The sequence below is a fragment of the Solanum verrucosum genome, unplaced genomic scaffold (genome assembly GCF_900185275.1).
Source record: "Solanum verrucosum unplaced genomic scaffold, falcon-dt-bn FXZP01000049.1, whole genome shotgun sequence".
In the NCBI taxonomy this organism is placed as follows: Eukaryota; Viridiplantae; Streptophyta; class Magnoliopsida; order Solanales; family Solanaceae; genus Solanum; species Solanum verrucosum.
Window position 1 is genome coordinate 8448593 of NW_026020221.1, and position 72089 is coordinate 8520681.

The window sequence follows — 72089 nt, forward strand, 5'->3', positions numbered from 1 at the left end:
TGTAAAATAAATCAGGGTGAAAAATAAATTAAATACTTTATTTATGTCAAAATAACCTCGAAATCCTTAAACTGAAATCATAAACTAAAAATTAAAATGTGTCTACAGTCTACACATAAAGAACATTTAAAAGCTTACAAAGGGATTTCACCTCCTCAATAGTGTGTAATTGTTGTGACTGAATTGGAGGATGACCGAAAAGAGTTTCCATCGTCTAAAGATGGTATTATTATATGTATCATTGATACATAATTATACATCATATATACATGACCAATACCTTACAGGTATATGTGATCTTTTTTATCGTACAATATTGATACATACAATATATGTCATATATACACAATTATTTGATATTGATAAATTACATAATCTACTTATATAATGTATATGTGTTGTATAAACAATGCAATGGATGTATATACATTTAGATATGCACCATATATACATGATTATACACTATATATATAATATTTATATATTGCATGGTTACTTATACAATATTGATATATTACATGTACAACAATTATTTTTATTGAATTTTTTTTTGTCACATGTATGAAAGAGGTAGAAATTTGCTTCATTACGTTGTATTCATTTTTTCATACGAGGAATACCTTGAAAAGCCGTGTATATAATAGCAAGACTCACTATAAAAATGCAACTTCACCCGCAGTTTGTTTCCATTTAGACACGGTTCTTGTGTGTCTAAACCTTGCGGGTTTTTTTCCTTTTATATTATTTTTATGTAAAAAGAATATGACTACTTTTATTAGAAATTAATCAGTTTATTGTACATATATGAAATTGTCACAAAAAACAAAGCCAAAAGAAAAAAATAAAATAAATAAAAAAGAAGGTGTAATCAGGATCTTCTGGAAATCAAACTGCATTGTGTGGATAACTGTAAGACATCTTAGACCTCATTTGTTTTCATTAAGATTAAGACATCTAAATCTGAATGCACATCTGAATGATTAAGATCTTATCTGTAAATCTGAATACTAAATGATTATGATTGTTTGTTTTTAAACATCTGAATAAATAATGAACATGATACATTCAAATTATTTTAACAAATTTATAAATGCATCATCATTTGATTTCAAAATTTATGGAGTTGCTTTGCACTTTAATCAAATAAATATTTATGAAATTGCTTTTCACTTTAATCAAATTTAAAAAAAACCAATAATTTTTATCAATTCTTGATAAACAAGCAACAAAAACAAAAATTAAAATTTTAAGGGAAATAATTTAGATAACCAATTAAATTGGAGAATGAGAGAGACTTGAAATTTTTTATTTTTTTTGAAGAATAAAATATGGAGCATAATTTTTTTACGAAAATAAAGTGTCTATAAAAAAAGGTCTGAATAAAATAAGACTATGTCGCATGCCTGATCCATTTAGACCCATCAAGAGATTTTTAAGTAAAAACTAAAAAAGCAAATGCACTTAATGTCCTAATGTTTGAATCATTCAAATTCAGACCTACATTAAGAGCAAACAAATGACGTCTTAATAAGCAAAAATAAACTCGAGATACTCACTAAAGGAAAATTCCAAAAAATAATCTTAGAAGATATTGGTGTTTGACAAAGTTTTCAAAATAATAAACAAATAAGAAAGTTTTTATGATGGTGTATTTTGCTAAATTAATTTTAATTTATTAATAATATTTTAAAATTTAATGTTTGACTATGACTATTTTTTATATATTTATTTAATGCTAAGAATAATACGATTTCTTAATGATATAAACCTCTTTTGATTTCTTAAAATAAACAAGTAATAAGAAACACTATTTACTATAAGAGAGGGAATTAACATTTGGCAAGTTGGTTTTCATATTCATTGTATTCATCAACATAAATCACATAGAGAAACACATAAAATCCTTCGTTAATATCAAAACAACACCACTAAAATAACAATAATACCACATACCTACCTTGAAAATGCCATAATTTAATTTGCTTAATGAACTCTATCTCTCCAATTCCTCTATAAATACACAAAACATTATTAATCTTATATTTCCAAAGCATATATTATAATTGTAATTATAGAAAGAGAGAGGAAAAAAATGAGTGGTGTTGGTGTGGAGTCGATGGCACGATCAAATGGTGGAGCACGATGTGTTGGGATCGAAAATAACAAAGTGTCATGCAGAAGTATGGAGTCGATGGCACGATCAAATGATGGGGGGATTGGATTTCAAATGCCATTGCATTACCCAAAATATACAAAGGCTGAGTATGAGAGTATGGCAGAATGGAAGGTGGATTGTTTGCTTACTCAATATGGACTTCCAATTCATGGTGATGTAAACCATAAGAGGAAGTTTGCCATGGGAGCTTTTCTTTGGACCTATTAATTTCTTAGTATTAACGTACTCGTTGTACTTTTGATATTATGAGTTTAAAATTTTATTTCATGATATATATGTATTAGGTCATGTAGGATACGTGTCTACTTGTTCAATTTTATACAAGTTTAAGTGTCTAATTGTGCACTCCCAAAGTCGGAGGGCATAGTTATCAGTTGAAGTCAAGTTAAAGGTTATGTTTATGTATTATGCCTATATATATTGTGTCTCGTGTCCAAAGTGTAAAGTTTAGTTAAACCCGTTTTACATAGATTGCATCGGCCTCTAGTTGATTCTTGGCATTTTGAGCTGCTACACTCAAAATTGTTCTCGTAACATTAACAAGATGTGATGTTACAAGTCACGAATATATATATATATATTTACAAGCGAACAGGGCATTTCTATTGGTTTCATCTCAAACTATATATAGTTGAAAACTTATTTGTCTGTTTTGATAGACAAAAATAAGATAAGAGTAACCGATAGGAGAAGAATGGATGAGAGGATATAGATAGAATTGGGGATGAGAAGCATAATTTTTGCCTAAGCATAATCACAATATGCATAACCCTTTCTTTCTGATCCCCATTCATTTTTAACTCGTTGCTAATTGGGTCTGAATCACAAATCAACCTTTGTGAAGACCTTCTAGTCCTATTACCTTTTCTCGACCCAATAGCTACTTTAGCTGCTTGTGTAACATTTTAGCAAGTATCTACATCGGGTTGGGGTTGATTCATAACAGTTCTCCTTTAGAGAAAATTGCCGCCCAACACCTTTGGGTCATGTAGTTTACAAAATATGTACGCAAAATGCAGATAGTGTATACTTTATACTAATATACCTATAATATATATGCCTTACACAAATAAATTGGAATCATGCTCATTACTAATAACACAAGGCTATTTCATCCTTAATATATACATTAATACACTACTATGTATTCAATCTAAATTTTTTATTGAAATTGTTCCCTTTCCTTGAAAGGAAGTGTTGGCGTAGCTACTACAATTGTTAGTTGTTGTCATGTGATCAGGAGGTCATAGGTTTGAATTGTGGAAATAATGTATTGTAGAATGCAGGATAAGACTGTGTACAATAGATCCTTATGGTCTGACTCTTACTTTACACGCATGGTTATCCCTTTCCATATGTAACAGCTAATTGGCTATCTGAATAACCAATTTTCAATCTTGGAACAGACATCTTGTTCTTATCTTGCATTCTATTCCTGTAAACGTTAACGATCAATGCTATCGCAGCAATTCTTGTCGTACGATACCAATTCCATGGATTAAATAAACTTTTTATGCAAATGACCAAAAAACTTGAACTTTTCTTCTTTTCTTTCTCATCTTTACTCTGTTTCTGTTCTGTTTTTGCCAAATTCTCAGAAAATGATAATGCATCTTTAATTCCTTTGCCAAAATATTCTTTTAGTTCCTCAATCACTTCTAGTTTCTTTCCCCATGTTGGATACTTATTTAATTTGTCTATCAGTACCATTCTACTTGCTTCCAAACGGACAAGCGCGCCATTGTGATGTCTCTGCTGTCGAGACTCTAATGCCTGCGTTGCACAAGTAAAAATTAATTGGTTACCATTGTGGCGCATGCAGGATTTTACGCAAGCAGTGTCGATCTATGTGTCCCAAAGTTGATAGTATTTACTTGGTAAAAGATAGCTCATGTAAATAGATAGTGAATATACTTTGTTTACTTGCATATTTTACGGAGCTAAAATTTTAATTTTATAAGTTCTATATTCTAGGATAGTGACATCAGGTGTTAATAACTAGGTTTTGAGTTTAACTTTTGTATATATTAAGTGGATTTCTTAATATTAATATAGAGTTAAAACTAAGACTATTGTGTTCGACTTAACATATACCTAACCTTCTAGCTCCGTCCCATAACATGAGAACATTCATTTTGATAAATTGGTGATCGCAATAAGACTCAAACCCATGAAGACTTATATATTGAGTCGTGTATGACCATCTCAGCTAAAATCATAAATCGTTAGTAATTGATTATGCCACTCATTCATTTAGAATAAATAAACAAAAATTTAAAAACGAAAGGAACTAATTAGTAAAACCTGGTAGAACTGGAGCATGTTCTGAAGATCCTTTAATGAGTCTTGAATGCCAATCAATTTCTCCTTATCTTCCATTGTGAGTTCTTCAATTCCGCAATAACGACCATGTTCAGCACAGTGTGTACAGAAATTAATTTCTTCACGACGAATTCTATCACTAATCTCATCATATAAAACCTCTGTTCTCTCACTAAGATTATGCAAATCTTTATAAGTATTATTCATCTTTATATATCATATAGTACAAATGCAGCATCAATCAATTCATTTTATACTTGAAAAGGTTACCTTGCCTTTGCTTTTTAAAATTCTGTTTATTTCATGTTTTGTTTTTTGTTTGGGAAATTTTAGAGATCACTTGGAATGTAAGGTATAGCTCTGTTCTTACTTTAGTGGTCTGGATTTGGTGTACTTTAGCCTAATCATTCTGTGTTTTCTCTGTCTCAATTTGGCTGTCTTACTTTTTTAATTTTAACTTTCCGTTAAAACCATATAATGAAAGTACATTTTAGTACATTTGACATATCTTTAATTTAAAATTACGAGATTCAAAAGTTCTTTTTTTTACTTAATTAAACTTTATGTCAAGTCAAAATATGACAAATAAATTGAAACGAATAGAGTAGTATTATTGTCTTCTTTTTTAGCATGTGGTAATCCTTTCATAGCAAGTTTTGTCTGCTGCTGAAACCTTTAGCTGTTCACTGTCCCACACGTTCTCGTATTCGCACTCAATATTTTGTGAAGGGATAGGGGTAGAGTTGTACTTCGGCTTCAATTTCGGCTGAACTCACTAGCTTTGTTTTTGTATTATAATATTTATTAAACACGCATGTACAAATTATTTATTAAAAAATTAATAATTTTAAATGACTAAAATTTTGAATTTATAAGCTTCAAATCGTGGGTCTTTGTCATTTACATATGCAATAGTTTTGGCTCTAACTGATCTTTATCTTAAAAACTTATTTAATATGTACAAGTTATAAATTCATAAGAGCAAAAACAACTAAATAACTACATCTCAATTTCAAGTGAGTCAAAATCAATTATATGAATCTTCATCATCGAAAGGTTTGCTAACGTCGTGATTAACTAAAGTTACGTTGCTACACTAGGCTTGCTTGCTGTTATTTCTTTATCGCAGTTTAACATTATATACTTTAGTATATTACAAAAAGAAAATAAATAGAAGTTTGGATTGTAGTTGCAGAATTAGCAACAAGAAAAAGAAAATGGAAATCATTGTGACTCACGTTGGTAAAAAATAAAAAAAAAGTGGATTCTTTGACAACTTATCAGATAAAGAATTTGATTTTCATCTCTTTTCACTCACTTTTTAACTGTCAGCAAGCTCAGGATCCAAGCAAAGGATCAACAACACTAATACTCCTAGACATTCTATCATGTAAGCAATGGTCCTTTCGGAGACATCCGAAATAATTGGAACGATACAAAGAAGAGAAAAGTCAGACAATGAATAAAACCCCAAAGCTAGATGGTTTAAGTACCCAAAGAATCGGACCATAGTAATAAGAGAACCTAGGTTTGAATTCCAGCAAAGACAAGCTAGGTGATTTCTGCTGAAACTTTGGTTGTAGATGCACACAAACTAACTCGGACATATCACCGAATACACTCAAAGAAATGGAGGGAAGCAATTATATCCAGGCTGAACTATAGTTATCCGTAATAATAAACACGATAGAATTTACAAAAAAGGTTTTTGAAGTATGGAAATATTTACACTAATAGATAGTCGAACCAAAAGAAACAATCCAAAACCAGATAAATACGCTTCCCACACATGTTCAAAATTCTAATATTAGCATTCATACATAAAGAAATTCAAAGCATCATCGTTCTTCCTGTAGAGGAGCAACGCCTAATGCTATTCTACACATAGTTAATGGAGAATAGAGAAGATAAAACATTTGAAGTTTGTTTTTGTTTATATCAATTCAAGCCATCATAAGGTTAAATGTTTTAACCCATAGCATACTTCTGGGTCCAACTCCTGGCGGTTCCTTCGTATTTGGACTTGTCTGTCTTGTACATGTGAGCAATCTCAGGAACCAAGGGGTCGTCAGGGTTTGGGTCCGTCAAAAGTGAGCAAATTGAAAGCAAAACCTGAAATGTAATCCAGAATCCTTTCCCACCTTAAGAAACATAAATAACACAACATGCTTCGCAAAACACAAACCAGTTTTGACTGGTCTTGGAAAGCCATTTAACAGAATTCATAATTTCAGAAAAAACAAATGATGCTACTAGCAGAGAATCGGGGACAAGATCTTATCCTATGCTACCGAAATCAGAGTGTTTTACGAAGGACACTGTTAAAATGTTTTCATCATTGCTCCCTAAAGCTATTAAGGAATAATATTAGGTCACCTATTATCTATGATGCCCAATTAAATGATCTTTCCCTTTTAAAGTGTTGATCCTTCAGATTATACACAATTAGCTAATGAATCAAAATTGATTTGAAAAGGCACTTATATCATGAAGGTCCCAAGCCTCGGAATAGGTATGTTTTCATAGCTTGTATTATTTCTCAGCAGATAAAGGTAAGAAAGGACCTTGGAAATAGTTAAGGCAGGGCTCCACTGCTCCTTCAGTATGTCCAAGCATATACTCCCATTACTATTGATATTTGGATGGAAAACTTTTGTCCTAAAAGCAACCTGCAAGGATTTAACGAATAAACGTCACACAATAAAGTCTAGAGGGAAACTGCAATTTATAAACTGATGCACATGAATTTACATACTCAGGTTCACCAACTAAAGGTTTACAAGAGAAACAGTTTGTTTGACATGAAAAGTTTCCAAATAGCCCTATCAACAACCATGCCTCTATATAGACTAGTGTGGTCGCTATCTGAATCCTCAATAACCACTTGCTCCAAATAGATCTATGTATTTCTTTTTCCTTTTTCTTTCTTGTGTGTGAGTATCAGTATGTGTGTATAAAACATACATGAGTCATGTAGATCCACCTAGCCTAGTTGATATTGATCATGGATCAGCAAATCAGCACATTTGAAATCTTGTCGAGAATTTTTTTCTGCAAGAAATCCGTGTTTTGAACCAGACTGACCAACTTGATTCTAAAGAATCTGAACTCTCAACCCTCCCCAAAGAGAATCCTATTCATTCTTTCTATAAATGATGTAAAAGTATGGATAGTCCAAGGCACTATTAAAAATAAAAATGGGGAGATGAAATCGTAATTCCTCCTTAATCACCTTGTCTGGACCAAAAGGTACAAAGACAAACATTGTGTGACATGCTGATATAAGTAGCATAACACCAACCATTCAAAAAACATACTCGTACTTTTATCTCTGCGTTAGACTAAAATGTTGAAAATTTGTTTCTCATGCAAGGTGACAGTCCAACAAACAAGCATAGAAAATAAAGCCAGAGAAGGCTCCACTACTCACACATGATCAGTTAACAGCAAAAATCAACTTCTCTTCTTGATCGCAATGCCTCAAAAGTATGCACCACAACTACAAGCTCATTACTAGGAGATCTATATGAACATCATTAAAAATACTCTAATAGAAAACAGTCAAAAAAAAAAAAAAAAAAACTAGGTTCCAATATGCAAAACCAAATAAGAAGGCATCTGCAAATAGAATAGTCACCAGCAGAGACATCATTAATTCAAAGTAATTTGCAACTGTAAGATACCTTAGGAGGTTTGAATGGATAATCCGGAGGAAAATGGATAGTGACCAAAAAAACACCCCCAGCATAAGGGCTATCAGAGGGGCCCATTATTGTAGCCTGCCAGTGAAACATGTCCTCTCCAACAGGGCCTGTTAACACATGATATAAAGTTGTTAGGAAGTCAATGCCAAAGAATAACATAGCATGTACATCTTACAGATGTAGGAATATGTGCGCAACATCTTGATGAAGAATAGTGAAAATGCCCTCTCACAATAATTCAAACTAGTATTGTCAAATCCCGATGTATATCATGTATCAAGATAGTCAAGCATGGATCATACTGTACACAGAAGCTAATTAAAAGAAATGCATGCACATACACTATCATGTTTATATATAATCCTCCAGTCGTAAAAATAAGCTAGAGATCCTCTTTTTAAAGGTAAGATAGCTACAACTTTTGTTTTGATGACCAGGTAAACTGTTAAGGGCCAATCATTGCAACCTTAAAATCACCTAGTGTTTTTTTCCTCTGGCTAGGAATTAAACCTGAGACTCATGGTTCTCAATCCACTTTAATGAACTCTAGGCCACACCCTTGGGTGCCTAGTGAAAAAACAAAAAAGAAACCAAACTATGTCTATCCTTAAAAAGGTAACATAGTTACTATACTACTCCCCATGTCCCATGTTAGTTGAACACTTACCTTTTTACACGCATATTAAGAAATCATAAATAAGAAGATAGTGTTTACTAATTCACCCCTTAAAAAAACTTCTTGAAAATTTTACAAACAAATGTGAACACTTTCAAAATGAATTAGTTGCAAGGGTAATATAGGAAAAAATTTAATTAATGCTTTCTTGATTTAGTAAGGTGGACAACTAATATGGGACAATTATTTTTGGTAAGATGATCAACTAATATGGAACGAAGGGAGTATAAGTTATAACACCATAATACAACAAGGGAGTTTGATTCACTAAGACGCCGTTTGGTTCAAAGACAAAATATGCAGGGAGTAAGTTGAGGTTATTTCTTGTTGGATATTTCCAAGGAAAAGGAAAAAAAATATGAAGAGTGGGATGGAAATTTGTCATTTTTTAATCTTATATTACTAATATTCATATTTTCTTTCATAACCTAGTGTCTAGGCCAACTTTCGCACACCTCGACTAATTCCACGGGCACCCACCAGCACAGGTATCAGTTAACTCTATCACCAAAGCTTGGACAGATTGAAAAAATCACCTAGTGCTTTTTTCCTCCGGCTAGGAATTAAACCTGAGACGCATGGTTCTCAATCCACTTTAATGAACTCTAGGCCACACCCTTGGGTGCCTAGTGAAAAAACAAAAAAGAAACCAAACTATGTCTATAGAGTACAGAGTTTAATGCGGAGATTAAATCTCTTTTTCCTTTCAACAAACAGCCTGTTAAGTATATAATTAAGCTCATAAGACGTGCATTTCTGAGGCTTGTATCGAATTGTATCATAAGATAACTACAAAAAAATTATGAATGTCATGGAATGTAAAACACATAATTATTTCCATGGGGAAGACAACATGGAAGTTGAAAAGCATCACACTACAGACAGACTAGAAGGATTATAATTAGCACATGACTACCATGACAATGTAGACAAAGTAAACATCTCTGTAAGGATTCAATGCAAATAACATGATTCTAAAAAGAAGTCAAAGGTTTGGACATAATGACATTAGAAAAACCATCACAAAGAAATGTGAAGAATGAAATGACGAGCCATATAACCAATAAGTCTAATCATTTTAAAAATTAATCCGGTCACCTGCATAAGCTCTGTATGAGAACCCATTAGACAAAATCCAGACATGTATAAAACTTTTTGTGATAGGATTCTTCTCTTTATGCAAGTATTTAGTTGTAGTTTGTAAAAATAACTATAATATATTTCTATAAGAAAATACTACTTATCAAAAAAGATAAGAATATTGGAAGAGTAACTACACACCTACATATAGACAAAATGAAATCACTTCAAACAACTTTTCTATTCTCTATGGAAATCAGAGAGTGCATTGTGCAATATTATGCTCCTCCGCAGTCCGCACAACAAAAAGCTCTTATCCAGAAAATATTCTAAAAACGAGAGCCAATATTTGTACGTCACTCACTGATCATTGAAGCCCACTTGTATGTACACCAAAACTATAACACTGGAAATGCTCTTGTACTTTTAGATGTTCAACAAGTTTGCACAAGTGATAATTTAGCAGATATTTTCACTAAGGCATAGTCAACTTCAATATTTGACAAGCTGATACACAAGATTGGAATGTGCCGTCTTCAAGACATTAAGTGATGATTTCATCGGAGGAGTAAAATGCGTGATGCACTCTTTTTCCCTCAACCAAAGTTTTCATCCTATTGGATTTTCCTCGTAAGATTTTTAATGAGGCAGCAAGAAAGGTATATTATGAATAACTGTGTAAAGTTTTTCTATCACTAGAAATTTTTCCACATGGACATCCTGAAAGTGCTGTGAATAGATTAAGTGGATGCCCATTTCCACCGTAGCAAGCATGACTCTCCAAGTTACTATACATTCTGAGGCTTATAAATAGCCATGTATAATATATAGAATAATACACTCAAAAAAAGGAAAAGAAAAGTTACTACTTCTTTTATTTTTCTCCCTGTACTTGCTATTTTTTATTTTTTATTTTATAACATGTTACCAACACGAGGCTCTAACCAAATATTTTATCTCCGCCAAAGTTAAGTCTTATTAAGGTATGCGCCACATTCATTTATTGCATGAGGCTCTAACCAAATATTATATCCCCGCCAAAGGTAAGTCTTATTAAGGTATGTGCTACTACATTCATTTATTTTTGACAAATCAAGAATTTGTTATAAAATACAAGCAAGAAGTAGTAACTTTTATTTGCCTTTATAGAATGCATTATTCCATCTATTATATATGGCTATTTATAAACCTCAAATATGTAGTTACTTGGGTAGTCATGCTTGCTAGAGTGGAAGTGGGCCACTGGGCATCCACTAGATCAATTCACAACATAACAGTATATTTGTCCCTTTTTCAAATTTTAAAAGTGTTTTGGACGGCAAGAGGCGACAAAAGGCGACAAGGGCCTTCCTCGCCACGCAGCGAGGCGAGCGGCGAGGCGCTCGCCTTTTTGAATCGCGGCGCCAATTAATACCAAAAATTAAAAATATTTAATTGCATATATAAATATCCAAAATCTCAATAACAATAACATATATTAGCAAATATTTCAATTCAAAAGCATAACCCTAACAAGATAAGAGATTTAGGTTAATGAGTATAAATAAGTCAAATATTTTATTTTATTTTAAAATGTAGGCAGTGGGCAGTGGCTTCAGTTCTTCAGAAATTAGACTTCACAATAAAAAACAGAGGGACTGAGAGAGTACTAAAAACAGAGGGACTGAGAGAGTACTAAAAACAGAGCAAAAGAAGAGAAGAGAGATTGATTCGAGAACAGAAGAGAAGAGAAAAGTCACGACTCACGTAAGAGAAGAGAGAACTCGCAGCAGCAGCAGTCGCGACTCGCAGCAGCAGCAGTCGCGACTCGCAGCAGCAGCAGTCGTCGCGAACTCTAATTCCAGTCGAGGTATTGATTTCAAGTTTCCAGTCGCGAAATGAGAAGGAGCAGTCGCAACATCAAGTTTGAAAAAATACCCAAAAAAACCCTAATTTGGCTTTTAATTATTAAAATTCAGACTTTTAAAAAAAAAATCAAAAAGGCGATGCCTATTGCATCGCCATTCCACGTCACCGAGTCGCCTTGGCTCACCTTTTTGACCTCGCCGGAAATAGGCGCAGACCCCTCGCCACGCCACGCCTCGTCGCCAAAGGCGAAAGGCGCTCGCCTTTAAGAACACTGGGTCTACATGCTTGATTTGACATGAAATACTTTAATCCAAATAATTATTGTTCGTGTTTTATTGTTATTTCTTGCATTTCATACATATCTTTTACTTTTACATTTTCTTCATTAAAGCCTTTTAGGCCACATTTCCTTGTGATTTAAACTTAAAAGCCCTTATAGACCTTAATGATGTATTACCCTTTTCGCCTTTCACAATTTCTGAAACTCTCAGTTTTAAGCCAATTTTCAATGGCTCTTGGGTTAAAACTAGCCCTTTGAAGTTCTCTAGTGCAATAAACAAGCATTGTTGGGACAACTCTTACCCTATCGCAATAACAGATTTGGGTTTTAGTTTGGAGGTTATTCCTAAGGTACATATGAAATGAATCTGAAGAAAAACAAGTTGGTGGGACAAGATTTGAGTGGTGAAATCATATCCACCATTGATGAACAATGAAGCTTTGGAGTTTAATTATTTAGTGGGTCGGGGTGGGCAGGTTAAAAAGGTGACCTGATTTATCTGAGGGAAAAATACCTCGGAGCTGAGGGAAATACTATACAAGTAAAGGACAGTCATGATTTATTAAAATTGAATAACCAATTATTTTATAATAAATATTATATCTAAACACATCGTTAATAATATATATATCCCAACAAAAATTCCCTCTCATTTGTGCTTGAGCCATGACTCATTATACTCCCACAGGATTTTATGTCAGAAACATCTCCATTGCAATTGGAAATCAATTAAAACTTAAAAAGTTAAGGCTCCAACGTTTGAATCCTCTATTTTGCGCATCACAGAAGACTTAAGCGGATATTCAATGCAAATGCCATTTGTGCTATGCACAATAGAGGGAAATGAATGAAGTGATAATTGTCAAAGAACAACATTTTAGTCAAAGAGCTAACATAGTTTCAAATAAGTATACGCAAAATTGCACAATGAAGTTGGAATGGACCACGAGAGTCTAGCATTCAAACCCACCAAAGTTAAAATTGTACTGAACAAAACATAGCAAACCCATGTTTCACCAGAGTTACTCTGTATGTGAATTAATCCAGCTGTGCAAGGCGGGACAAACATTACTCACAAATAACAAATCAAGCTACGCATTTGACCAGTCATCAAATCTAGCTATATATCTTTGACTTCACAATGAACCATTAATATAATCAAGCAAAGCACAACCCTAAAATCAAACAAAAAATAATCTCAACCAAGGTAAAAAAAAAATGAAATTTGAGTTTCTAAACCATGGATCAACCACCAAACAAGGTAAAAATCAAAACTTTACACAAATATATGAGCATAAAAAAAAAGTCAAATGACAAATTAGAACAAGAGGAAAGAAAGGATACACACCAGCGCTGCATGAAGTAGGAGGATCTTTCTGGAGATCCTTCAGCTCCTTCAATATTCGTTTCGAAGCCATCAAAATCCAAACAAATCTGAATCTAATCTCATCCAAAAAAAAAATTTTAAAAAAATCAAAATTCAACACAAAACAACAAGAAATCCTGATAAACATATACAGATAAAGGCATGAATTACCTGATCAGAAAATCGGAAAAGCTGCTGAATCTTTACACGAAACTAGTAGATGAAATTGGATTGAGGAATATATCACTTTTTTTTTTCTTTTTATTTGCAGCTGTTTTCTTCGTTTTTTATTTCTTTATTATATTCAATGGTTCTGGCTGCCCCTAGTTTGAGCCCCACCGGAAGTACTGTGTGATTGGGATTTTGGGGTGCTTCTCATGGCCCCACACTTCAGTGTTATCCATAATTTACATATTTTTAGGAGTTCGCGAACAAAGTTATTTCGAAATTATAATTGTGAAATTAATTTATTTTATGTCAGTGGTGAGATAGAATGATATCAAGTTAAAAGGAATAAGGTGTGATATTCAAAAATAAATTTTATCCTGTTTAGTTGAAGGTATAAGTCTATCACATGTTTTTTTTTTAGGTAACTAACGTTTTTATTAATCACCTGTGAAAGCATTACAAAATAGTTGTCCAACTCAGTCATCTTAGTCTATCCAGCAACCACATTACACCTCTAACTCAAAGCCTAACAACATCTCCTAGTTACAATAACCATGTTTATATAAGGGGCATAACACTTGGGGTAGCTCTAACATTGCAAATATAAGCTACTCTTTTTACAATCAGATCAGGCTCTATAGCTTTTTGTTCAAACACCCTTTGATTTATTTCATTCCAAAGTGCATAGACTTATATTTTTATCAAACAGAGTATAATTTTAATTTCAAATGTAATTTTGACATATCTCACCTAATCCTACTGAGGTTGGATTTTTATTTTTTTTTAAATTGCAAACCAACCTCTAGAGATTGATTTTTGCGGGGAAAAAACTATTTTTTTTAAAGAAAAGGACCTCGAGAGGTCGATTTGCATTTTCTCAATCTTTTTTATGTTGAATCGTCAATTATTAAAGGTCAGGTTTTAAAAATAATTGATCGTAAGACCCGATCCAAACTCAAGATCCAATCCAACCATAATGCAGGACTCGAGACCTAACCCTGATATTGATCCAAAACTCAATTTTTGACCTCGACTCGATCGTGACTTGTGATTTGATATTTTGGGACCCAACACTAGATTTCGATCCTAACATGGGACCCCAAGCTCCAATTTTGACTCAAAATCTAAGACTCGAGACTTAAGATACAATTTCCGACCCTTACTTGGGATTCGAGCATAAACTTGATCCTTACTAGAGAATTGAGAACTAAGCCTATCTTGTAACTCGAGATCTAATCCTGACCTTGACCCGAGATTTGATTTCAACCCAACCCTAAATCGAGACTAGAGATTCAAAAACTTGAGACCAAATATCGCGATCCGAGCACAACCCACAAAAAGATAATTAAAGTGAATCTACTAAATTCAAATTATTATAAATCTTAAATATGGGCTAGAATTGCATTGGTGTTGAGCTAAGTAGTATTAGAGATTGTTTCGTAGAGTGTATTAGATGAAATAATGCATGTATTACCTTTGTGTATTAGTAGTACTTTATTTGATATATCTTTCAACCAATGTAAGTATTAGTTATACACTCTATTGTATATCGAAGTGTGTATTACTAATATATGAAAATTCATGGTTTTAGTAATGCATGGAGTTTTATCCTTCGGGGTGTCCTAGTGGTTTGAGCTTGGGACTTCCATGTTGGAGGTCTCAACTTCGAAAGCAAGAGGTTTGCCTTCTGGGTCAAGCTCATCGCATCGGGCGTGCCTAGTGCGGGTTACTTCTCTTATGTAATTTATGAGCTATTGCATAAGAGCGGGGGGTTTACCTTGTGCGCACCCAAAGAGTAGCGATTGCGGGTTTTCCTCGTCATAAAAAAAAACAAAGTAATGCGGGAAGTTTTAATACATGTATTAGCATGATTAAATACTTAATTGTCCCTCAAAAGTCAAAACATTGTTTACATCTTCCACTATGTTTGAGAGGTCTCTTTGTAAATAAATATATTTGAAAAATATTATACAATGCATGTTATCTTATTTTTAATATTCCAAATCAAATAATGCAGAAGAAATAACTTTTGCATAATTAATGCGAACACTTTTCCAAGCATTTCTAATACAAATATTATCAGCACAATTTATTTAATATTATTCTTATATATCCTACCAAATAAGTCATAATGTCATTTAGTTTTACTCATCGACATTAGTTGACGAGAAACTTAAATCAAACTTTGTTTTGAGGAAACAAATATCAAAGATTGACCAAGAATTAAGGAACAAAGCATTTAGAGTTTTGTGAAGCCTTCTATAAGGAATGTAAATCTATTTACCAAGAATAACCAAGTACCAAGATATTTTATTGAAGCAACAAATGCCAAAAATTAAATGGAGATAATATTTTTTTTAAAAAAAAACAACGAAATCAAGCACCAAGAATCTACTTGCAAATGAAGCAAAGGATTTGTTACTACTCCCATCGTACAACAATATTGGTCCATTATACTATTTTGAAATGTTCAACAATACGTGTTTGCTTTATGAAATTAATGGATAATTTTACATTTAATTCTTAATTTACCTTTATCATTAATTATAATCATTTCTCTATTACATTTTCAAGATATTGTATTTATTACTCCCTTCATTTCTTTTTATATGTCACATTTTTAATTTGCAGTTACATTAAGAAATTAAGTAACTTTACCCTTCTATTTAATGTTTTCTTAAGTCAACTTTATAATAAATGATAAATATGTTATATTTCAAAAATTAAATGCATTTGGACAACTATTTAAATTTTTTAGTTTATTTTTTAAGCCAAAATATTTCACCACTTGATCCAAAAAATTTAAAAATTAAATTTTTCCCACTTCATTTTCCTATATATTTTGTGTAAAAATGTTTTAATTTGTTTGCTGATATTTCTTTTTCAAAATTAGATTTTTTTAAATAGTGAATGGAAAAAGAAGTTAATGTATGAAGTACTCCAATGAATATTAATTACTTATAGATTTTCTAGGTTAGTCAAAGTATATATTTTCAAGAATAATTAACTACTCTATCAATGATATAATGGGAAGAATATGGTAATTTATGTATTGATTTTATAAAATGACAAATATTATGGTCCAACTATTTATAGAAAGGAATAACATATAAAAAGAAATAGAGGGAGTATATTCAAAGAGTGATATAGTAAAATTACTCTTTTATTTATAGTTTTTTAAGAAGTGTGCAAAGTCAATAATAGACAAATATTATTAGACAGAGGAAGTATATAGTTGTAGAAAATACACTCAACTCTGTACAAGAACAAATTCAAAGAACAAGAAGAGAACACTTTCACAGTTCAAAGGTACTTGACTCGGATATCACTTATAAAATATGCTATATTGGATCGAGTTAAAATCAACCTAATACAAAATTATCTTACACCTAACTTATACCATGTCCATTGGAGCCTGATCAAATTCGAATTCACATTGATCCCACATTGAGGGGTAAAGCGCTCCATAACAAAAGTAACTCCGTACACATGGACTCGAACCCGAGACGAAGGATAATATGTTTAGCACTAGCTAAGGCTTAATAACTAACAAACAAACACCAAATACATCACAAAGATCACTTGTTGACTGCTCCATACACATCCAAGCCAAACTCTTTTCAATCAGTCAAGTTTCTAATGTGGCTAACATTACCAATTTACATAAGACCATCATGCAACATGGCACTCTGAAGTGAAGGGACCAAAAAAACACTCCTCAGCTTCATCCATGGATAAATTACAATTAGGCGAAATTAGAATTTCTTAAGCTCCTCTGTACTGTTAAATTTCTTATACTTTTATCATCTCAAAGTAGGCACCACACCGCCACGGTCATTACTATTAGTCGATGATCATCTAGCAGCCACGGCATGATCAGTCCTGGGACTGGCATCAAGGAGTTGATGAAGCTTTGCTCCAGAGGTACTATCATGAACTTCACCGTCTTCGTTGGTTCTATTGAATGAACCATTGTTGTTGTTGACTCTTGCTAGTAGGTCTGCTGTGCTAACAGGCTTCAGCCTTTTATCATCAATCATACCTAAAGTTACCTCTTTTGCTTGTCCTTGCTTGTTTTTCAGTCTCTCCTGCATAATCAAGACCATACTCGGTAAAGCCCAAACAACGATAATACATAAGACTATATAACCGAGAGACAAATTCATACCATTAAAGCAGCATTTTCAACCTTTAGTTTCTCAGAGTTTTCGGTGAATTTGTTTATTTCTAATCTGAGTGCCAAATTTTCAGAGGTTAAAGATTGAACCTGCACTGCCAATTCTTCAGCTTCCGCCTGGAGGGAGGAGGGGGGAAAAGAAAGTACTAAGTATCAGAAATAATATGTACAAACAGTAAATTAAATATACTCCATATATTAAGATTAAATCAGCATTGAAATATTCATAATGTGCACATTTCCATCTTACCTGTTTTCTCAACCTTGATCTCCTTGCAGATTCTCGATTAGACTGCTTCCTCTTTTCCCGCTTCAGCTCACGTTCATTCTGAATATATAGATGCATTTGACAATTAGAAACTTAGATTTTACATAATAAACAGAGTTCTCGTCAAGTTCATACACTAAAACAGACGTTGCAGACACCCATCGTCACGTCAAAATAAGCAAAAGCAAAGTTCACCTGATACATGCACATACCTGTAACCAGACTTCGCCTGGCACTGCAGGACTGATTTGTGAAGTTGGACTAGATTTTACTAGTGGAGTAGTAGTCATGATAGGAGAAAATGCTGTTCCCGCTAATTTTTCTGCTATATTACCAGGATTAACAGCTACACCAATTCCCTTCTCTGAGGCCCCATTTACTTCCCTAGTGCGTTGTGGACTGCACAGTCTTTGACTTTTTCTGTCACCAGCTGCAATAGATTTTGAAAAGATAAAATCAGGTAAACTGCTTTCAGGCTCGGCTTTTCTCACTTTTGTATACCTCCAATAAATGCATCATCTAGTAATAATGTTGAAGCAATCAAGTGTACCAAGTTTGAGAAACGGATACTTCTAACCATTATAGTGCCCAGAAATCAGAATGACAAATACCTTACTCATTTAATGACGGGAAAAAGAAAGGCAAATCATCTAGTCCAACTCTTTTACCAGTAATATAGCCAAATATTTCAATAATAATAGAGAAATTTTGAAAAAAGAACCAGGAGTAGATTGAAAACTAAGTTTATAGGAGAAGAGTACGGACGGCTCTAATGTACCCAATTCGAGCATTTCCTTTAAAGGTTAAAGCTGCAATATCACAAGCTTCAAGAGTGTTTTATCTATTAAGCAAGGCATAATACATAAACAGACACTCAAACTTGACCTCAACTGGCAAGTAAGCACTCCAACTTTGAGAGTGCACATTTGGACACTTCAACTTGGTCCCAATTGACAACTGAACACTCCAACTCGTCCCCATCATGGACACCCGATGCTGACATGGCGCATAAACTTTGGAGGTGTCTTGATGATCATTTTATAAGTTGGAGTGTTCAACTAACACAGTGGAGACGAGTTGAGGTGTCTACATGTGTTTACTCAAAGTTGGAGTGTTTAATTGCCAGCTGAGGCAAAGTTAAAGTGTCTATTATGTATCATGCCATTAAGCAATTAACACAAGTTCTTTTGTTGCATGCACCTGACACCACCCTCAAAGGTCTTAAGCTCATGACCTTACAACACTTGACGGTTGACAGTAACATCAACAAATATGGAAGCGGAAACGAGAATTCACTTAAAAGCAAGAACCCTTGAAGTTCATACTGGAGAAACTGGAGAGTTCACAACTATGCAAATCCTATAACTATTGAAATTTGAATAGGAAGTGAGAAAGAGACCAAACTCTTACAGTTATTAGGAGTTGCCTCGCGGCTTCTTTTCTTACTGTGCTCACCAACCTAGAGTATGAGGAGAAAGTATAAGCAGCAATAGCCCTTTAACCAAAACAAATAAAAAAAATTGAGACAAACGGATTTAAAGTTCGAGGATCACACCTCTGCTGTGTGTATGTTACTTCCATCACTTGAACCTTCAGTTTGCCCACTGTAATGGCATGAAACTAACAATCAGTCAATACCCAATATCTTTAACAGGATTAAAGAAGTGGTCTCCAGAATGTAAGGACCACTCATTGCAGATATTCTACTCCCTCCGTTTCAATTTGTTTGCCTTACTTTCCATTTTAGTCTGTTTCAAATTAAATGTTATTTAATCTTGTTTACTTTCTTAAATCCGTATCAAGTCAAAACCAGACAAACAAATTGAAACGAATGGAGTATCTACAACTGAGTCGCGTATGGTTCGTAAACAACTGAATATGATGCATGAACTGGTTTCACACGAACCTCTGAGAAGGTCCATGGTCAGTGCCATCACCATTGTCAACACTGAAATTTCCAATTGACATTCCAAGCCCATTAAACCCTTTTGACTGACTCATCAAGCCTTGATCAGAGTTCCCCGAAGACTTAGCAGAAGCATCCATACTCAAAGAAGCAGTATTCTACACAATGTAGAGTGATTTAGCTTCAATCCCACCATTAGGTACTAGTATACTACGTTGAGCTTAAAAGGAACATAATCTGTCAGTCTCGGGCATTTTCCAGAAGCAAATAAGTTTATAAACACTGAAAGAAGTCAAAGAACTAAAAGTAACATATACCATGGTTTGGCTAACAGCAGGAGATGATGTCATTCCATGCGCCTGAGGACGGGACACCTGAAATCAGAAAAAAGAATAATCTGTAAATGGTCCTGTTCGTATGTTTCAGCCACAACTTTTGTCACTAGAGTCATATATTACAGTAACTCTACATAAATATACAGTCATATGCTTTGCTATCCATTGCTTATTATGTTTAGGTGAATGTACTATTTTGTTGTTCGGTACTTTATGCTCTTTACTGCTTTCCTATTAGTTGTCATTTTTTCTTCACTGTCGTTTTTCCTTTTCATTACTACTTTGTGTTTCTTCACTTGAGCCGAGGATCTTTTGGAAATAACCTCTCTACCTCCACGAAGTAGGGGTAAGACCTGTGTACACTCTACCCTCCACAGACCCCACTTTGTTGAACTTGTAAAGGTGGATCAAGTTTTGATATGACTACCCTCTATCAATGATCACCGTTAGCTTTAGTCAATCCGTAAATATTCAACCGAATTTGTAGTAAAAATGACCTTCTCCATCATACTAAGAAACACAACAAATACACCATTTTCTTACCAACAGCTGAGCAGTACACTCATAAATCCTAATAAGGTAGATACTGGAAATCATTGTTTGGCCAATTGAAGGGCATAATTCCTAAATCGGTTAACTGTTTGTTTTTCACACACCATTTATTGATAACATAGTTATAACCTTCACTTTTTCCTCCGAAGTTACTTTTCTCAGTTCCTTTAAGAAATTAGTGGACCTAGCTCGTTAAAGTTGTTGATCAGTGCCCTATAATCTAAACTAAATTTGATGGCCTAGCAAACTGTGAACAAAACTAGTTACCAGAGGTCAGTCTCTCTGGCGTTTCCTCACATAAAGGACTACTTTCGCATCGGCTCTCTCTCGTTAGGTAATAACCGAGGCGAAAGCTGCTCACAGGGTTCAGTTAAGATGAAAGCCACCAGCATTGGTTCTGCTGTTTCCAGTGGCTTATTCTGATATTACATGTATAGAACTTTAGAAAGCAGAGTTATCAGAAAGCACTCATGATTTCAGAAAAGAAAAAAGAACAGAAATGCTAGAATGGGGACTCACAATAGGAACTCCAGGGTGCGGATAAACACCACCATGTGCATAGACTCCTGCATATGGTGTGCCATAAGGTGGCATCATAGGCTAAAAAAGGAGAATTCTAGTTAGAACTCATGTCGACGAAGCCGGATAAACTATTACCTAGCACTTCAATTAAACAACTTGCAAGAATTTAAAAGAAAGATTCAGCCTGGAAAGTACCGGCAGCGGGCCCCACATGTAAGGATGAGGAGCATGACCAGGTGCAACAGCAGAATTAACATATGGAGGTACAGCTACTCGATGACCATAATATGCCTGAAGATTTAGCAATTTACATAAAAATGTCAATAATCACTAGACCTATGGTAATAGTATCTTACAGCATGTCGGAAAATGATTAACCTGCATCGCAGCCCAATCAGGATACACATGAAGATTGCTTTGATCCTGTCAATACACCAAGAATACCAGGATGAACTTCAAAGAAGAGATTAAGACTAAAAGAGAAAACTAATATAGAGGACATTAAAAAGACACGAGCGACAGTTACTCTGAAGCATATAGAACAATACCAAACACTCTACACAAACTAAACAATACACAATTCTGTATTTGCTTACTGGTGCAGTCGAAAATGATTTCTCAGGCGTAGAAGACTTCCCATCCTCAATATTTCCCATGTGTCAGAAAGCAACTAGACACTCTACTAATTCACTGCTGAGATGATTATTTCCTTTCGGAGGTACTAACAATATCACAACTTGTTTGGGACTTGGGCGTAGTTGTTGTTGGAGGTATGCTAACCAAGATTATTATGCCAACTGCATAAAACAAAGCCCTGTCAAACAATGAGCAACAACAAAACCATCCAAAGCTGAGAAGCAAATAAGTTTTATCCATCCTAAATATTCCGTAAAAAGCATAACACATTAAATAGATAATATTTAGCTAAAGAATCTCAATTACTCCAAATGGTAAATTTATACTATGTAAAGTCTTTAAAGCTAGCCACTTTATGAAATAGTTTCTATAGCCCAAACTTTTAAGGGGTCGTTTGGTAGAGTCTGTTACAAAATATAATGCATGCATTAACTTTGTATATTACAAGTACCTTATTCAATACACTTTTTCAATCTACGTATAACTAACACTCTACACTTGGTAGTTATATATGCTACAAATACCTAATACATAAAAATCCATAATATTGCAATGCAAAGGGTTTTAATGTATGCATTAGCATGATTAAAGACACAATTGCCCTTCAAAACATTTTCCACTTCCTTGGCACCGTACTTGTACATGGTACTTTTTTAAACAAGTTATTCTTTATTAGAAATTATGTAATGTATATTATTTCTAATATGCCAAATCAAATACTGCATAAAAAATAATCATAATACAACTAATGCAAGCATAACTAATACCAACATTACTAATACACCATATTCAGGATTATTCTTATACATCCTACCAAATGACACCTAAATTTTAACACAGAATTTAACTGATTGCATCCATCCCTGTCAGTATAGTTCTTACTGTTATATTTTTCAAACCTTCAAGAAATTAATTCTGTATCATCACCCCCAGCCATTCTCTCTTGACGCCACTGTCCTTTCAAAATTAACTCATTTTCTTACAGGGGCATAATCGTCCATTCATAGTCCTCACACAAAACCAAGTAAAGAGACAAACTTCACAAAAAAAATTGAGCCTATAGAATTACATAGGATGAAATGACAATCTAGTCCTCCTCAACCCACCTAAATTACCACTAGAAAATATCAATATTCAAACAAAGGAAGAATAAAACATAACAATTTTTCTTAATTTCTAAGCATTATTATAAGAACAGAATTATCCTTAAACTATTGAAAATGGTATAAAATTACCCTCCGTCAACCTATTAGCTCTGAAATACCTTGACGTCTATGGAACCTTTAGGTAGAAGTCAGGGTATTTCATTTCAGAGCTAATAGGTTGACAGAGGGTAATTTTGTACCATTTCCAATAGTTCAAGTATTTTAGGTCCCCAAAAGCTCAATAACTCAAATCTCTTATTTTTCAACAGAGATCAAACTTAAATTCAGCTTCATAATTCAAAACTTTTCACGAAAACCATAAATCGAAATTTGAACATACCTTAAATTGATATTTAATTGATGGAATTTTGCAGTTTTTGTCTCAAACTTTCTGCATTTTGTATCTACTTTCTCTTTTTCTAGATAGAATAATAAAATATGGAGTACATATTATATAAAAGAAAATAGCAGAGATAAGAAGAGAGAGAGAGAGAGTAGAAAGAGAAAGAGACTGATTTGTTGAAGAAGAAGAAAGAAAGAGATGGAGATCCACGTCACCAAACACGTGTACGTATCTAAAATCAGCTTATTCGCTGAGTGGTTGAGCTGGCGTTTTTGAAATTCGTGTATTTTATTTTAAATAAATTAACTACGTCACTTTTTATCTCTGACGTGTCATTTGCCTACATGATTTACGCGTCTCTGGCGTGGCGTCCAGTTTTATTGGCCAATTAATTAATTACTCCGCCTATTTTTATTTGTCCATTTCCCATAATAAAAAGATAATTTTATTATATCACCTCTATTTATTATAAATCTAGTATTTAGTACTCCCTCCGTCTCAATTTATGTGATACTTTTTGGATTTTGAGATTTAAATAAGTTTATCTTTGATAGCAAGTTTTTCATATATCTTTTGAATTTTTTGAATCGTCAATTATTATGACTTATAGTATTTTTTATATAGTTTAAAAATATATAAATTTTATTTCAAAAATTTCATGCGCAAATTTTCAGTCAAATTTAAATTGTTTGACTATCAAAAAATGAAAAATATCATTTAAATTGTGACAAAACAATAATAAAAATAAAATAAATGAAAATCACCTCTTTATTTTTTAAACTAAAATTGAAGAGGGTGATCTGTTTTTGTGTCTGACTCTGACGTGGTCTGTTTTCCGCAAATTACTTAAAACATATTGAAAATTTAAGCAGATTGGATAATTTATTTCAAATCCGCCAATTATGCATTTGATTTGAAATGGAAATAAAAAGTGTAGACGTAAATATCTGACCAATATGGATTGCGATGTAATAGTAGACTGTTTCATCCTTAATCAGAAGTCTTGAATTTGAGTTTTATATATGAAGAAAATCTTGTTCAGAGTGCTATCTTCAACTGAAATCTTACGGTTCGCGATTCGATTTTAGTTCGAAATCCATTGTGAACTCTGAGTAAAAAATAAAAAATAAAAAAAATATCTGCAAAAGTAGTGGAATACACATGCAGGTCATTGTTAGGGTTTTGTCCTGATTTTCTTACCATAATTTAAGATTTATTTTTCCTTAAAGAAAAGACAAAACATTACCATAAATGTTTTTACTTTCTTGAAAGGAAAATATAATATTCTTTCATATTTGGTTTATTTTCTCCTTTTAGGACTCTTTTTCTAGTAAGAAAAGGTTTTAGGGCTCTATAAATATAGGTTTGTTTCTTCTAACACATCACAATTACATCCACAATGTAGTCGTTTAAGAGTCTTGTTTATGGGGAGATTTATTCTCTCTAAAGTTTCAATGTTTTTCTTTATATTAGTTTTGATATAATAATATTTTGATTTTTAGTATAAGTTTTTGTTATCTGATTTATCAACTATATGATTTGTAAATTGTAAACTTCCGCATGACGCTCTAATCACCCTTCATAACCCAACAGTCATTTCATGCTACAACCAATCTGCATGATCCATTAGATTAGGTTAGTAACAAATTTTAAATTTCTAATAGTCCACCTAACTTAATGTGAATTTTTGTTTTTACAACAACAACAAACAACATACATACAGGCTAATCATATAAAGGTGAAAAAAAATCATCTAAAGTTAAATCTGAGGAGAGTGGTGTATCTATAAATTTATTTTTATCCTATAGAGATATAAAGATCGTTATTGATATATCCTTAATTTTTTTATTTTTGATTCGTTCATATATATATATATATATATATATATTGGTGTCATGTATAAAGAAATAATATAAAATTGACATAGAAGAGGTAATTTAAGTGGTGGAATAATTAATAATCATATTTAATTATTAAATTTCACAACTTAAACGATAAAATGTATATGATTAACCTAATCGAAGATCAAATATCTTTAATCGAATATTATTAAAATTAAAATTTATCAATTGAAGGATTGAATATGTTATTAAAGTCTCCAGACTGTTAAATACTTCCTTAATAATTCATTGGTTTTATGTTATTCTTTTAGTCAACTCTCAAAGCCTGATATATGTTTATATTTAGTATCGATTTAGCATAGAAGTACTTATTTTATTTTATCAAAATAATTTATAACTTATTTGAGTTCACAAATTTAAAACTCTTTATTTATCTTTTAAATTTTATAACGAATCAAACATAATCATATAAATTAATATAAAAAAAGGAACATGGGTATGTCGCGGCTTTCTCAAAAAATCCCCACAAGAAAATCAGAGTGGGGCCTAAAGCTCGATTAGGCTGTAAATATGGATAAACAAAATATTATAATATCTTAAGACGTTATATTGATAAATCACATATTTTTTTATAAATAATTTTTCAATTATAAATTTTTAAAGATATATAATTTTATAAAAATTGATTAGATAATAATAATGATAACTAATTATTATTTAGTTTAATCATTTTACACAATAATCTTTTTACAATAATCTTTTTACGTCGAGCATAACTCTTTTTTTTTTTATAAATCTCTTTTAACACGCACTTGAGAGGTGGGCCCCTCTTCTAAGCCCATTGTTTTGCTTGTATAAATCCTGATGGGCAAAATGATGTGTTTCACCAATAACTTATCTTCTTTCTTTCCTAATATAAAATTTTCTTCATAATTCAAGCATCTCTACCAAAGTATTATAGAACATAAGATAGTCGGAATTATCATGATACACGTGTAAAATATGTACACTTAACTAATAAATTTATAAGCTTGATGCATGGTGTAAATTTCTCATTTTTCTATATATGTCCGGATTTTTTGGGGGAAACTAAGCAAATATCCATAAAAAGTAAAATAATTACAAGCATATACCCATTTACGTTCATACCCACTAAATAATTATAATATATACCCCAAACTAATTTCGCTTAACTAATATTAAATCAGTATCATATAGGGGTGGGCATAATTACCGAAAAAAACCAAAACCAACCGAACTAATTTGGTTTTTCGGTTCGGTATTGATGTTATTTTTTTAAAAGTTCAGTTCTTCGATTCAGTGTTAGGTGTAAGGGTCTCTGAATTTCGGTGCACCGAAGAACCAAACTTTTATTAAAAAAAATTAAAAATAATATATATATATATATATATATATATATATATACCGATTTAGTATCAGTTAAGCGAAATTAGTTGGGGGTATATAGTGTAATTATTTAGTGGGGTATGAATGTAAAGATATATATGCTTGTAATTATTTTGCTTTTATGAGGGTATTTACTTAGTTTCTCCTTTTTTTAAGAGTAAACTTTAGGTTTAGCAAACATATAAAATCATATTTGTATGTTATAGCTATAGTTTGCATAATTGCGCTCCATAACAAATTTTATATTTGCTATGGAGCATCAAATTTGTATAAATCGCAGGCAAACATTCGTTTGTATAAAAGCGCAGCGATTGTATATGTATATCAGTTATATAATTGTATATATGTAACTAATATGTATATGTATCAATGATTGTCTTTGTATATCTGCATAAAATTTGAATTTGTATACAATTGAATCAAAATAAAACATTTGTATATCAAATCTCTCCCTCGCATTATACAACACAAATTATACATTGTAATTTGTATAATTTGTGTTTGTATAAAATGTGAAAGAGAGAAAGACAAAAGAGAACTGGTAGGGGAAGATTTGTATTTGTATAGTTATAAATGTAGAGGACGAATATATATATATATATATATATTTATATTTGTATATAAAATTTTCTCTCGTTTTATACAAACACAAACACAATTTATACATTTGTGTTTGTATATATAAAGTGAGAGAGGCGAGAGAGAGTGGCAAGCGAGATCAGGGAGAGTCGCGAGCAAGATTCTCTGGGGAAAGAGGCGAATGGCAAGAATTTGCTACGAATTAAAATTAAATGAAACTGTGGTTATAACATTTAATTTGAATTAATAGTTTGCTATTTTATACAATTCTCTTTTTTAAAGCATTGGGCTCTAGCCATTAACCAATTGGGCTGAAAGGATACCCGTACTCAACAATAATAGGGAAAAAAACATAAGTAGACACTTTTTTATAAATAATTACATATATATGGCCTTATTCAGTGAATAACAATTATGACATATTTAATATTTACTTCTATAGCCTTTTTACATTCTGAATAGATCATGGGTAAGATAAAGTAGATATTCAAGGTACCACAACTCTGCAGTCCTTTATTTATGCTAACAATAACTACATAGATACATAATTATCCGAGTCGAAGGGCATTGTTGCAAACCTTGGAAACTACCGTTCAAATCTTAATAGCGACAAAAATCAAGGTAGCTTATTCCATATGTTTAAGATCGGTGACACAAACAGAGGAACTAGAATTATATATGCCATAGAAGATAAGTTTACTGGAGGTTTGAACTCCTTTACCAAATTAATTAGTTTGGGTCGATGATTGTTAGATATATCTAGCAGTTACAACACTTCTACAATTAAGGTACAAACTCCAGCAGATGCCAACATTGGTACTAAAGCAGCATTACGCCAGATGCTGCAGGGTAGGAATAATATTCCTCACTTATCACGTAAGAAACCAATAACTTAATTAAATTAAACAAAGAACTGTACTGGTTCAAAACTTAAATCATAATACCAACCTAACTAGGAAAGATCAATGAATCAAACACACACAATGGACAAGTCTTAAATTCCTATTCCTCTTAATTTCATAAGACATAAGCTAATTATTATAACGCTTTACACGACGATCCATTATTTTCATTATTCCTGACAATTAAGATTCACTAGTAATATGTTTCTCTAGTTTCATCTTGCCATACTTCCACAACAACGAGCCAAACTTAATGCGATGTGTAGTGACATCACATTCATTGTCAACCACATTACTACCACATATGAATCTTTCCGCAATAGATTTTCCTTTTTTGATCTCCTCTAACTTTCTCCTTCTCAGGTACTCCTTTGACCTCTCCTCATTTCGTCGATCAACAACACTATGATCAACTGTCGGTAATGGCAAAACATGCACTAACACTTTGGATGTTATGACAGTTTGAATGAGACACAGGTATTGGAGACAACAAACGAAAGTTAGGCTCACCAAGTGGTGTTACCATCTCAACAAATTCTTCGTGAAATTCCATTTCAGATGATGAATCTTCCTTCGCCATTTTCAAACTACTGTGTACAAAAAGAAACTATGTACTTCAATTACTACCGAAGATGAAGCTTACCACAAACAGCGTACAAAAATAATTGAATGAAACTTACAACATTGAATACTATTCCTACATGAAGTATGTGAAAAAACAATAAAGTAAGTTTCTTTCATAAGAGATAGAAACTTTGATAACTGCCCAAAAAGTGTGACCAACCGTGCTCTTTTTTATTTAATAAATATAGATAATTAATATATCTATATATATTAATAATAATAATAATTATTATTATTATCTTTTCAACTTCTTTAAACTGCTATATATGTAAAAAAAAAATTCATATTTGTAATACTGAAAAAGTGCTATTATTTATGTAGTTAAGTCTTAAGGATGGTCTTTCCACGTAATTTTCCCACAATAGAACCCTGATGAATTTCAAGATGTTAGACCCAGTTCATAAATTCCGAACCAACCAAAAATAAAGAGCAAACTACATAAATTCCACTACTTTATACTAGAATTATTTAGAATCCCAGTAGATTTTTAAATTACTTGCTATACCTTTTTTTTTTCCAGTCGAATACATGAATCAAAAGTGATTAGATACACGTATCTATCATAATTAAAGGGAAGAGATACATTATTTAATTAATTTGAATTGAATGTTGTAACTTAATTCCACAATTAAAGGATTAAAATATGGGATGCAACAAACCACGAATTAGATGGATTAATTGATATCAAACTGTTATAGCTTTCTGAAAAAGGACTAAATCGCATAGATTAATAGATCTGGCGTTTTAAACTTTTTCGTCTCTTCTTCGCTTCATTCCCTTGAATACTGAATTTTCAAAGTTATTTTGTCCGAATGGCGAATATAACCATATTGTTACGACATTCGAGTTCGTGGATCTCTGAAAGCGATTATGCAAATTATAGAATTGATGGAATACTATTGAGAGAGTGTGCAACCTACAATGATCTTGTCGATGGTATTTCAACACAACTAGGGATCGATTGTTCACACAAAAGAATGGAGATAAGATACATGACGGAAGGTAATGTAACTCCAATGGACATTCGAAATGAGATGGGTATGAGGTTTTTAAGATACATCCATGGTTGAAGTTGGAGGTGACGTTGGGACTGTATCTGTAGCAGCTTTTGCAGATAATCGTAGTGTAAATGCATTATGCGTTTTGGATAGTAATTCGGATCATGTTATTTGCGATCGTAGCCACAAAGTACTTAAAATCAAGCAGTTGTATAAGGACAAGAGTACTATTGTGGCTGTAATGCAAAAATATGTTATAGACAATCAATTTCAGTTCAAGGTTTTAAGATCAGACAAGAAGATGTTAGTCATATTTGTTAGGGTAAATTTTCAAAATGTCAATATTTTGACATTTAATAGGACCCTTTAGCCACACTTTTGATATTTATTTAAAATGTCAATATTTTAGTTTGTTATGTATCTAATTTATGTATTTTTTTTATTTGTTTGATTTACAAGAATACAATTATTTAATAACAGAAAGGAGAACATCTGGGGGAGAGAATATTTTAAAAAAAGGAACATATCACTTAAAATTCTCATCAGTTACAATTTCAAAAAATCTCCTTTCTCATTCGATTGGATCAACAGTTTCAATTTCCATCTTTCTCCCTTATCAAGATTTTAATCATGGATGATGAAATTAAGAACATTAAGAAGTGGAACATACATGACTGTCAAATATATTTTTCTTTTATTTGTATTACAAAAATATTACTGATTGTATCCCAATATAGTCTAATCATTACATATGAATATGATTTATGAAATGATACAAGATTCTGGAAAAGAAAATGGCATACATGATGGAAATAATACAATATGTTGAGGAATGATACAATATTCTAAAAAAATAAATATAAATTGACTGTGAAAGAAATAAAGATACAAGATTCTGAAAAAAAAAATAGCATACATAGTGGAAAATACAATCCGTTGAGGAAGGATACAATATTCTAAATTAAAAATATATATAAATTGACTGTGAAAAAATATAATTCATCTATGCTTAAGAAATACAAATCCATTTGGCATACCTATTGGAATGACTACAAACTAAAAAAGGAATACAATGTTCTTAATAAAAATACAAATGTTCAGTAAAAGAAAAACAACTGATAAACAAAAATTAATATGAATACAATTTTTGCAATTTTCTTCTCTTACTTTTTTTTTCTTCTTCATCTGCTATGTTCCTTTTTTCCGATTTTTTGTTCACCAAATTCAAATCTGAATCCGTATTGATTTGTGCATTAGTAACCCTATAAGAAAAATTCAAAATTATTAAATATGAATGTATGAAAGATCAAACAATATATGATGTATGAATGTCAATGTAGATTACTACAATCTACCAAATCTCAAATATGAAAACAAAATCACAAAAAAATTGAATAATAGCGTATAAAAGATGAAAAATTTGAAATACATAAAAGAGGGAAATCTCATAGAATACTTGGTGAATATGAAAATAAACTCATAAAAAATTGAATAATATGTTTAAAAGACAGAAAATCCGAAATACAAAATACTTGGTGAATATGAATACAAAATCACAAGAAATCTCACAAAATGCTCGTTGACTTCAAATTTACCTTTATCAATGGGTGAACAATTTTTTGAATTAATTGCGAGATTTCTTGAAAAAAAGTGTAGAATTCTAAGAGTTGATTTTCTTGAACAAGTAAAAGAGATAACAATGGTGAAAAGGAGAAGAGAGAGAAAGGAGTAATTTGGGGTAAAACCTAGAAAGAGGGATAAGTGGGTAATGAGGTTTTTTTTTTTTTTTTTACCGTATAATGGGGTAAAAAAAGGGGTCCAATGTGGGTCTGATTTGAGAAATAAAAGGAAAGAAGATTAGTTATATTAGGATACAATTTATTTTCTAAAATATTGACATATTGACATATTGACATTTTTATTAATTATTTTAAAGTGTAGATATTTTTAATAATTATGTTAGAGATTGTGACTAGTTTGCTAATTTTCTCTATTTGTTATTTTGTTGGATACATGATGTGCACGTTTTTTTGTGTATTATAGAAGCATGAAGAAATGTGTCATAGGTTAGTGTATATCGATCAAATAAAATGTATCTTGAAAAAAATATTGAAAAGTAATAAATATTTTTGTAACGTGTATATTTTATTGTGTATCTCGGACAAATGAAGTGTATCCCGGAAAGATAATGTAGACATCATTGTTAAAGTAAAAAGATCGTTGAAGAGTAATAAAGGTTTTTGTAGCATTAACATTGTGTTGCACATGTGTCTTAGATAATAAAGTAGTATAGATACATGCAAAAAAATTCATGATTTATAGTGCGAATCTCGGACAAATGAAGTGTATCTCGAAAAATGAAGTGTATCTTTATATATAATTTAGTTTATAGAAATGTGTCATAGGTTAGTGTATCTCGATCAAATAAAATGTATCTTGAAAAAAATATTGAAAAGTAAGAAATGTTTCTGTAACATGTATATTTTATATATAGTGTGTATCTCGGACAAATGAAGTGTATCTCGAAGAGATAATGTAGACATCATTGTTAAAGTAAAAAGATCTATTGTTGAAGAGTAATAAAGGTTTTTGTAGCATTAATATTGTGTTGCAAATGTGTCTTAGATAATAAAGTAGTATAGATACATGCAAATTTTTTCATGATTTATAGTGCGTATCTCGGACAAATGAAGTGTATCTCGGAAAATGAAGTGTATATTTATATATAATTTAGTTTATTGTTAAGTTCATTAAGTTGTATCTTATATAATTAAACATGTATCTGTTAGCCACAACGATTATAACCGAGTGCCTTTGTGTGCAACTACTTTTTGAGATGTATGTCTGAGGAGTGCCAATGGATATTCAAATCCTCATGTTTGAATAAGACAACTTTATTTCGAGTTAGATGTTTCAATAGCGAGCATACATGTCCATTAAAGGATAAAGTGTGCTCCCAGCGTCAAGCAACAGTTGGTTTGATATCTGGAATAGTTGCTCCAAAATATGTGAATCATCAAAGAAAGCACACACCAAAGGACATCCAAGAAGATGTGAAACGCGAATTGGGAGTAGACATTAATTACATGAAGGCATGGCGTTCGAAAGAAAGAGCTATATGAAAGATTAATTGATTCTTGGCGTTTTTCAACCATTTTAATTGGATCGTTCCTATACTTATAAGTTCTACTCACCGTTCGAATGTTGGAAGATGAATAGTCAGAACCTGCAACCATTGCAACATTGTTAACGAAAACATACAAATAAAAATGAGCGAAAAGTCAATGTTAATCAGTCATTAAAATAGTATGAAGAACTAACAAATTCAACCAATGAAAAAAATCCTAAATTTGAACTTTGAAACTACTACATCTATAAGTTAGATACATTAAAATGGTGTCATACAAAAATACATCAACCGAAAAAAAGAAGAAGATTACTTTACCTCTATATATAATGATGCTTATGTAGAGTTGGGTATGAAATTCTTACATCCAAAATATGCATTGAATAGGTTGAGAAGAAGGGGTAATGGAAGATGAAGGATAATAACGTGTAGGTGTGGGTAGAGATACAAAGGAGACGTGTGACTGGGGAGGGAAACAATGGTGTTGGAAAGAGAAAAAATGATTTGAATTGTAAAAAGTCCTAATAATTAAGGAAGTATAATGTTAGGATAATTATTAATTACCACTTTTAATGGGATTGTGTATCTGATTATATTTTTTAAAAGATACGGTATATTTATTAAAAAATGGTATTATAAGTAATATTTTTAAACTAGTGGGAATATATGTATTTATGGTATGAAAGTATGTCTATATAGGTAGTTTTTCCAAAAATAGTAGGCCTTCTTAACTATAGTTTACTTATTTACATATCATAGGTATAGTTTAAATAGTCACTCCGAATCAGATTAATATATTTCGCCCTTTTTATAAAATAATTGTATAAAATCATGTTTAATTATATATAACTAATTATGCGGTAATAAAGGAAAATAATACCTTAATTAAAGATCATTTAGTTTAATTAGAATACTTTACCAAATAAGACTCCTTCTTCTTCTTGATGAAACACTAAGTACTTTTTCTTCTTGACGAAATACAAAGTACTTCTTCTTGACGAAACACATAGTACTCATTGTTTTTATTATTTTGAAACTTCTTCAGAATTAAAACGGATTTCATTGATTTTTGTAGGATTGTATACCACAATCTATCCATTACGAGTTATATATTTTTCTAACTATATTCAACTTATATGTATTTCATATATCACTTGGTTAATTTATGTTTAATTTGCAGGGTTGTATTATTGACTACAAATATCCGTTTGAATTGTATAGTTATTTATAACTTTTAAAATATTTTTAAGCGTATTAACATTCTATATGAAGTTGGTCATTTGATTGAAAATCATTTGTGTATGTATATAATTGGTATCAAATTTCAGATTAAGTTTGTTTGTGTGTGTTTATGTGTCTAAGCATATTTTATAGTTTGTATATAAGTCGTTGTATATTTTAAGTCAATAAATATGTATAATTGAATAATTTTTCTTTGACTCATATCCTTTTGTATATGTTACTCCATATTATATAGATTGTATACAATTTGTTGTATATTTTAAGTCAACAAATATGTATAATTGAATAATTTCGTTTACTTATATAAGTTTGTATATGTTACAGTTTGAACTCTATATTATATAGATCGTATATAAGTCATTGTACATTTTAAGTCAACAAATGTGTATAATTAAATAATTTTTCATTGATTTATATCAGTTTGTATATGTTACGCTTTGAACTCCATATTATAAAGATGGTATACAATTCGTTGTGTATTTTAAGACAACAAATATGTATAATTTAATTTTTATTCATTTATATTAATTATATATATGTGACGGTTTGAACTCTATGTTATACAGATTGTATACGAAATATACAAATAATAGATCTTCATTATACAAATAGTTGTAGTTGTATAACTATATAATATTGATTGTATAACTGTAGTCTTATAAATTGCATAACTGATTATTTATACATATGGTTATTAATTATGTAATACTCCCTCTGTCTAATAATACTTGTCCACTATTGACTTTGCACACTTCTTAAGAAACTATAAATAGAAGAGTAATTTTACCATATCAACCTTTGAACATAATAAATAAATGGAAATGACTATAATTAACAATAAAGGTAAATTAGGAAATAAATGTAAAATTATTCATTGATTTCATAAAGTGGACAAGTATTGTTGGACATCCCAAAATAGTATAGTGGACAACTATTGTTGGACGGTTGGAGTATATACAATTAACTAAAATCACAACCCATTTATTTTGTCATATACAAATTGAAAACAAAAACAAGGCTATATCTCAAAATCTTTTGCTTCATGTTGGTCCATTGCATCATAATCATCTTCCACAATTGTTTTTGAGTCATTCTTACTGGAAGGTGTTTTTTGTACTTTTTCCTTGGAATCATTAACTCTTTTTCCTCATTCTCTTTTTTTCTTTGGAGCTTTTAGCCCCTTCTTGATGGGGTTGCAAAACTTAGATCTAATCTCCTTCTTTGCTATGTTTGAATCAACAACCTTAGATTTAGCAATGGACATGCAGTTCCTTCAAATTCTTGAGTTAATCCCAATGAAAAAGATTTTGACATCATGATATAACACAAGTTATGTTTTACAATGCAAAACAAGTTATGTCTTACTTCGCAAAACAAGTTATGCCACTTAATTCATGTGAAACTTGTGTCATTAGAGACATAAGTTCAGTTCATAACTCATAAGTTATGTCTTACTAGACAAAACTTAGGTATAAGTTTAGTTTCAAAACATTATTCTTTAAGAAGTTCATAACCCACAAGACATAACTTAGTCCCTACAAAACGTATGCCAATAGAAGCATAGGTTCAGTTTCAAAACCAACAAAGTTATGCCTCAATAGGCACAACTTATTCCTGCATCTTATGTCGGACAAGACAACAGTTCTCTAAATTTATACCTTGCAAATTAGATACTACATAACTTATATCGGACAAGATAAAAGTTCTCTAAATTTATACCTTGCAAAATTAGGTCACAATTAAAAATATTTTAGCCCATAATTTTTTATGAAATGAATAATAATAAAAAAAATAAAAAATCATTATCAATTAAGGAACAAAAATTAAAGTGATATGACCTACTAAGGAACAAAAATTAAAAACCACCCAAAAAATAGCCATCCATGCAAGCACTTGAAAATGGTATACATATTGGACAAAATGTGTAGTTGATAGTTGTCATTTCTTAATGAAGTTAATCTTCTTGCAAAGTATTTCCACAGCCCCAAGGCCCCAACCCCCAATCTTCTTGCAAAGTATTATGCTTTTCTAATTAAATAGATATAATAACATGTTTTAATTACAATTTTAGAATTATATTTTTCTTATACTCCCTCCTTTTTATTTTATTTTATGTGACACTTTTCGGATTTCGAGATTCAAACAAGTCTATTTTTGACCGTAAGTTTTTCGTACATCTTTTAAACATTCTGAATTATCAATTATTGTGACTTATAATACTTTTTATATAGTTTACAAATATATAAATTTCATTTAAATTTTTTTTGAAGATTTCATGTGCAAATTGCTGGTCAAACTTAATTTGTTTGACTCTTGAAAAACGAAAAATGTCACATAAATTGAGACAGAAGGAGTATTTGTTTTTGAAAGTCCATTTAATATGCATAAATATCAAAATACAATAAACTACCTTTTTAAAAATTTGAAACACATAAGCTTAAAATCTTAATTCTAGCTACATATGAAAACGAGTAGTTATTCGTCTATCCGCATTTTTGTTTTAGTGCTATATTAGGTCTTCGATTAAGTTCGATTTACATACTTATTTTTTTATATACTTTAATTGAGTTGAGAGTCTTTCACAAATAGTCTCCTTACATGCTTCACTTTTTTCAAATCCTACTTACGAAATTATATTGAATACGTTATATATAGTTGTTTGTTGTGCATGAGTTGATCATCATTGTTTCTAGCTAGCTAACTTGTGCTTACCAACAGTTAAGAAAAAATGTTCATATTTGCCTCTTTTTTAACTAAATCCAAAGAATACAATTTTGTACATATGTTAATTTATTGCATTTTCCAAGTTAATGATGAGCTCTTCCCCCCCAACCTCAACCCAAATCAAAAGATACAGTTGTTCTTTTTTTGTTGTTAACCATTTAAATCAAAGGATACAGTTGTTCTTTTTTTGTTCTTAATCATGTAAATGAACTGGTAGGAACTAGGAAGCAAAGAACAAGAGATAGAACACTTTCTCGTATAGATAGGAGTCAGAATTTAAAATTTATGAGTTCAAAAGTTTAGTTCTATGTATATGCATATAATATATATATATATATATATATATAAATTTTGAAACCCGTAAACAATATGCAAATTAAAAGGTTAGCTCAACGGTTAAGGGCATTCAAATTGCACCCCTAACCTCTAAGATTGATTTTTATGTACTACATTATATTTTACATATTTATTTTTCAAACTCTTTAAATGAAAATTTTGATTTCGTCACTAAAAATAAAATATGAATTTTGTAAGTATTAGTAACAGTATTTGTTCGTACATACAATAATTTATTGCGTCAGCAATATTGATGTTGTTCACATGCATTGGCTTTCCTTTCTATATAATGGAAAAAATGTCTCAACATAATCCATTACTTTATATTATGGTATTTTTTGTTTTTGAGAGGAAAAAAACAATAGAAAAATGATGAGTTGTTGGTTTTCATCAATTGTGGTTTGGTTTATTTTAATTATTATTATTATAACAACTTGTAATAATTTGGTGGAAAGTAAATGTGCATTTGAAGCAATTTTTAATTTTGGAGATTCAAATACTGATACTGGTGGATTTAATGCTGCATTTCCATCTCAAGGGCCTCCTTATGGAATGACTTATTTTAAAAGACCAACTGGAAGGGCAACTGATGGAAGAGTCATTGTTGATTTTCTTGGTATGGTTTTCATCTAATTTCATTTATATTTGAGTCGAGGGTCTTTCGAGACAAACTCTTTATCTGTTGTAGGAGTAAAATCTGCGTACATTATACTTTTTCAGAATTAATTTGTGAAATTTTATTGAGTTTGTTGTTGTTGTATTCATTTAGTTCAATTGGATCTTACTATAAGTATTGATTTGATTGTTATACTATTTTTTTTATTAGTCTGTTTAAAAAAGAACGAAAACACTTTTATAGTTGGAAAGTACTTTGGTTTAGATTTTCTATTTTTGCTCTTGAGAAGTGATTTTTAAAGTTACATAAATGAGTTTTATAATTAATACATTCAATTTTGACATATTTATGATCATAATTAAGTTCCAAAAATCTTTATTTCTTTTGTAAATAGTGTTAAGTACTCAAACTATATTTTATAAAAAGATGTGTTTGGTATAACAATTTTTTTTTAAAAAAATTTCCTGTGTTGGATTGATTAAAATATTTTTGTGTCATCTTTATCGATTAGTAGATAACTTATTTTATTTTCGACACTACAAATTCCACATTTAAAAAGAAAGTATACTTATAGTACATTTTTTTTTTTTTTAAAAAGGGGCATATAACATAAATTCTTTATTTAGATTAATTAAAGGGCAGTGATGTGCACATATCATTTTTGTTCATGCAAGGGAAGGATCGTATCCTAAGGGCTTAGGGTGTTATCTAGACAATTTATTACTTTTTATGTCTCAATTTATGTAATTCATTTTTTTTAGTGAGTCCAAAATAGATTGACACATTTATATATTTAGTAACTTTTTAATTTTAAAATGTCTTATTTACCCTTAATGAAATAATTTTTACTCATACAAATATCTATCACACTTATTTTAGACCACAAGTTTCATTTTTTTTTTATTTCTTAAACACTGTGTCATGAAGTCAAACTTCATCATATAAAGTGGGACGGAGGGAATATAATGCAAGGGTTAGTGCTTGCTTGCTCGATTCCATTATCTATAAATCACACATAGATTAGTAAAGGGTAGCTCGATACACAAATCATCATGCGTTCATGTAGAATTTCGGAGAAGGGTCGCACCAAAAATGATGTAATGTAGATAGCTTACGCAAGTATTAATGATTACTTCCACAACTCAAATTTGTAATCTATATATATATATATATATATATGCCCATTCTCTAAGTTATCATCACCAATGTCATCTTTTTCTTACTATTCCTTAAATGACAAAAAAACATATTATTGTGACCGGAGTTGACAAAAAAGGCTTAGCTGTAAACAGTAAAGTAGTTGGTCCATATAAAGGTGTAATTATTTTTTGTTTTGTCCATAGGTTTACCTCTCTTTGTCCTATTAGTAGAAATTTATACATGAGATCAAGTCCGTGACTTTCTTTTGTCTTTTTTCTCATAACGTTATTGTGCTTTATATATAGGGAAGCGGAGATTTAGAGAAGGCATAATACATAAACGTGTAATTTAACTTGGTCTCAAGTGATATTTATAATCTTTAATTATGGGTGTATATAAATAGATATTTAAATTTGTATAAAATTGAATAATAACCATATTTGTTCTAAGTGACGTCCTACATGACAATTTTATGTCTAATGTGGCGGTCTACGTGTATTATGTCACGTAGAACGTGTGTGTCTACTTGTTCAATTTTATACAAGTTTAAGTGTGCCTAGTTGTGCACACACCCAAAGTTGGAGGGTACAGATGTCCGTTGAATCCAAGTAAAATGGCATATTTATGTTATTATGTCTTTAGGAAAAGGTAAAAATGTCTTCGTGTAATCTATATGTCATAGGTTCAAGCTGAAAAATCAATTATATATTGATGTTGTATTAAGTAGGTTGCCTACATCAGATCTTGACCATCCTTAATGAAATTTCTGACTTCGACAATTTACAACTCTGCTTGAACATGGCTTATGTGCGGTCTTTCCCCTGACCCTGCTTGAATATTTCTTATGCACCCTACTTGAACATGACTTATATGCGGCCTTTCCCTGAACCCTGCATAGGTTACTAAAATTGCTATTAATTAATAGTGTTGTTTGATATGCAGCTCAAGGATTAGGTTTGCCATTTTTGAGTCCATATTTGCAATCAATTGGATCTGATTTCAGACATGGTGCAAACTTTGCAACATCAGCATCCACAGTGCTCATGCCACAAACATCATTGTTTGTATCAGGTGTTAGCCCTTTTTACCTAGGAATTCAACTCCAACAGTTCAAGCTATTTAAGGCTAAAATTGATGAATTTCAGAGTAAAGGTAAAATAAATAATTTACTACTTTATTAGTATTCCATTTTAAAAAATATTCATATATTTTTTTTCATAATCTTTATATTATTTTTTCTTAATTTTCAGGTAACACTAATCTGCCTCCCTCAGACATATTTGGGAAATCTCTTTATACATTCTATATAGGTCAGAATGACTTCACTGGTGATTTGGGAAGTAAAGGAATAGGTGGAGTGAAGGAGTACTTGCCTCAAGTAGTTTCCCAAATTGTTAGCACAATCAAGGTAATATTAACATTAGAATTAATATACGTTTTGTCTCAATTTATATGACATAGTTTGGTTCTGTACTGAATTTTAGAAAGCAAAAAGAAACTTTTGAAGTTTGTGGTTTTTAAACATGTCATAGTATTTGTGTGTCAATAACAACTTTTTATTAAGGGTAAAATGAAAGAAAAAAAAGTAAAGTTAATTAGTTTCAATATATAAATTGTTGAGTTCCCTACATCGCTTGTGGATAGGAGACTTCTTCTATGGTCTTGGGCAATGCTCATCTCATGATCTACCTTTTGAATTGAGGTTTACTCAGAGTTCACTGTATCAAACCCTAACCAACTCAAATTGTGGTTTACCCGATGTTTGACCCCCATATTATATTATCCACACTTCAACTGGATTAGGCCTAAGCATGTTGGAGCTATTGAGTTTCTTACATCGATTATGAATTGGGAACTTGGTTACCTCATGATCTAGATTTCGAGGTTAAATTTGACTATTGATTTTTCATCAGGAAATCTATGGATTAGGGGGAAGAACATTTTTGGTACTTAACCTTGCACCAATTGGATGTTACCCAGCATTTTTGGTGAAGCTCCCTCATGAAAGTTCTGATATTGATGAGTGTGGATGCTTGATATCATACAACAATGCAGTTGTGGACTATAACAATATGCTTAAAGATGCATTGGCACAAACAAGAAAAGATCTTTCAGATGCAAATGTTATTTATGTGGACACTCATGCTGTCCTCTTGGAGCTTTTCCAACACCCCACTTCTCATGGTACGTACTCCAATTGAGCACCTAAACATATTGAAAAAGATTGTGTGTTTATAAGCGTCCATTACACGTAGACAAGTTGACCATTTAAAATAAGACGACTCCTTTAATTATACATGAGGTTTTATGGCTTATGAAACTAAGGTGTATAATTAGAGGTGAAATTTTTTAAATGGTTCAACTTGTCTACGTATAATGAGCACTTAAGAACATAGACAAAAAGTTTCTCCAAAATTAGAGACTGAAGTATCTAATAGGAATACTTTATCATGCATGTGTTCAGGTGTGGAATCAAACCAAAGTATAATTCGAGTATCTTAAATGAGGTTTACTAACAAGTTGAAGGGGCTATCGATGTATTCCGCCTAAATTTGTTGACCAACTTCTAATGATGTCTCTGTTTGTAGGGTTAAAATATGGAAACAAAGCATGTTGTGGACAAGGAGGTGGTTCTTACAACTTTAACCAGGAAGTATACTGTGGAAATACCAAAGAGGTAAATGGACAAACACTGTCAGCCACAGCCTGTGAGGATCCATACAATTATGTTAGCTGGGATGGGATACATGCCACTGAAGCAGCAAACAAAATCACAGCAAATATCATTCTCAATGATGGTTCTATTTTTGATCCTCCATTTTCACTACATAAATTCTGTGATATTCAGCCTGTAGGTTGATACATCATCCACAAGTTGTTACTAGGAGGAACAAATAAATAAAGGTCACGTGTTTAATTAAAATTGACGTTGATAAATAGATGCATTATGTTTGCATGTGCAAAGAACAATGGATCAACAGAAACATTCTTTAACACAAACAAGCCAACATCCAGAGAGTTTGAACCCACATTTCACTCTTAACACTAGGTCTAAGCTCGAGGCACACTGAGCTGCTGTCTCTAGTTAAAATGGCACCAGAGAAACAGAGACTGAACAAACCAAACACACTAAGACATACCTTTCATGGTTCACTTGCATTTGGCTCCCATCGTCTTCAAGTTATTACCCAACCTTTCAACTAATTCTCTTGCTGCACTACTACATTCTCATTGTAATCTTTTCCAGTTACAAAGTGTAACAACTGCAAAATATTTCAGTAGACGATGGACATCTTAATTTAATTCTTCGGACTCTGCAGCCTAATAACTACAAGAAAACAGAATATCCCTTGTGGGAGTGAATAATTACCTCTCCCAAATGATGAAACACAATCCCAGAAGATTTTAAACTTCCTACTTAGACAAACTTGTTTTTATTGTTAAAAGATTAGATGTTCCAACTTGGACTAACTTTCAGAACTCCAAAGTTGATTCCTTTCAAACTCTGTTGTTCAAACAGCATGCATCAGTCAAAATAAACAGTGTAGCAACCAAAATAAAAAGAAGGAAGCAAGTCAGATAATTTAAGTTCACTCCTAAACAAATTTCATCATCCAGAATCACGACACCTTACAAAACTATTCAAAAAGTGGTAGGGATGAATAGAGTCCAAATCCCTAATTATTTTCACCTAAGAAAGGCAAGAAGTCTAGGCTAGTAGTAACCTATGAAGAAATTGGTTCATCCGCCTCAGGTCCAACTATAAATCTAGAGGCCCTACAAAACCTAAATGCTGGGGTCCTGCAATCGAAGTCTACTCATTCCCATCCTCGATTCCAAGTTTTCCCTGTTCTCAGAAGACAACTTAGAGCACACTGCCAGAAACAGGTAGACATATATTCTACAATAATCACTCAATGCAAGGACATCAAGTCCCTCTAATGAGATACAGCAACTAATTCAGAAATGTGACGACACCCAAACATTTCAGAAGTATAACGTAGGCAAACGATCCATCAGCAGATAGCCAGACTACATGCATAACTGAATAGAAACTAGCCAGAATATTGCATTCATTTCATGAAAGCACAAATTTTCAGACAGAACTTCGATGCACAAAACTCAATCATACAACTTCAAACGATACACAAAAATACTTTTTCAATGTTTATGGAAAAAGAACGCCACAGAAATATTAGCAAGGCCTATGATAGACCTCAGTAACAACAGTTTTGAGTTTAGATCAGATTTTGTCAATGTCTTCATCCTCAAACTCAATGTAATCATCACCAGCACCCTCATCCTCTTCATCAAGACCATTAGCAATGCCCTCATTAAGCCTTGTGTTCTCTGGTAACTCTCCATATGCCTTCAATAACCTGGCCTCATCAGGCATGTACTTCAAGATCACATCAGCTTTGTCATCCTGGGGAAATCAAATAACTAGTTAAAAACAGCAATATCCACATTGGATAAGAACCCAAATCTCAACAAAGCAAACCTATAATAAAATAAATTTCCAAGTAAAACAACAACACACCTTAATCCCAAGCTAATTGAGGTCGGCAGTATGAATCATCAATTATCAAATGCTCTGTTTGGGTCTAAAACTATTTCAATACTCCACGCTTATGGAAACACTAGTTCTTCTCTGAAATGCCCTAGTGGATATATCTCTAATATACTAATATCTTACAGCAAGCACTAGTCTTTTAGATAGTATCACCTATACAGATTTTTCAACTTCCATTGTATTCCACCTCTGTCTAGATCTTTTGAGAACTTCTTTCATTGTTCAATCATCATGTTTTCACATCTAAAATCAGTGAACCTACTAGGTAACACGTGAACAAACCATATCAAGTAACATTTTCATTTTATCCTCAGCATGCTACTTGCACCCTCTGATGGATGTGATCATATATGATCTTATCTAATCTTGTATGACCGCATATCCATCTTAATACTCGCATCTCTACAACATACATCTTGTAGATTTGTTGGGCTTTAGATGTGATCTTTCAATTGTTCTATAGAACTTTCTTTCACTTTGATAGATATCATCCTATAACACTATTGTGACAGTCCATTTCAACCATCCTACTTTAATCTTATGTGTAAAATCTTCATCTATCATTCTATTCTCCTAGAACATTGAGCTACACATCTAAACTGTCAACAATTAGATACCTCAACCCCATCAAATCTCACCTGGACTCCAGTCCTATCTCTTTGGCTGAACGAGCAGTGCATGAAGTTTTGTCCTACTCCCAACTTATCTCAAATCCCTTACTCTCTAAAGTGCTTCTCTATCACTCGAGCTTTTGAATGACAACCTCACTAGTTCCATCAATTAACAAGATTTTGCTTGCGAAGAGCATAAAGCATGGTACCTCATGCTGTATATCATTGGTTAGCCCATCTCATTACAAGTGTAAATAGACACGAGCTTAGCGCAAAGCCCTAGTGCAAAACCCACAATAATGGAGAACTGCTCCCGCCAATCCCACAACTGTTTTCCCACTTGTGACAGCTCCCTTGTACATATCCTGTATGCCATTTATATATTTAACATGAATTCTTTTCTTTTGCATTACCTACCAAAGATACTTCTTCGCACTCTATAGTATGCTTTCTCTAAGTCCATATATATCATCATATGTAAGTCCTTTCTCTACCTATAATTTTCAATCTTTTCAGTAAAAATATAGCCTTTGTTTTAGGCTTTTCAGGCACTAATTGCCAAGTAAAACGAGGAAGGAAATCTTCATACACAGACTCAATCACACACACCAGTGCCACTTCTAATTGAAAATCAGCAGAAAGTAGCAATTACAAAAACTATTTTTCTCTTGAAACGGGCAGATGTATGTCAAGCCAGAAGCAGGAACAGATACATACATACATATATCATATATATATATACACACGCACGCGCACACAGACACACTTGCGGGCATACAAAGGGGCGGATTTAGGGTATGAGGTGCGGGTTCCCGGAAACGAGTAACTTTTGCACAAACCTTGTATTTATATTGAGAATCCACTAAACATACAATAATTTTTTAGTTGGAACCCAATATAAAAATGGTCTGTTGATAGTGGCAAAGGGGAAACCTGTTAAGTTTTGCTGTCCTCTGCAACGGTTTGAATCCTTTGGGCAACATAATTATCTTTTTTTTTCTCCTTTTTTCTTTTTTAACAAAAACCACGCATGCCTTCATTTTGTCTCAATTTTTCTTTATAATTTGAGATTATTGGGAACCATTAAACTCCAAGTCTTAGATCCGCCACAGCGCACACACACACATATATACATAGACAAATCAATCATACACATAGACTAGCTACTTCCTTGAGATAGCATGTCCATACTACTACAAAGTAGTAGGTGCACCATACCCAATAACTTAAAATCCTCGGGACTTTATGCCCCCCAATCAAAAAAATATGGAATCAATAGTTCTATCCTAATACAGAGGAGGCTATTTTTGTACATCATCCCATTTATCCATTTAGGCAAGGTGATCAAAGTTATACATTACAGAACAGAAACTACTAAAAAGAAAACATCTTTGTCACACCAAATTTACACATTGTTGGTGAGGGTTTGATCCTCAAGCTTGTAACCCCCTACACCCTTTTTTTTTTGAAAAAAAAACGCCAAATTTTATTTCTCAAAACAGATATGAAAAACACAAATAGAAGAAAAGGGTATCGGAAAAATTGGATCTTGCCTGATAGTCACGGAGGCCAACAAGGATGATATCACCAGCAGCGATCCATACTTTCTTATGCATCTTACCACGTATGTGACAAAGACGCTTAGTTCCATCAATACACATAGCTTCACAACGTCCATTACCAAGCATACGAAGGACCTGAGCATATTCCTGTCCATCTTCTTTGAAAACAAGCTCTCTTTTCTCATCGTCGGCTTCATTCTTTCCTCTCTTCCTGTTCTTACCTCCCTTACCCTTGTTCTTGGGCATGGTTGTTTGATTGAATCGCTTCTCTCAAACTTCGATTGGAGAAGGAAGAAACCCTAAATTGGAAAAAGGGGGGCGTTCTTGTTCCTTTTTATCTGAATGATTTTTTTTTTGTTGTCTTGATTAGAAATGTTACGAGCTAGCGTTGAAGCCACGAGAGCCATGGTGTCACTTAGACCATTTTACCCTTGTACACGTGTATAGTGTCACAAAGGAGCACAATTTTTTTTTTCGGTGTTCGGTACATGAATTGTTGCCCAACTAATTCGAATTCACGTCACGAAGGATTTTCCTTCTAAATATGCATAATGAAGGGATTAGTACTGCACGATTTAATAATACATTAATTAGTTTTTTCAAGTGTTTGATTCATCGTTTCCCACATAATCTTGTGTTTGGTTTAAAACTCTACAAAAAACTTGTTTCTTGTTATACCCTTGAGGTATTTTGAGATTTTATATTTCATTTAACAAGTCAAGTTAAATATTAAAGGCGGAATAGCCTGAAAGACCCTTGTAGTTGACTCAATTTGTCAGTTGGATCCATGTACTTACGACTTTGCCAACTAAACCTTTAAACTCATTCAAACACAATATTTTAGACCCATTTCTCATCCGATGGGTGTGCGTGTAGTACACTCATTTTACACATGAAATATCACGTCATTTTTTAATGACACATCAAAAATTAAATATTTAAAAATAAATAATATTTTAAAAAATGCAATTTTCTCTCTCTCTCTTACTCACTTCACCCCCTTCCCACTTCATCCTCTTTATTCCCACCTTCTATCATTTTCATCCCAAAAATAAAAACCACCATTTTCATCTTTTTTCATAGTTCACACTCAAAAAATTCTTCAATCATAAAATGTGATAAATTATAATTAGTTCTTGCACATAATTTAGGATTTTATTTATTTTGATTTGATAAAAAGAGATATCAAGAAAACTTCAAATTGAAAAAGATATGTTTATATGTAAATTCAAGTAATAGATCTTAAAGAATTAAGTTTATATAAGTGGTGAATGGTATTATTTCTTGCAAAAACTTTTTTCAATTTTTTATTTGATGATTTTATTGTGATAATGTGTAAGTCAAAGAAGAACAAGAGAAAAGGAGTAGTGGCAGGGAGGGTGGGGGTGGATGGGGGTTGAGGTTGAAAACGATGAAGAAGAGGAGAAAAGGAGTAGGGGCGGGGGAGGGTGGGGGTGGTGGCTTAGGTTGAAGAAGAAGAAGAGAAAAAAGGTGGGGTGGGGTTGAAAAAGAAGAAGAGAGAAGGGGTGGGGTGGAGTGAAGAAGAATGAGGTTTTCAATATAAATTATTATTATTATTATTTTGTCTTATAATTTTGATAATTTTAAAATAAAAATATTGTATTCACTTGCTTCAAAACGCGTGGGATCACATATTTGTCCAACTAAGCCACTTCAGTGCTACATAAGCCCGGTCAATGGTCAGAGGGATTTTAAAATAGAGTTTCATTGAGTTTAAGGATTCATTTGGCAAAGTGATGAGTAGAAGGGTTCAACTGACAAACGAAGCCAGGTACAGGGGCCTCCCATGTCATTCCGCCAATATTAAAATATATTTTTAAAAAATTATTATTAATTTTGAGGTGTGATATGCCACGACGGCAATCCTTGATAGCATGGTGTATTTCTAATTTTTTGTTGGTCAAATAGACTTTAAATTTAACATAGATTTAAGACTACTTAAATTGTTCAAATACACAAAGTTTATTAAAAAAAAAGTTCAAGTGGTCAATCGACAAATTACATTTTAAAAAAATGAAACCTGAACAAAAATCAACCCAATATAGCAAATCAAACATGGGAAAAAAATATTAGTTTGTGAAATTATAATTACATTGGACGAATTTGGAGTATTAAAAAGAACATTTATAACTATTTCAATATAAATAAAAAAGGACACTAAATTACAAAGAAATTTAGGAAAAAAGATTGAGGGATAGTTTAGTCATTTAGGGGTCTTATCCAAGAATTGTTAAATCTTGGATTAGTTGTCCCTCCATTTTCTAGGGATAATGTAACATCCCGCCTTAGAAAAAACTAATAATAGAAAGAAATAATTTGGAAAGAGCCAATTTGAGAATTTTGCAAGTTATGCTTAAGATGTGAATTTTGGGTCGACTTCAAATGGTCATAACTTTCAGTACAAGATGAGTTAAGTGTATCAAATGAAAGGTCTTGAAATCCTTTTTCCAACGCCACCGAGTTTGCTAATTTCGAGATCGGGTGAGGGAGGTATGCCTGTTTGAAGTTAGTATGTCCAGATAAGGAAAGTTACCCGAATTAATGAGGGATATTTTGGTATTTTCCTTACACCATCATATTAAAAATATTTTTAGTAATATTTTGGGGTCAAATATGATTTGGGTCAGTTTTACAAATCTAAAATTATGCTTAGAGTTTTAGAAGAGAGTTCAAGAAGAGAAAAATATGAGAAAAGGAAGAACGATCAAGATTTCTTGCGAATCGAGAAATTGTTTCGCCAAATCGAGGTATGTAAGCTTTCATAGTATTGGGTTAGTTCACCCACACGCCAATCATGATTTACATATTTGAATTCATCCATAAAGATTGAATGATTTAAGTTCTAGAGGAGTTTCTTATAATGTTGTCATTCGTTCTTAAATTTTGATGTTTGGTTGAGTTCTTGAGGCGAGGATATTGTTAATGAGTTGAGTAAATTGACAAATTCTTGGGTGGGTTTCACTGAACTTGTTTAGGGTTATAAGAATTTGAGAGTTTTTACCTTAGAATTTCAATAGGTATGAGTTGAATCGAGTTTGGGAGAGGAAGAAAAAATCGGGTAGAAATTGGTGCCCAGGTTCGCGTTGCGGACCTGCTCCCCCAGAGAATTTCCTCTCTCCGCGTCGTGGAGAGAGCGCGGACTCCCTGTCTCAAAAAATTATTACCCGACCAAATAAATAAATTCTTCTCCACGTCGCGCCTTTGCTCCCTAGTCAGTGTTTTCGCCCGTTTCTTATTATTAACTATTTAAAAACTCATTTAATCATCACTAGACCCTTCATATAATAAATCATAACTCTTAAATTCATAATTCTAATTCAAGATAAAGATAAGAGTCAAGTTTGAGAGAGTCTTTCGAGTCATTTTGAGAAGTCTTTTACAATCTTTTAAAACTTGTTTTAAGACTTAAGTAGTTGAGTTTGAGGATGAGGAGAGTTGAGCTTCATTTTTTAAAAATTGATATATTGGAACTAAGTATTCCCGAGAGTAAATATTTTTAAATTTTAGATGTGAGGAAACACCGATTTCCAAAAGAGTTCATGAGGAGTTTTGAGTACTATCTCTTTTAAGAGAAACCTTTTTGAGTAATAATCTAAGAGTTGAGGATGATGAAATGTTTTTTTAAAAAAATATATGAGCTAAGTTATATTTTGGGAGTAGTATTGAGCACCGATATGGGGGAGAGTTCAGACAACGCACAACCCCCATAAACCATGTAGCCAACGTGGGTAGAAAAGGTCAAACTTTTTAGATGATTCTTTATTACTTTTTAAGCATAGCTTAGTGTATCCACTTAGTTGAGGAGTTCTAACCCCGACAAGGTATATGATAGTTCTGGCAGCGTGGGCGAGACGTTGTATCATCACATAGCTTATAGTGATGGTTGTCAGTTAGAGAATCTCTCAAATAGAGTTATTTTGTAATTTTACGTACAAACTGAGCTATTATTGTATTTTTAAATACATTGAGTTGTTATCTACTGTTTTAAATGTTTTATACAAACTACATCTTTATTGTTGTTTTTATATTGCATTGAGTTGAGTATTCATGAGTTGAGGTTGAGTTGAGTAGAGTCAAGGTAAGTATGTTTCCTTCTTTCCAAAGTTAAAGCTTTGATGTTATACTCAGTTTTTCCCTTACATGCTCGTACATTCAATGTACTGATGCTATTTGGTCTGCATCATGAATGCATCATTTCATGATGCAGATACAGGAGATCAGGGTCATCAACAGATGATTCGTTGATACCAGTTGCAGTTTCAGAGTTGTTTGGTGAGCCTCCTTGCTTTCGGAGGATCCCTCATTTATGTTTTATCATTTCAGTTTTGTTATTAGGATGTCGTGGGTCTTGTCCCGATGTCTGTCTCAGTTAGTAGAGGCTTCATAGATAGATAGTAGTAGTTCATGAGTCTTTTCATTTTTTTGTTAAATGTTTTAAAGACTTGAGTTGTCTATTTCTGGCTAGTAGAATATTCTTATATATTCTGAGTTTATGATTTTTAGATTTCGAGTAAAGTTCTACTTTTGAGTTTATCTTTTATTGAGAAAGTCTTCCATTGAAAATTGAGTCAGGCCAAGGGTTCGCTTTGGGCCAGCAATGGTTCTCAAGTCCCGGCCACGTCTAGGCTCGGGACGTGATAGATAAAATGAGACCTTGTATGAGGTATAACTAATCGATGGATTAAGTTAAGTAAAGTAATGGGGTATAGTACAAGTACCCCCCTAGACTATGACAGAAATCCTAGACACCTAAACTTAACTACGGTCCTATTACCCATAAACTAATTTAAAATAGAATAAAGGCCAAACACATATGCAAATCCTTAAACTTGTCCCTAAATTTCATTTTGGCACTCCAACTCAACCTTGTTCCATTTTAACCCTTCAACTCCAATTTTTATGTTCCATTTCAGCACTTCTAAGTGATGTGGCAGAGTGTGTGCATCACACTTTCTCTAAGAGAGTGAAAGACAAAAAAAAGTATTTTTTTTAAAAAAATAATAAAAGATTTCCCTTCAACTCTATTTCTTTTATGTACCATTTAACAAAAAATACTAATTTTATGATTTCTTTATTTCTATATATGTTATTCAACTGCAATTTTGCATTTTAAAAATCGGCGTTCATCCATTAGTTATTGTAAATAATTAAAATTGATGGATGATCATTGATTTTTTTAATAAAAAAGTAACAATTTCATTTTAAGAGTTTCCCTATATTTTTACGTGAAAAATAACCGACGAAAGTGCATCGATTTTCTTTAAGAAAATCAATGACAACCCAACGCAGTCTATCGAGTTTCAATATTTTTTTGTAGTGTTATTTATTAACAATGAACATGTGTTTGTTTTTTACTCGTATTTAGTTGAATGAAAAATTAGAAAGCTGATATTTGAGTTAGTCCAAATAAACTAGATATGGAGAAAAAAAATATGTGGTGTTATTTAATTTAATTAATTGTTTAAAAGAGAAAACCAATACACTTTTGTCGATTATTTTTTCACACAATAATGTACAAAAACTCTAAAAAAATATATTTTTTTAAAAAATGATGTTCATCCATTATTTTTTCACACAATAATGGCATGTGAAGTACACACATCTCACTTTGTTGATTCTTTGGAAGAAGTGCCAAAATGGAACATAAAAATTGGAGTTGAAGGGTTAAAATGGAATAAGGTTGAGTTGGAGTGCCAAAATGAAATTTAAGGATAAGTTTAAGGGTCTACATATGTGTTTACCACAAACGCTGACATGGCATAGAGAGTGTGCATACTCCCTTGAAGGCAAGTGACGAGTGCACAAATTGAACACATGTCATTTTTTGATTGGTAACTCTATAATTAGTTAGTACACAATATTTATTGATATCAAAACTTATACATATTTAATTATTTTTACTGTTTCCTAATAAAATATTTATTTTAATTTATTTTCACTTTATTTTTTTTAAAATTTAATTTATTATATTTTCACTTTAAATCATTTTAAAAAAAAGTATGTGCATTTTTTTTTAAAAATAATCAAAAATGTCCTTTAATTTTAGCGTTTTAATTTTCTTATGTTTTATTTGAGTTTCTTCACTTATTTTGAAATCCGTTCAAAATTAGTTTATTTTAAATACAAGACATTTGGAATTAAATTTGAAATCAAATCAAAACGAAAGACAAAGAAAATAAAATCAATAGAAAAATAGAATGTGTATTAACTTAATTTAAATACAAGATAAAGAAAATAAGAATATTTTAGAAAAAAAAAACAAAAAAGGTATTTCTTTTTTAAAAATAAAATAATATTTACACACGTGGCAGACGAGTGTGTACAAGCACAACCAACTTGGGTGGTTGAAGGTGCCATGTCAATTTTAAAAATGTTTTGTTTGATTTTTTTCACTTATTTTGATATCTGGATCAAAATTAACTATTTTAAATACAAGACTGAATGTAAATTTGAAATCAAATCAAAAGAAAAGGTAAATAAAATAAAAAGAATAAATATAATCAATAGAAATAAAGAGAAAAACGATCTATGAAGGTAAAAAAAGGAAAAAGAAAAGGTTTAGCTACAAGACAATTTTTTTAAAAAAAGTTATATGTATTAACTTAGTTTGAACAGAAGATAGTTAATATAAGAAGATTATTAATTTTTTTTTAAATCATCAAATATGTACATGCATGTTATACAACGCAACCAACCATTTTATCTCGTTGAAGGGGCCACCTTGGCACAAAAAGTGCTTGAAAATAGAGAAAAATGAGTTTTGAGGGGTATAATAGGACCCTAGCTAAATTAAGTTGTGTACTTATGCATAAACCCTTAAATTCACTTTAGAGATGTTGCTTTATGATGCACATTTTATCTATTAAAAAATAAACACTATTCTCATCTTCTTATGTTTAAAGTAATTAATAGTAACACGTCTCGCAAATGTGACACCCATAAAAATTTTTATACTTGATTTAGTGAGATTTAGTTCAAATGATATATAAATACGTTATTTTGATAGTGATACTTTTTCTCTTGAAAAGTAAATATTCTTAGTTGTTTTTTTTGTTTTAAGTAACTATTTTTCTTGCACATGTATCACTGTATACTTATCAATTATTACAAAAATATATATCTAAAAATAATGAACTTTCGACGAAAGTACATTACGAAAAATTCCACTTAAATTTTTTGAATAAATAATTATTATATTAGCATATAAACAGTTTTTGAATTTACTAGGATCTATTCTATACAATACAGATTATTACAATATAAAAATAGTCAAAAGGAAAAAAGAAATCAAATTGTTGTAATTAACTAAAGAAAAAAAAACAAAAGGGGTATTTTCTTTGAATATAGATGATGAATTAGGGAAAAAAATAACTATATTTCCAATTCAAATTGTTAGCAAAGTTTTATCACTTACTGCAACATTATTTTGAATTTACTACTTCAAAAATGGAAAACATATAAATGAAGGGAGAAAATTAACTAGATTTCCAAATCAATTTGGTAGCAAAGTTGTCACTTATTGCAACAATATCTGGAACTTACCATTGCAAAATTGGAAGACACAAAAATGAAGTGCCTATAAATGTTCCTTACATTTCATTGAATTATATTGCATAGCTGGTACTTCTCTCTACCATTTCTTACTTTAAAGGGAAAAAAATTGTCATCAAATATGCATAACGCTAACTTTTCTCCATTTTTAAGACCTTCTCCTATCCTGCTTTTTTGCCCCGTATGCAATGGAATGTTTCATACTTATTCCGGATTCATAAATCATATACAAATTACTCATCCATTATCATCTGAGCGAAGCATTATTCTTCATTCTTCTGTATATGCATCTGGTACTTTTTTACCAAGAAATCCTCTATCAACCCAACCCGCGGCCCCACGAAATGTTAGACCAGAAAGAAACGATAATATTGTTATCCTGCCAACACCATCTTCAAATCTTAACCACCCAATAATTAGTAGGGGCAGAGCACTACCAATCGATAGACAACAAATGGCACGAAGAAACATGTCTGTACCGATCAGAAGGGGTATAACACCAATAGTGGATAGACAACAGATGGAAAGAAGGAACAGGGTTGAAAGTTCAAGGGAGGCTATTGTTCATCGTACCACACCATTGATCAATCAATTGGATGTTCCTATTTCATCAAATGCAGATGAGTTAGTTAACATAGCTGAAGAACAAACTGATTTGGACTTGAAATTGAGGCTTTAATTAGAGAAACAGATATGTGGATCTTCTTTGTAAGACGGGTGTCTAAAAATTTGTTTTGTTTGAAGTTTTTGTTAAAATTTTATTTCATATATGTTTCTCTGATAGAAGGGTGTCTAAGAGTCTAAGTTTGTTGTTTTGTTTTATTTTATTCTTATTTTAGTTAGATAGGGTGTGTGTCTAAAATTATTTTATGGTTAGAGTCTATTATTCTATTTTTAATCTATTTTTGTTCAATGATATTGATTATAAATTCATAATACTATGGACTACATTGGGTGACGCCTTTCATTTGTGTCAGATCAATGACTGATTTAGTGGTGATTCAATCCGTTCAAAAATCATAATCTAAAAAATAGGATGAGAGTTCAAATAAATCATATGTAAGAATATTAAAATAGTTTCACATCATTACATCTTAAATTATAACTACATTCACTATAAAATACAGCAAAACTTCACTAAATGAATAATCGATTAATTAAAACCCTCCCTGAGATAATATTTTCTTCCGATTCTAACTTGGGACAATGGAAAAAAATCACAGATTTTGATAAGATAATAAGATATATATTTTCAGAAGACCCTTATATAAAGATATAGTCCAATTAATATTATAAATTAATATTTCTTTAAAAATGCAAATATATATAAGACAATCTTAGTGAAATATGATTCTTTGTGTTCTATTTTTTATTAAAATTTAAATCTAGTTGAAGCTCATCTCAAACTTTTCTTATTGCATCCAAATGTTTCATTGTTGTCTTTTCAAACTATACCATAAAATTGTGAAGAGTTCTAAATGAGATAAGTGTTTCCTTACGCGTAACTGGTTCTAAAGGAATTATATCATCTTCAACTTTATCATCAACATTATTTTCTGAATAAATAATTATTATATTAGCATATAAATAATTTTTGAATTTAGTAGGATCTATTCTGTATAGTACAAATTATAACAACATAAAAGTAGTCAAAAGAAAAAAGAAATCAAATTGTTGTAATTAACTAATGAAAAATAATCACAACGGGTATTTTCTTTGAATATAGATGATTAATTAGGAAAAAAAATAACTATGTTTCCAATTTATATTGTTAGCAAAGTTTTGTCACTTACTGCAACATTATTTTGAATTTACCACTGCAAAAATGGAAAACATATAAATTAAGGGAGAAAATTAACTAGGTTTCCAAATTAATTTGGTAGCAAAGTTGTCACTTATTGCAACAATATCTGGAACTTACCAAAAGACATTAAGAGAGGTTTAGCCTATTCCACAATGTCTCAATTGGGTTATATGATGTTAGCTCTAGGTATGGGGTCTTATCGAAGCGCTTTATTTCATTTGATTACTCATGCTTATTCCAAAGCATTATTATTTTTAGGATCCGAATCTATTTGGAAGACACATAAATGAAGGGGAGATCATACAATGAACAACCTATAAATGTTTCTTACATTTCTTTGAATTATATTGCATAGTTGGTACTTCTCTCTATCATTTCTTACTTTAGAGGAAAAAATTGTTATTCATATATCAAATATGCATAACACTAACTTTTCTCCATTTTTAAGACCTACTCCTAGCCTACCTTCTTGCCCCCTATGCTATGGAATGTTTCATACTCATTCCGAATTCATAAATCATATACAAATCTATATATGCATCTGGTACTTTTTTATGAGAAAATCCTCTATCAACTCAACCCGCGGCCCCACGAAATGTTAGACCAAGAAGAAACGATAATATTGTCATTCTGCCAACACCATCTTCAAATCTTAACCAGCCAATCAATAGGGGCAGAGCAATACCAATCGATAGACAACAAATAGCACGAAGAAACATGTTTGTATCGATTAGAAGGGGTATAACACCAATAATGAATAGACAACAAATGGAAAGAGGGAACATAGTTGAAAGTTCAAATGAGGCTATTGTTGATTGTACCACACCATTGATCAATAGATTGGATGTTCCTATTTCATCAAATGCAGATGAGTTAGTTAGCATAGTCGAAGAACAAACTGATTTGGACTTGAACTTGAGGCTTTAATTATAGAAAAAAATATGTGGATCTGCTTTGTAAGACGGTTGTCTAATTTTTTTTTATTTGAAGTATTTTGTAAAATTTTATTTTATATATGTTTGTCTTGTAGAAGGGTGTCTAAAAGTCTAAGTTTGTTGTTTTGTTTTATTTTATTTTTATTTATGTTAGATAGGGTGTGTGTCTAAAATTATTTTATAGTTAGAGTCTATTATTCTATTTTTTTAATTAAATATTTGTCTTGATTTCCATCATCCAACTCTATTTATTTGCGTGCAAATACTTCTCTATTTCCTTGTCGAAGATATTAGAACACAAAATTGTAATGGTTCAAAATACAATTAATTTCAGATACTATTACTAGGCAAGAATGTCAAGTTCCGGCAAATCAACGCTTCTCTACCTTGCAATTTTCACATCATAAATTCTTAAAATATCAATTGTATAAAAATATAACAAATATCAGATATCCCAAATTAGTTGTCATCTTTTTCTTTTACACCCCTTAAGAAATTTTAAATAAAAAGGTTAATTTGCCTCTTAAGAAACTTCTTTTATATTCTATAAACTTGTTTACACTTTAAAAAAGATTTAACTATAATTGTAAAATAAAAAAATTAATTAATTATATCTTGATTTTGTAAATTGATTAGCAATTTGGAACAACTAATAAGGAATGGAGAAGTTATTTTCTAATATCTAATTGAAGTTTAAGATGCTTATTTTAGTAGGATCCATCTGTGTACTTAATTACAATAATATAGTCATAATTAGAAATCCAAAACAGATTAGATTGTTCTACTTCATTAATTAATGAAACTAACATCATTAGCGATATTTATGTACTTTGAAATTTAAATTCATAAGTCTAGCATATATTAAATATACATGACCAACGTCAGAGGCAGAGCTAGGTGGGATTCATGGGTTGGGATGAATCCAGTAGCTTTTTCGTATAACCTATATATACTTGTACTAGAAAATTAATTAAATATATATGTTTTGTGAACTTCTAACAAAATTGATTGACGATTATTAATGAAATTTAGAATCCCAAACTCTTAATCCTGACTCTGATGTCCAAACAACAAGTTCTGTAGTTATTAAATATAGTATTTTTTTCAGCTTATAGAAAAAGTTACCCCTACCCATACAACATCCCTAATCACAACAATCAGTAAAATATGTGTGTATTGCATCGTTTAAAATTATAATTTTTAAATCGATTTAGCATTAATTGTCTTATCTATTAGATCATATAACCTAGATATCTAACCACCTTCATAATCATTTTGAGTTTTGCGTGTTTTCCATATTTCTCCCCTTCTTGTATATTATACTATCATTTATGATTTGTGGGGATAGATAACATTGTTTTTCTTATTCCTCCCCTTCTCGTATATTCTGCATATTATTTATGATTTATGGGGATAGGTGATCGAATTGATATTGGGTTAATTTTTCAGTTTTGGAAGTTGAAAAGATCTAGATATAAAAAGGAGTTCCAAGTTAAGACGAAGAAGGAAACTTACAATTCTATTGATGTGAAGTGAGCTCTAACATATGAACCCTGCTCTTCTAGCAATATCAAAATCTTGAGCATTTGAGCTTGAGTAATTATAGTATGTTTAACCTATATTCACGTTTTTTTATATTATCTTGTATTTATCTACTTTTAATTCTACAAAAATATAATATTTTTTATAACAACATAGAATGGTCGACATTTATTCATTGTTTAGTTTATTTACCACTTTTATCAAAATTTGGTAGCACTCTGAAAAAGGTATGTATTTATTCATCTCTTAGGAATTTTAACATTGTAATTTTTATGATGACAAGGAATATTCACACCAAGTCCGAGGCAAAGAAAGAAAGCATGCAACAATGTAACGATCGGGTTTTGTCGTTATAGAAAAGCCAGTGGGGAAAAAAAATTGGGTCGGAAAACTTTTTCGTAGTAACTTGGAATTTCCCAACCTAGTTAAGATTTGGAAGAAATCGGAGTCACTAAAGTCTAGGGAAATCTGGTAGTAATTGGGTGATCTAATTATGATTTTGATCACATGAGTAGATATCTAAGACGTTAAGGAACCCGTACGACTTTACCGAATTGAATTCGGGCTAGTAGAACTCCCGAAATTGATTTTAGCGTGAACGGGTAGTTTCTGAGTGGCATGGGATGAAGGTGTGTTGTGAAATGGGATTTTGGAGTTCTTAAATCAACTCACTGGTCCCGTGCAAGCTGCTGAGGCGGGATTTCTGCCTTGGCGGGGCCGCTGTGGCGGGCTGGGGGCCACCATAGCGGGACAATCACGATTTAAGTCGAAAATAAACCCCTAAACGTCTTTATTCTGCAATTTTCGAACTTGAGAGCTAAGGAACGAACCCAGGGATTTTCTTGACAATTTTCCACCATTCTTGAGGCTAAACGTAAGATTTTCACTCCCTGAATCCGTTTTTCGATCCGTAGAACGTAATCTTATGGGTAATTATCGATGGGGGAGAGTTTTGATATGGGAATAATGGTGGAAAATGCCCTAATTTGGAGATTGGAATCATGGGTATGATCTAGGGTTGATCGAATGGTTAGTAATGTGGGAATTAGTGATTGTTTATTGATTTACATGTTATTATGATTGTTTGTAGACCAAGAACAAGCGAAACAAATCTGAAAAGGGAAGAATAAAGTTTTTTAGGGGTTTCAAGCTTGTGCCGAGGTAGGTAATGGTTGTGATTCTATGATTGTGTGATACATGTTTGTTCTTGCTTCATTATGATACATGTATGCATGTGAATGTTGCATTATTGATCACATTAATTGTAAATGAGGATATATGAATGATGAATGCCATGAATCATGACTTGATTGTATGATTATGAGAATGTACTTTGTGATTGTGATTGCGGCTTGTTGAATGGATCGGGTGTTGCGTTCCGACTAACTTGGATCGGTTGCCATGTTCCGGCATAATTATGGGATCAGTTGCCACGTTGTGGCATAATCATTAGATCGGGTACCACGTTCCGATATGCTAACAGTTTGGGTTTGGGTTCCATGAGAGGACCATTGACTTGACATAACTGTGTAATTGAGAATTGTGAACTTGATCGTTGTTCGTAAATGATATTGATATTGTATATGTTCGGTGTATGCATGTTATTATTATGTGTATTGACTTATGTATGTTGCACTTAGTGGAATAGCCATGTGATCCTACCAGTACAGTGCGGTTGTGTACTGATACTGCACTTGCTCTTTCTTTGTTGAGTACAGTGCATCTTCAGGCGGCTATTGACAAATCTCGCTTAGAAGATCAGTGATCATTCGAATTCAAGGGTGAGCCAGTTCTTCCGGGATGCCATGAGTTCTCTTTCGTTTAAGTCCATATTTTCGGACTTAGTCTTTCTAGTTAGTTATTCCTATGTTAGTTTGGGGTTGTACCCCTTCTTGTTTAGACTTGTTGAACTTTAGATATTTTGGTACATTGACTTTCAGGTTCTAGGTGTTATTTCCGCATTTGTTTTAGTTGTTAGACTTTTGTTTGGAGTTTATGGGAACTCCCTATTTTCTTTCCTTAGCATTTAACTTGCTTCCGTAACTTAAATGCTTTAGTATTTAGGTTAAGTTGGTTAGCTAATTAGTATTAATGCATGGTTCTCCCACCGGAGGGTTAGTGTGGTGCCAATCACGACGGTGTGGGTCGTGACAAACAAATTTCGAACATAAGATCTCTCATTTGGGACATTCCCTACTCACCAACTCTCTGAGCTTGTCGTAGATGTCACCATTGTATTTGAGTGCAATAACTATGTACATGTAATTGTGTTTTTGTTTTTGAATATTTTTATCGATGTCATCTAAAGGTCTAAAAATTCAATGTGTTTGTAGAATGTAAACTTTCTAAACACTGGCCCGTTTGTTGTTATTGACATCATATCTACTTTCTCTGACTCAAAATTGTTTGCTCTTATAAAAACCATATGCTAAATTGTTATCATTGTTGGGCATCTGTGAAACAAAAGCAAAGAAGCTTTATGTATATTATATTATAGGGCAAATTACTCTATCATAATACTATCGAGTTTTATGGATATTAATCTAGTATCATTATATATCGAGTTTTATGGATATTTGCTCAGTGATACTGTCATAAATTCATAATACTATGGACTGCATTGAGTAACACCTTTCAACTTTATTTTGTGTCAGAATAATAAATGATTTAGTAGTGATTAAATTCGTCCAAAAATCATTATCTAAAAAATAAGATGAGAGTTTAAATAAACCATATGTAAGAACATTAAAATAGTTTCACATCATTACATCTTAAATTTAACTACATTCACTATAATCAAACAACCATTAGTTCATTAACTACTACCCATAGATATTAGCATCATCCAAATCTATGACTTACGATGTAACAACACAAAACAAGACATTCCCAATTCATATGCATGTATTAGTTTCATCAGTATCTTAAAGACACTAAACTATAACAACCCTTTCGATCGTTATGGATAAATCAATGATGACAAAATTTGGGTAAGAAAGCTTTTGGAGTAGTGAGTTGAAAATTCTAGTCTAGGTCAATCTTAGACAAAATCGGAGCAAGGTAAGATCTAGGGAAATATGGGATAGGATTTGAAAAATCTTCTTCTTAGATTGAAAATAAACACTCTTCTCATCTTCTTACGTTAAAAATAATTAATTGTAACATGTATGGCACGTGTATCGCCTATAAATTTTTGCATACTTGATACTTGTGAAATTTAGTGCGTGCAAATGATCTGTAACGTTATTTTATGGTGTATGCTTTATCTCTTGAAAAATAATATTTTTAGTATTTTATTTTTTAAATAACTAGTTTCTATGCACATGTATCACCTATATACTTATTAATTATTACAAAAATATATATCTAAGAAATAATGAGCTTTCGATGAAAGTACATCACAAAAATGGCACTTGAACTTTTTGAAAAATAATTATTATATTTGAATATACATATTTTTAATATAGTAAAATTCATTTTGTGTGGTACCGAATTATAACAATATAGTAATAGTCAAAAGTAAAAAAGAAATTAAATTGTTATATACTAATGAAAGAAAAATCATAAGGGGTATTCACTTTGAATATAAATGATGTTAGGAGGAAAAAAAATAACTAAGTTTCCAATTTAAATTGTTAGCAAAGATTTGTCAGATATTACAATATAATAGTCAAAAGTCAAAAAGAAATCATATTGTTGTAATACACTAATGAAAGAAAAATCATAAGTGTATTTACTTTAAATATAAATGATGAATTAGGAGGAAAAATAATAATTAAGCTTCCAATTTAAATTGTAAACAAGATTTTGTTACCATAGCAAAAATGGAAGACATAGAAATGAAGGGGGGGGGGGGGGGTATATATTGAATAGCTTATAAATATTCTTCACATATAAAATTATATTGCATAGTTGATACTTCTCTCTATCATTTCTTTCTTTAGAGAAAATATTTCATACTTCAAATATGAATAATGCTAACTTTTCTCCATTTCTAAGACCTTCCCATGTCCTACTTTATTGCCCAGTATGCCATGGAATGTTTCATACTCATTTTCAATTCATGAATCATATACAAAATAATCATCTATTGTTGTCTGAGCAAGATATCATCTTACAGTCTCCTATTTATGGATCTGGTACTTTTGTACCAGGAAACCCTCCATCAACTCAACATCTGGCTCCACAGCAGAGGAGCTTACCGAGAAATGATAATGTTGTTATCAGGCCAACAACATCTTCGAACCGTGACCACCCTATAAGAAGGGATAGAGCACTTCCAATTGATGGACAACAAATGACAAGAAGTAACATAATTGTACCGATGATAAGAGACAAAACATCAATAATGGATAGACAACAAATAGAAAGAAGAAACATGATCGGAAGTTCAAATGGAGCTATTGTTGATTGTACCAGATCGTTGGTCAATCGATTGGATGTTCCTACTTCATCAAATGCAGATGAATTAGTTAACATAGCTGAAGAACCAACTGATTTGGACTTGAACTTGAGGCTTTAATGAGATAAAACAAATTATGTGGATCTTCTTTGTTAGGTGGTCGATGGGTGTCTAAAAATGGGTTAAGTTTTAAATATTTCTTAAAATTTTATTTTATGTATGTTGTTTGATAGATGGGTGTCTAAGAGTGCAAGTTTGTTGTTTTATTTTATTTTATTCTATTTTTAGTCAGATAGGATGGGTGTCTAAAATTATGTTATGGTTAAGTCTATTGTTCTATTTATTAAATATTTGTCTTGATTTTCATCATCCAAATCCATTTATTTGTGTGCAAATACTTCTCTAGTTCATTGTCAAAGATATTAAAAAATAATACTGTAATTATTTTGAATATAATTAAATTTCAGATATTACTACTGGGAAAAATGTCAAATCTTGGCACATCGACGCTATCCAACTTGTAACTTCCACATCATAATTTTTCTTAAAAAAAAATAATCATTGTGTAAAAATATAACCAATCTTTGTTTTCCTAGTTTACTCTATTTTCTTACATCGTTCGTTTCTTATTAGTTGTCAATTTTTTTTCTTTTACACAATCCTTAAGAAATCATAAATAAAAAGGACACTTTAATTAATTTACCTCTTATGGAACTTTTTTGAAACTCTAGAAACTTGTTTATACTTTCAATTAATAAATTATAATGGTAAAATAAGAAATTTTAATTAATTTTATCTTAATTTTGTAAATTGACAAATAATTTTGGACAACTAATATGAAACAGAGGGAGTATTTTCTAAAATCTTATTGAAGAAAGAGATAGTTAATTTATTATGATCCATCTTTTTACTGGATTATAACAATATAATCAGAATCAGAATTCCAAAACTGACTAGATTGTTGTAGTTCATTAATGAAACTAAGAGTGTGTTTGACATTGTTGTTGGAAGGGGAAAAAACATTTTTTTTATTGGAAAAAAACTTATTTTTAAAAGCAAGACATTTGGCAAATCAATAAAATTGTTTTTAAAAGAAAGCATAAGTAGTTTTTCTGTTGTTAAGAAGAAGCTAAATATTTCCGCTTCTTAAAAAAAGTAAAAGCAAAAAAATTATATTTTTCAAGACCAAAATATCTCTTTCATATTTACATATTTACCAATTCATTCCTTATGAATTAATTAACATAAATTATAAGTTTGGTTAAGTTTCATTTAAGAAATTTATTTATATATAATAATTATTTAATTTTATTTTACTTTTATTATCGTTACTTTATATTTGATATTTTTAATTATATTTAAATCGTCATGTTAGTATTATATCAATATTTAATTTATGTTTTATTTATCTATGCATAATATTGATCAAAAACCCAAATATATACATTTAAATTTAATAAAAATAAAAATGTAACACCCCAAAAGTTTCTACATGTATACTGTATTTTTCTTATATAAAATACAACATTTCTCAAACAAAATAAGACACATAAATAGTAATATATCATGCACGATTGTTTTAGGCATGATACTTCAATTCAAAATTATACTAAATGTATATGATACATAGCAATTACCGCATAGACATGTATCCATCAAAGATATGTATCTCTTCAACCTTTTTGTATGTTGTATCAATTCATGCCATATACATTGAAAATCCAGGTTCTTGTTTCTTCACCTCAACGATGTATCCGATTTACAATTTTTTCCTCAACTGATCAATCTCTAATTCAGTTGCTATGACTGATATGAGATTCACAAATCCAATATTTTGACCAACAACAATCCCATCACTTTTGGATCATTCATACATCACTTCACTTTCCTAGATTCCAAAATGTCTCAACAAGATCGACAAGTTCATGTAGTATTAGTACAATTTCTCGACAAGTTCGATTAAAAAATTGAGAGTTTTATGGGAGAATGAGAAGAAAAATTTTGAATTTTGAATCATGCTAGCGTATTACAATTTGTCAATTATCTTTCTGAAGTTTCGATGTAAAGAGTCCTCTACCAACGCATTTAACTCCATTTGTTAAAATAACTTTCATTGAGTCTCTACACCTATCCTTTTAATCTGTACCTTTGTTTGTTTTCAGAAAATAGGATTCGGCTCAATGTATTGATCTAAAATCAAACATTAATAAATCGATCTAAAACCAAAAACTTTATGGGCAATCTTTACTACTTTAATGTATCAGGTAGGATTACAGTACTTAGAAATTTACTAAATGTTTTAGAAATAGTAATGTATCATGAATAATATATGCATCTCGAGATCACACATTAAAAAATCGATTACACAACACAATACATGTAATTTATATCTTTCATTATCAGATCTCTTTACTCTGAAGTTAAAGTTATAAATAGTAAGGTATCATGCACAATTTTATGGGCATGATACATAAATACATAAAAGTTGATACATGTAAATCCATTCAGTTGCTCTAACAATGTTGAGTTCATCTATTTTTTCTATTTCTTTTACTCCACAGAATCAACGAGAGTTTGAATTTGACATTTAGTGTACAAGTATATAGTCAATGTCGATAGAGGAGGAAAGCATCATTGAGGAGGCAGCAGCGCGAAAAGAGAGGCTGAGAGGCCTTAGAGAAGCTCAAGAACTTCTTCAAACCCCTAACGATGATAATAACAAGACTATCGAAGATATTCATGATGTATCTTCTCAAATTTTTCGATAATTTTAAAACAAAATTGAAAGGATTTTCAATGAAATAGGAGAAGAATTTTAAATCTCAAAATTTTCAACAATTTTGAATCAAAATTGAAAGGATCTTCGATGAACTGGGAGAAGAATTTTGAATCTCAAAATTTAAACTATTTTGAATCAAAATTGAAAGAATCTTCGATGAACTTGAAGAATAACAAAAGAATTCATTTTTCCAACAACAATTTCATTACTTTTGTTTCCTTCATAACTCAACTCGCTTACCCAAAATTTTGACAAAAGTTTTTGAATCAAATCTAAAAGGCTTCTTCGCTGAATAGGGGTGAAGCAATTTGAAATTTTGAATTTCTTCTTTCTGTTACGATTTGCCTCTGTATGATTGAAAGTACGAAGAAACGTAAGCGTAATTTATGGTATTTAATTAAATTTTCAGTTTTTATTTTCTATTTTAGCGTAACAGATTGATACTTATTGTATCAGAATGAATGTATCCAGAAGTACAAAATTTAAGGAATTATTGTAATTACAAAAAAAGTGGAGATATGATATAATTTGTTCTTTACACTAAAAGATTCTTAAATTGTTTACATTAAATTAGATGACCAAACAACAGATTTTGTAGTTATTTAAGGAAGTGTTTAATTGACTTAGAGAGGAAATATTTATTTTCTAAGTTAATGAACTTAGGGGTTGTTTGGTTTAAAGACAAGTTATGTTGAGGTTAGTTATGATGTAATAAGTTATGACAAAATTAGTTATGTTGAGATTATTTTTTATTGGTTGTTTGGTTTGTCAAATATGCATGACATAATTTCTAAGAATAAGTTATTTATTTATAAAAGAGGGTTTAAGGGGTATTTTTGTTATTTTACATTTTTATCCATGAATAAGTTATCCTGATATTAGTATTCCACCTACAAATAGAGATAACTTATCCGAGTCATAAATATTAATCTTGAGATAAGTTATTCCACACTTGTAACCAAATAAAGTAAGGGGTTCTAAAAACTTATTCCAAGATTATTTTCTTTATCCATCACACTAAACATAATTTTTTTTGTGAAGTGAATAGAGTTAGAGAGAAAGCATCATCTTTTTTCTTAAAAAAAAAAGTATGTTTACTTAGAAAGAACAACATGATTTTTTTTCAAGTCTGTTGCAGCAGGTTAGTTAACTATAGACAATAAATTAGGGTAATTAAATTTAGATTTTTAATTTGTTAGCAAAATTGTCACTGCAACAATTATTTTAGACTTGCCATTGCAAATAACAAATGACTTCAAAAAGTCTAGAAATACGAAAGATATAAATTAAAGCGGAATACAAAATAGGAGAAAAAAAATGCAAACGACCATGTTAATGTGAATCATTTTCTTGTTATAAATAATTTATGAAAACATTAGCACTTTTAGTTATTGATAAATTTTAATTTTAGTTATCTAATTAATTATAATTTGAGTTAAATACATATAATCTTCAATTAATATGCATCATTTCCTCTTCGACAATATAGCTTCACAAATATAACAAATAATTAAATATCAAATCATTCAATTATCAATGTGTTATGTTAAGGTATATTATTACTCAATAATATAATTTTAAATATAGCTTAGATATAAATTATTTTTAATTTAAAGAAAATGAGTTGCCTAAAATATAGAGCCAAGTGTTAAGTAAAGTACCCTAACATGGCACCTAAAATACCACCAATTTCTAACTCTGGCCTCAATCGTAACATATTAAAAGAGGGAAGCCACAAAATAAAAGTTGAAATACTATTTTACCTCTATCTTAATTCAAAATGTTATAAGATATCTAAGCAATTAAATATTAAATAATAATTATATCATATTATATTAAATACTAAAAATGAAAAGGTGTTTTAAAACGCATTTTAAGAATGTCTCTCCATTCTCCAACATAACTTTAGAGTTTTCTACAGAATTCTAGGCAAAATTTTGGATTCAAAATGTTATAAAATATCTAAGAAATTAAATATTAAATAATAATTATATCATATTATATTAAATACTAAAAATGAAAAGGTGTTTTAAAACGCATTTTAAGAATGTCTCTCCATTCTCCAACATAACTTTTGAGGTTTCTACAAAATTCTAGGCAAATTTTTGGCTTATAAATATCATGTGCATGAGGTAAAATTATTATTGGCAAATACATAAGCTAATTCGCCTTTCATAGCTCAGGAAAAAAATTTTGATTTCATCAATTACAGAAAATGCTTAAGCATGGAGATCACAAATTAAGGTAGAAGGTTGTAGTGGAGTGTTGTCTTGATTTCCGAAGGGTTTAGACTTAGTGGCATCTGTCGTAGTAGTACTTTTTATGTTTGTAGTGTCTTTCTTTTGCTTTCTACCACCAATTATTTTTATGGTGTTTCGGTTATTGCACTTTTTTTTGTTGTTATTGTTTTCGTAATAGTTTGCTATATTATATTATATTCTCTTCACTGTCATTTTTCTTTTTCATATTTACTCTGATTTGCTATACTCGACTCAAGTTGATGGTCTTCTGAATTGAGGTAAGGTTTGTGCACACTCTACACTCCCTAGATGAATTTCACGAGATATGTTATTATGATAAAAGAAATAGCTATAAAATCAGACAACAAATTTAAACGTTTGAGTTGAATTGATAAATGTACATCTATTTTGCTTTGTTAGCAAGTTTTGTCGAGAAATATGTTTATTCATCCTGTTTGATAAATTATTGATAATTTTTTAAGATTTCTTTTGTCGTTAAATTTAAATTCTCTTAGTTAATTCAGTATTTAGAGTTAGAGGTATTTACATACATTTATAGTAATCTAGAGCATGAAATTCAAACGACATATTTCTATATACCATTATGGGGCTATATGATATTGATTTTCTTCACCTATTTATTGCTAGATGGTAACTGTGTTTATTCGTTTTTCGAGTTTATTTCAATTCAACAAATAAATAACTAAAGTAATGAATTACAGTAAACACAATACAAGTTCAAATTTTAAATGGTGTCTCCCTATCATAACAACAAATATTTTCTCAAGTGACATAGTTTTTGAAATAGATTTTTGATTTATTATTTTGTTACACAAATTTTATAATTAAAGCTGAAAACATATATGCAACGCATGTTCCATATATATATATATATATATATATATATATATATTGTCAAGCACTGCTAGTAAATTTTGTCTCTACTTTTGTCAGAAATAAGTATATCTTATTCTGGAGAAAAATATGATGCATACTTCGTTATACATAATTTGCAAATTAAAATTATATATGTAATGTCGGGTTGGTTTGATTTCAGGTTGCCTTTTTTATATTAAAACCAAACCAACCCAAGTATAATAAGAATTTTTTTTCAATGTCAAACTAAACCATTAGTCGATTTTATTTTTTTTGCGGTTTAACTCGATTTATATATGACGATTTGATTTGGTTTTCGATTCGGTTTTATAGACCCCTAATTTCAGGTGCCAAAATTATTAGAGATTTCGAGAAAATTGGTATAAGTCCTTGTTTATTTAGTATGTGTTTACCTCTTTATATTCTGAATCCCTTTAATAAAAATCTTGGCTCCGCTATTGTTTGAGGGTTGAAATGAAATTGGAAACAAAACAAACAAAAGAGTGGTTATAACTATTCCAAATGAGAAGAACTTTCATTCAATTTATCAACTTTATCGGGCATAAAAAAAGGCAATCCGATCCACTAAAGCTCCCGACCACAAGGACCTATTGTACATCGAGTCTTATCTTGCATTTCTGCTAGAGACTATTTCCAAGATTTGAACCCGTGACCTCTTTATCGCTCAAGAAAATGTCAAATATTCTCATTTGATAACTTGGAAACCTCACTTGACTATACATGTATAGAACGTTTCATAAACCTTTGTACCAAGAGCAATAAATAGAAAGAAAAGGGTAAACCAAAAACTCAAAAGATATGAGAAGAAAGTATATTTTCTAAAGAAGAATTATGGAACCATTTCAAGCCTTGGCTCCAAGCAAAAACCAGTAAAGAGCTGAAGGGGAAACCTCTTTTTCACCGGACATTTTCGACACCACGTCCACATTTTCTGCTCAACATCAAAAACAAGAAGAGCAGGTGCTCCATAACTCTGTATGTATATGAAGTCATCTGTACCGCTACTGGCAAAAACATCGTCCAGGAATGAAACTACTAACTTTTCGTTGAGGTTCATTAGACGACCACACGTAAGACAACATGATCCAGGAATGAAACTACTCATCAATCAGGCTCAACAGTATCATCAGGGCAATGACTGAACCATGATGCTTCCCCTTCCATGACGATGAAAAGTGACAAAAACCTGAAGGAGATTAAATTTTGAATGAGATTATGTAGACAAAACAAATTACGCACTCGCTCATTAACACATCGTACATAAACAGATACTCAAACTTGATCTAACCTGGCAAACTAAGCACTCCAATTTTGAGAGTGCACATCTAGGCACAGAACACTCCAACTCGTCCCCCTTGTTTTGTGGACACCTGATGCTGATGTGACACATTGATTTTGAAAGTGTATAGATGTGACACATTGATTTTGAAGGTGTATAGATGATCATCTAAATGTGCATGCTCAAAGTTGGAATGTTTACTTGCCAGCCGAAGCCAAGTTTGAGTATTTGTATATGTATAATGCATTCATTGAATAACAAGAAGCACAGACAGAATCTAAAACAGATTAACTACTGGGACTTGTTGAGCAACCTTGTCTTAATTAGCTAATGACGAAATGTAACAAATTGTACATTGCATTAACAAGAAATTCATTGCATCTCAATTTGTGATGTCCCCTCTTTTTAATTTTTTTTTTTTTTTTTTATACATAGTGGGTAGGGAAAGAGGAATCAGGAGAGGGATTATAAGGTGAGATTAAACCGGGTGAAAATTCAGATAGCTAACGAATTGAACTACTAAGATTTTTTGTGATTTCTCCTCTAAATGGCCGGTCTCAATGATATATTTTATATTTTAAAAATCCAAAACATCTAGTTAAGGGTGATGGATCAACTATTCCACCTTCTTTACTTTGAGAATAATATTGAATGAGGAACCAATATTACTTAAAAATACTCCCTCGATTTTAATTTTGTTTATCCTGTTTTGACTTGACATAAAGTTTAATAAAAGTAAAGAAAACTTTTGAATCTTATCTTCTTAAATGAAAGATTTAACATGTACTATCATACCCTGTAATCTTGTAGTCTAAAACATGTAACGTGAAAAGTAAAAATTAGAAAGTTGATAAAATAGAAAAGAGATATTTTTTATTGTAACCGATAAAAAATAAAAGTAAGACAAATAAATTGAAACGGAAGAGTAACGAACAAGAATTAGAGAAAGGGAAAAAATTGTAATTTACTATACATGAATAAAACAAATACTATAATTTATAAAAATGAGAAAAGTATAAGGTTGTTCCTTTGCATTCACTTTTTTCCTTTTATTTTATCTTTTGACAATTTTAAAATTCATACAAGGTTGGATCCTACGTTTTCTTTTTCCAATCTAATATATTATATTTCAATTTTACTTATAGAATATGTTTGGAATATACTGTACCAACACGCATATTCTTTTCCTCTCTTTTTTGGTTTCCAAAAAGGATTTTAATTCTCTAATATTAGGCTATACCTAAATAATCCCCCATCAATCTTTTAATGAATAAATTCTACCTAACCTTTTGCATTTAACAAGTATTTTTTTTTTCACTTTTGAAAGAGACAGGAGCCATTTGATTGTGAAGCAGCTAGCAGTCACAATGAGCTAGTGATTTTAGATTTTTTTTTGAAATTATTCTGAAAAGGTTTTCCAAAAAAAAAAATTGTTTTGTAAATTAATTTGGGGTTTGGCTAATTAATTTGAAAAATATTTTAATGTTGAATAGTAATTATTTGATCAAACTTTTAAAAAGTGTCAAAACTTCTAAAATCAATTTATTTTAAATAGTACTTCAGGAAAAAATGATTTTTTTGAGTTTCTCAAATAATCGTTTCTCAAAAATAATTCTTACTTCACATAGAAACTTTTTTTCCTCCTAAAAGCTTAGCCAAACAGGCAAACACCTCAACTTAAAAAAAAAAACAAAAAAACTTTTAATCTTGAAAAAGTTTGACAGGCTACAACTTTATATGATATTATTAATGTTATTCGTGCACAGAGAGAGTTCTAATACTAATTTTAAACTTGAATGAATCAAGTTCTAATATTATATACAAACAATATCGCCATCAACTATCATCAACATCATTATCAATCATCACATATTCTTTGGTTATCATCACCAATCATTAATTACTAACATCAATTAACTTCGTTATCATTATGACCACGACCATCATCACAATTAATCGTCATCATCGCACTAGTCAATAGAACACCATCTCATGCATCACGACTATCAACTTCACTATTAATACTCACTACTACTACAAATCATCTCAATCATCACTAGCGAACATTAATGTTTCATTTTTTTCAAATAATAATTTATTTTCTAAGGAGGATTTAATTATTATTTTTAATTTGAATTGCATACCAATAAATAAATTATTCACATTTAGGTGTTTAAAGAATAAGAGTCTCAATCATTTGTTTAAATTTATATGCAATATCTTAATCATTCAAACATGTATTAAGATATATCTTAATTTCAATGCAAACAAATAGGGCTTAGCCTCCTAAGATAAGTTATCAATTATCATCTTGATTCAATATCATCTATTACTATTTTTACTATTCTTTTCGAAACAACAAACCTATTAGTTTTAAAAATTCAGTTTAGTAAATTAGAGTTTTGTTATACATTAGGTTTGTCATAGTCTTTAGGAAGTAATTTTAAACGTGGGCAACTATCTAGTTTTAGGAGTGTAGTTCCTAATTTTTAGCTTCAGGTTGTTTTGCTTATAAAGGATTGTAATTGCAGCTTTCAGTTGTTTAGTCAAAAAAATTCCTTCGATTATATTGTCTTTTCTCTTCTCTATCGTCTTTCAACTTACAAATATATATTTCTTGATACTGTTTTTCTATCAGTGGCATTAGAGCCAAGTGAGATCCAAAAAAGAAAAAAAACAGAGAGAAATATTGCTAGTTTATGGCTTCAGAGAGAAATTACGTTCAACCAACTATTCCGTGTTTTGATGGTCACTATGACCATTGGAGTATGCTGATGAAGAACTTCTTACGATCAAAGGAGTATTGGCCAATTGTCAAGGACGGAATCGGAGCTCCGACGGAAGGTGAAGCCT

At 31.2% G+C, this 72089-nt stretch overlaps 5 protein-coding genes across 6 annotated transcripts; 1 reads left to right on the forward strand and 4 right to left on the reverse strand.

The window, feature by feature from the left end:
• Positions 1–3517: 3517 nt before the first annotated feature.
• On the reverse strand, positions 3518–6105 carry LOC125831493 (uncharacterized). Its single transcript, XM_049510671.1, has 3 exons — positions 5992–6105; positions 4481–4705; positions 3518–3949 (listed from the first exon to the last, which is right to left on the reverse strand). Exons 1-3 carry the CDS (start codon positions 6103–6105, stop codon positions 3518–3520), a joined length of 771 nt encoding a protein of 256 aa, XP_049366628.1.
• A 141-nt stretch (positions 6106–6246) lies between these two features.
• On the reverse strand, positions 6247–13752 carry LOC125831726 (ubiquitin-conjugating enzyme E2 10-like). Its single transcript, XM_049510912.1, has 5 exons — positions 13624–13752; positions 13435–13526; positions 8182–8309; positions 7063–7167; positions 6247–6610 (listed from the first exon to the last, which is right to left on the reverse strand). The coding sequence occupies exons 2-5, from the start codon at positions 13502–13504 to the stop codon at positions 6467–6469; spliced, it is 447 nt and encodes a 148-aa protein (XP_049366869.1). The 5' UTR covers positions 13505–13526; positions 13624–13752; the 3' UTR covers positions 6247–6466.
• A 3480-nt stretch (positions 13753–17232) lies between these two features.
• LOC125831708 (transcriptional activator TAF-1-like) lies at positions 17233–23647 on the reverse strand. Of its 2 annotated transcripts, none has more exons than XM_049510893.1 (13): positions 23502–23647; positions 21977–22194; positions 21759–21803; positions 21576–21671; positions 21378–21458; positions 20289–20345; positions 19972–20129; positions 19621–19669; positions 19476–19524; positions 18278–18495; positions 18048–18125; positions 17789–17914; positions 17233–17708 (listed from the first exon to the last, which is right to left on the reverse strand). In XM_049510893.1, the coding sequence occupies exons 2-13, from the start codon at positions 22034–22036 to the stop codon at positions 17475–17477; spliced, it is 1251 nt and encodes a 416-aa protein (XP_049366850.1). In that variant the 5' UTR covers positions 22037–22194; positions 23502–23647; the 3' UTR covers positions 17233–17474. The 2 variants fall into 2 exon arrangements, with proteins under 2 accessions (XP_049366850.1, XP_049366849.1); XM_049510892.1 differs by having other exon boundaries at positions 21977–22177; positions 23502–23632.
• A 13978-nt stretch (positions 23648–37625) lies between these two features.
• Positions 37626–41915, forward strand: LOC125831711 (GDSL esterase/lipase At4g01130-like). Its single transcript, XM_049510896.1, has 5 exons — positions 37626–37900; positions 39983–40192; positions 40291–40448; positions 40954–41224; positions 41629–41915. The coding sequence occupies exons 1-5, from the start codon at positions 37654–37656 to the stop codon at positions 41898–41900; spliced, it is 1158 nt and encodes a 385-aa protein (XP_049366853.1). The 5' UTR covers positions 37626–37653; the 3' UTR covers positions 41901–41915.
• A 1170-nt stretch (positions 41916–43085) lies between these two features.
• On the reverse strand, positions 43086–46170 carry LOC125831727 (eukaryotic translation initiation factor 1A). The gene is made up of 2 exons (XM_049510914.1): positions 45778–46170; positions 43086–43466 (listed from the first exon to the last, which is right to left on the reverse strand). The coding sequence occupies exons 1-2, from the start codon at positions 46030–46032 to the stop codon at positions 43284–43286; spliced, it is 438 nt and encodes a 145-aa protein (XP_049366871.1). The 5' UTR covers positions 46033–46170; the 3' UTR covers positions 43086–43283.
• Positions 46171–72089: the final 25919 nt, after the last annotated feature.

Coding starts and splice junctions, on each gene's coding strand:
- LOC125831726 (XM_049510912.1), bottom strand. CDS start 13,504: ATGGCTTCGAAACGAATATTGAAGGAGCTGAAGGATCTCCAGAAAGAT. Junction 8,310..13,434: donor TCCTACTTCATGCAGCGCTG/GTGTGTATCCTT, acceptor ATGTGTTAACAG/GCCCTGTTGGAGAGGACATG. Junction 7,168..8,181: donor ATCCATTCAAACCTCCTAAG/GTATCTTACAGT, acceptor AAATCCTTGCAG/GTTGCTTTTAGGACAAAAGT.
- LOC125831711 (XM_049510896.1), top strand. CDS start 37,654: ATGATGAGTTGTTGGTTTTCATCAATTGTGGTTTGGTTTATTTTAATT. Junction 40,193..40,290: donor TGATGAATTTCAGAGTAAAG/GTAAAATAAATA, acceptor CTTAATTTTCAG/GTAACACTAATCTGCCTCCC. Junction 41,225..41,628: donor CCAACACCCCACTTCTCATG/GTACGTACTCCA, acceptor CTCTGTTTGTAG/GGTTAAAATATGGAAACAAA.
- LOC125831727 (XM_049510914.1), bottom strand. CDS start 46,032: ATGCCCAAGAACAAGGGTAAGGGAGGTAAGAACAGGAAGAGAGGAAAG. Junction 43,467..45,777: donor TTGGCCTCCGTGACTATCAG/GCAAGATCCAAT, acceptor TGATTTCCCCAG/GATGACAAAGCTGATGTGAT.
- LOC125831493 (XM_049510671.1), bottom strand. CDS start 6,105: ATGTCCGAGTTAGTTTGTGTGCATCTACAACCAAAGTTTCAGCAGAAA. Junction 4,706..5,991: donor ACTATGGTCCGATTCTTTGG/GTACTTAAACCA, acceptor TGATATATAAAG/ATGAATAATACTTATAAAGA. Junction 3,950..4,480: donor ACATGCTCCAGTTCTACCAG/GTTTTACTAATT, acceptor TGTGCAACGCAG/GCATTAGAGTCTCGACAGCA.
- LOC125831708 (XM_049510893.1), bottom strand. CDS start 22,036: ATGGGAAATATTGAGGATGGGAAGTCTTCTACGCCTGAGAAATCATTT. Junction 21,672..21,758: donor CTGATTGGGCTGCGATGCAG/GTTAATCATTTT, acceptor CTAAATCTTCAG/GCATATTATGGTCATCGAGT. Junction 17,915..18,047: donor GATCAAGGTTGAGAAAACAG/GTAAGATGGAAA, acceptor TCCTCCCTCCAG/GCGGAAGCTGAAGAATTGGC.